Source organism: Poeciliopsis prolifica, unplaced genomic scaffold (genome assembly GCF_027474105.1).
Source record: "Poeciliopsis prolifica strain line A6 unplaced genomic scaffold, Auburn_PproV2 SCAFFOLD015, whole genome shotgun sequence".
In the NCBI taxonomy this organism is placed as follows: Eukaryota; Metazoa; Chordata; class Actinopteri; order Cyprinodontiformes; family Poeciliidae; genus Poeciliopsis; species Poeciliopsis prolifica.
Genome location: NW_026562390.1, coordinates 7,306,840 through 7,363,341, shown reverse-complemented (window position 1 = coordinate 7,363,341; position 56,502 = coordinate 7,306,840). Strand labels below are relative to the sequence as shown.

The window sequence follows — 56,502 nt, the reverse complement described above, 5'->3', positions numbered from 1 at the left end:
TCATTTTTTACAGCTCCCCCAGTTACTTTGTCCAATTTCTCTGATCGGCATTAAAATTCTCAAAACTTTTAGTTCACCTTCCACAACATTTACTTCTTTGTACACATCAAAATAGCAATTTCTCATTTCTTCCACCCATTTGCAAATGTTTTTGGACATGCATCAATTGATTCCACACAACACTCTGATGTTTTATAACATTGTCATTTGCTTATGTCATGTTAATAAACTTAACTGAATGCTGAACAGTCAGTCCCTATAAAACTAATTGTCCTCATTTCATTGCTGGAGCCACGAAGAGCAAATCTGTTTCGCTAGTTGTCAAAATTTGTCAATTTTACGGCTTTCTTCATCATACTTTCCAGAAAATGTCTCAGAGTAAACAGTTTATCTCAGGTGAACCTAAGCTTTCACTGCTGAGGAGTGTGTGAAGCATTAGTTCCAGCAGTTCCTATATGTACTGCAATATCGTTTACATTTTTGCACAGCTTTTTCCACGTTGTTCTTTGCATGTGGACAATGCTTTGAAGAATTTACAGTGCAAATAGCATATATAGTAAAAATGTAAAACAAACATTCACTTTCTGGCATTCCTCTTCTTCATTAAAGTGCAGATTTCTGCTACGCAGAATGAAATATAATGAAAGCATGACAGAGCCATTTCACTATTTTTGTCATAAAAAAGAGTGTCAGGGCTTTTTATTTTGATGACACTGACACTTTCATTGACATGAATACTTGCTTTTGAGGAAAGAACTGTTCCCCATCTGGTTTATAACTTTGCAGTTATAAACCAGGTTTTGCGGTGTATATGATTAGTTTACAGAAATATACAAAGTATTGTGCAAATGGTAATGGTCAGAAGTTCACTAAAACCACCTGAAAAACAAAACAAACAAAATACTGCAGCTTTGGAAACGATTTCGTGAAACTTTGCAGTGGAAGCCAATGCTTTATTGCCCAACAGTGTTTTTATTGTCAGTGTATATTTTTTAAAGACAAAAAAGGACCCAAGTGGGTCATATCTTTAATGTCCAACATTTCGGCAGTCTGTAAAGACTCAAAAATGTACTACGGGGAGAACAAGGATGTTCACCAAAATGAATGTTTCAGTTAAGGTTTTGCTGATCCCCGCTAAACCGCTGCCTTCATTGTAGACAAAGAGACCAATAGGGTTTACTAGGAGGTCAGTGGGATTCCCTCAGGCCAAAGAGTGTAGGGATTAGCAAAGTGTGCAAAGAGCTGATTTTCTAGCAGATTATGTACAATCTGTTCACCGTAAAGAAGACCCATCATCTCAGCACTCTTACACTGCAGAAACTTAGAGCCTATTTAATTCAATGACAAATTTGATCATTTTTGCAGCATTGCCTCACCTTTATTCAGCTTCAGTATGGAAGAAACAGTTTTGCTGAACATTGGGGAGCGTTCAACCTTCTGCTTTTTGACATAATGACCAACCTTTATTGTTTGGGTTGCCAGTTTGAAGAAAAATACACATCTCAACACATCTTGAAAAACATTGACACAAAAGGTACTTTTTACCAAACAAAAGATGGAAAGCATTTCATAAAAAGAAATTTAAACTGAACTGCCAACTAACTTCTAAACACTTGGAGCAGATGATCTTATGTTATGTGATATTCAAGAGGTTCTTTGTAATCACATGTCCCATAATTGTCACAATCACTTTAGATGTTACAGAAGTGCCTAAATGACCATATGCAATTTGGTGCACATGATTACTATGGTTACTCTGTTGTTGTTCATGCGTAAACGACATCAAACTTTTAAGAAAAATTATGGTCTTTAAGATTAAAAGTTAAAATCTTTGAAGTCTTGATTTAGTAAAACAAAAAATGTAGGATGTTAGGAACAAGTACCTACATATTACAGATTTAACCAAAATACCAAGTGTAAGTAGTGAATATATAAGAAAAAAAATCATCTGTAAATAGTTTAAACTATTTATTATTTACTATTTTCAAATAGTAAATAGTTTCAAAACAATTTTAGCTGCAAATCTTTTGAGGTATGTCTCTACTAATCTTGCACATGCAGACAAATATTTATGTCCTCTCTTAATGGTAAAATTGCTCTAAAACAGTCAGATTGGATGGAAGATGTCTATGAACATTAGTTCAGAAATCTAGCCACACATTTCCAAAATATCATCCATGCAGCATCCACCATGCAGCCGCTTGCTCCAATTAAACTAGCAGTTATTTTTGAAATGTGTTTGGGAGGAAAATGGAGTATCAGAGAGAATGAATGCTACAATAGGAAAACGTGCAGACACTATGAAAAAAGATTCCAGGGTCGGTTTCAAACACAGAAACTTCTTGCTACAAGTCAGTAAGAGAAGGGAGGCAGAGTGCGTAGAGGTGGATGTGACGGCAGTGGAGGGTGATGAGGATTCCAGCGGATCCCATGCATAGTGTGAGTTTGATTTGATGGAGGAACAAGCAGTCCATAAACTCGAGATGGTTTGGTCAGGTAAGTTTTCATACTGATCCATTGTGGGAAAGTGCAAAGAGATAATAACTCACAAGAATATTTGATTAGGTTTATCTCACTAGCCAGAGGGCTCCTTAACTACATCAAGGAAAATGAGCAGATGGCAGTCAAGTCTGACTGCAGCATTCGGCAAAGCCACACCTCCATCTGCAGACCTGCAGTTCTGGAGACACAACCACACCTAACACATTCCAACACAATGACACTCAGACTTTTGTTTTGTTGTTGAAAAAATATTCAGCCTTTTGTCAACCTACAATTAAGACACAATACATTCCAAAGTGTCATTAAAGTCCCAATAAATACAACTTCAAAAGTTTTGTAGGGCCTTGTATATTAGTAGCAAAACCAGAAAGCCCTGTGTTTACGTTCTTTCTTTAAGATTTTGTAAAGTTCTTCCTTTGCTCAAACTTGAACTCTACATGAATATGAACAACTTTATGTCGCTTAGCTCTGTAATGGATTGCAAATTTTAAAGCCAACAACAAACAAATGTCAGCAATAATCCAATAGTTAAAAAAAAAAGTTTTTATATATATACTGCATATGTGCATGTGTGTGTGTGTGTGTGTGTGTGTGTGTGTGTGTGTACGTGTGTATATCAACAATTGTTGACTTTGGTTTAATGCTAATACTTCTGCCTTGATATGGTCTGATCATTCAATAGTTTTTTTCCATCCAGGCATGTCTTTTTTACTTGCTTAATATTGTATTCCTCTATGTGGGAAGGAGAAGGGCTGCACAGTGAGTTTTCATGCTTTCACCATGCATGCAGGGATTCTTCCCAGGTTCTCCTCCCGTAGTCCATAGACAAAACTGTCAGGTTATTTGAAGGCCCAAACCTTCAGCCATAAAGAATGTTTGGTTTTAGGTAAATTGATGCTCCATGTGGAGAAGAGGCAGATTACAGGAGAAGGACAGTTATGCTAATTCAGTGTCGAGACAAATCCAGCATGTTGATTCAATTAATATCCATTATCACCTTCTGTGGGCATTAAATGAAAGAATAAAACTGCTGCTTGAATGACCTTTCCCTGAAGGTTTCTTTTTTCATTTATCTGGCATGAGCTGCAGAAGGCTAAACCATCTGGTTTGGATTCCTTCCTGCAATCTCCCCCAGGATTTGTTTAGGGCAGATCTCACCAGGAGGAGGCCTCAGGGCAAACCCAGGACTTAGTGAGAAATTTTAATGTCTCAGTTTGCATGAAGACACACTAATCTTACCCTGAAAAGCAAAACGATTTGGTTGAAAAGAAGAACAAAGGCTACAATTTATCAGATCCATGAAAGCAAGTCCCTGAAAAGAGGTAGGTAATTTATACAGGGATGAAACTGGGATATGATAGCAATAAATTCAGAGTTATATTGTTGTCATGATAAGAAAATGTGATCATGGGAACCAATAGCAACGCTGTTAACTCATCCCAATAATCCCCTCTGTCTACCTCCTTGAACGGACTTTGTAGCTCTAAAACATTGCCTCACGTTTTTCCTTGTATTTAATATGGATTACAGGGAACACTGATTCAATAAAACTTAACGACAGGTTGTAAAAAGCTGCTTACCTAGCCAGTGTTTCATGTGAATAATTCTGTTTACTTTTATCAGGAAAATCCAAACCAAGTCTCCCTTTCCACCCTTTTAAATGTTACACTTCATGAATTAATGTTGCATGATAACAGAAGCTCTTAGTCAACAATTTTACCCTGCAATATAGATTTTTTTATATGTATTTTTTTTATAAACATCGTGTGTTATATAAGTTTGGCCACTAGGGGTCACCATTGTCTATGAATTAATTAGAGTCTGCACTCAAAAGGAACAGAGGACTGTGCCTGCAGATATTTATATTCATTGCAAACGTTCACTCTGTTCCTCTATCTTATCTTAACTTTTGCTTTCCCTTCTGTGCGCCTTGCTCCTTCATTATAAGGAACAGTAAATTTATGACTTACGAAAAACAAAACGAAACCAATCTGGCAAGTTTTTGAAACAGGTGGCCCATGTTTCAATAGTGAGATGCGACACTACATCTTGCTCTCAGATGAGTCATATGGGCTGCTTCCTTCCTTTGACTGGCTGAAAGCACCTGTTTACACTTCTGAACTGATCAGACAGGAAGTGAGAGTACACTGTCTGCACTGTTGTGGGTCTGCTGAGAGCGTCAACCTGCTAGCCACGTAGTTTTGAGAAGAGTTCAGCTTTATGCGTCATTTACACGTCTTTTACAGAAATGTTTTGTGAATTAAATAAAACAAAACTATTCACACCATTTGAACATTTTCACATTCTGTCATGTCACATTAACCTCCTTTCGTGCAGTGAATGTATCCCATGGAGAACAATTTTCAAAATGCAAATCTAAAAATGCTGGAGTGGATTTTGAATACACTCCCACTCTGAGGCTCCTAAATGAAATAAAGTGGAAACAAACGCCTCCAGAAGTGATCGAATTAATAAACCGAGTGTGACCAGAATGACTGAACAGCAAACATGCTCATTGTTAAACATAGGCAGAAAAAGGACAGCATTAAGAAATCAAACAGCCACAATTATGGAGGAGATGCAGAGATCCACAATTTCAGTGGGAGAATCAGTTGACAGAATATTTCTTAGTTATGTCCTCCAAAACAATGTCTGGCAAGGAAAGTAATTTTTGAAAGAAAGCCTAAAGAAGCACTTTTAAAGTCTGCCACATGTAATAAAGGAGAGATAAAACCAGAGCTGGACTGGTTGGCCCACACTCTTTGGCATAAAATTAACACTATATGTACTGAAAAACGTCTCATTATACTATAATCCCACTGAAATGAGGTGATGAAACTTTCATGCTCTGGGAATGTTGATCTTTTGGAAAAAACACAAAACATTTATTTCACATCTCTATTCTCAGATGCAGGTTTCTGATCCAATTTCCCACTTCTGGCTTCTTAGTTCACCAAGACAGGTGTTAATAGTGGGGGAAAAAAAAGAGTTGTTCCACAGTAGTTTTCTTTGTTGAATAAAAAACAACTAGACAGCCTGTAGACATCAGTTGTGGCAAGAACTGTTTAGCCTCTCGCTCCCAAGCAGAGTCCAGGGGAGGGACTGTTTGAAGCTCTCCCCCCGGGCTCCAGGCTCTGTCTGTGAGATCCGGGTGCGCTGACAATATTAGCGCGTGTGATCTGAGAGTCTGATCAAAGCTGGCTCGTTCTGCCCGACCGATTCCTAAAGGATTAAGGATTAGGGAGCTGGGATGCTGGGAGAGACACAGGAACAACCTTGAAGAGACAGAAGGTATGGGGTGAGTTAGAAAGGGATAAGGAGATGTTGAGGAGGACATAGGGGTCAAAAGAGACACACAGATGCCATTTTGAGGCAGAAGTTCAGGCTAAAATGAATGGTGCGTTATTATATCCTTAGGTTACTCGGCAGACAAGGCTGCGCTGCTGCTAAAGTCTGACACATACCTGCTTTAATAAAGTTCCACAACTCACAGGTACTCTGTGTTTAATAGCTTAATGGGATAAATTTTTTTCTTCATTTACAAGCTGATTCAGTTTTGTGGAAAGGACTAGCCAAAAAACAAGGTGTTTCGACTCCATTGCTTTCAGTAAGTTCACTTATATTAGAAGCTCTGAGTGGTTTTCACACTCTTTTGGTTGTCTTAAGAGTTGTTCAGTGAACTGTGGATAAGTGACCTTTAACGTAAGGAGGTCAAAAATAAAAGTCAGAGGTTGTTTACCAAACACCAGAGAAAGTTTGAGAAGCTTTTAAGAAGGAAAACTGGTTTCTAATAAAAGGGCTCACAGCAACATTTTCACAGCTTTTCCTTTTCAGTTGTGTTAGGCTTGTAGCTTCTAATAGTTGTACTCATTTCCATGTATAAGATCAAAAGATATGCAAAACTGCATGAAAAACATGTACATTGTCAAAAGAACAATAAAGATTTTACATATATGTTTACTTATATAAACATATATATATTAAACTGCTGAATGAATGGATGGAGAAATTGATAGATTGATGGTTGGCAATTGGCTGAATAGTCTGTCATTAGCTGCAGCATAAATTCTGTTGTTCTTTACCTCAGAGCTGAGGTTCCAATTATTTCATATTCCTGGGGAAAAACGTTTCCAACATACTGACTGTAGCTGGATGTGAATGCATTCTCATTATTTTCTTGTTCAAGGTCCATTCTTTTCTATGTTGCCATTAAACATCCACACATCCATTACATTTAGTAATAGATATGCCTTGTCAAGAAAATAATCAGTTTTCTATTAATAGCAATATGCAGCCCCCTCTGGCGTTTCAGACAAAATCCTATATAGTAGTGAGTTTTATGTTTTACATAAGCGTGGCTCCAACTGTTCCTTTAGTGTCAGAAAAGTGTGTTTCAAAATCACTCATGTGCTTTGAAAAAGAATAGAAATTCTGTTTGAGCTTTATCCTCGTCATAGTTTTTTTTTAAATACAATAATATCTGCCTTTTATAAAATAAACATGGCCTAACCTGAACTTATTAAGGATATCTTTTTTCCTTTTATTTACTTGCAGCTCAGCAGGTAGCTGAATTAATAACTAGTTAAATAAAACTTGTTATCCATGTAGTTTTCCACTCAATCCATGTAGTGACATATACCAAAACATATCAGTGTTATACTCTAGTCACAAATTGTACGGAAAGGCTACATGTTAGACTTTGAAGCACCTTATCAAAAGTTTGACATTTTAAAAGGAGATATGAACAACCAAAGACCCTAAATTAACAAAACTAAGTTTTACAGGGTCAAAGCTACTCAAATGTTATCTTATTTGGCTAAAAGAATATTTAAATAATGTTTGAATGAATGTTTTTAACTGAGCATGAATGAAGTAACTGTTCTTTTCACAGGCTTAAAGTTGAGTATGTGTTCGGTTTGTATTTGCTACACAAAACACTGTCGTTTCAGTCACTCACTGTCTTCTCATATGTTCCTGCTTTATTCACATTGAAACCAAATGTTGATCTACAGAACTAAATGTTTGTTAAAGCAGAAGTGAGATGATTTTAACCCACTGAAAATAACAAAAAGGAATGAGAGCTGAAGCAACCATGTAGCAGTGAGCAAATAATTGAACACCTGCTTGCCAAATATTCAAAAAAGACCCAGATGAAAGGTCAGTGTGAGGCAAGTTGTTCACCCCCCACCAGATGTGTACTTGCTCTGGCCTTTAGCCGATTAATTATCTCATAGTTTATGACACAAGGGTCGGTGTTCAGGCAATTGCATTACACCACACACTCCGAGCAATGTGGGGATTTGTTCCTGCTGGACAGTTTGTTTGAGCATGTGTGTAAAATAAATAAAGGAGGAGACTCTTTACACATCTAAAGGGAAAGAGGAACTGCTTGTTATGTTCCAGCAGTAACATTATTTAGGTAGATTTGTTTAATTTGAGATGATCTACAACAGTAAGGCACTCTGGACAGGGAACCACCCTGTGGCATTTTTTTTTCTGAGCTATTTGCCTGAGCCTCTATCATTTCCTGGGTATAGCCAATAGCAGTAAAGGAAGTGGTCTCACTGTCACAGAAACAGTTGGCACGGAAACAGCACATTACACCATCATCCAATCCCCCTCCCATTCCTTTGTCGTCATGTTTGTCCTCCCTCCCTCCCTGTGCCCTCCTCTCCCTGTCCTGCATGTTTTTTCACTCATCAATGAAATCACAACCAAACCTACTGCTGGCCCTGTCATGAAGAACATTACACCCTCGAAGAACAGATGATGATTTGTTTTCAACAAATCGGTCAGGGTGCGCAGCCTCCCCCTGCAGCCAGAACAAGAATTGAAACAAAGATGCTGAAACCATCAACGTGTGTTTTCCCTCTTTTCTCTGTCACTCTCATGATTTAATCCTTACCTCTTCTCTCTCCCTCTCTCTTGCTCTCTCTCTCTCTTTTTCTATCTTCACTGACTCCTCCCTCTGTTTCTGTCCTGCACTCCCTCTCTCTGCCTCTCCGTCTCCGACACACTCAAACACACACCCTCCGCCCCCATCGCTGCAGTGTCTCAACTGCCTTGGAGCAAGCAAGAGAGGATACAGAATACAGACGGTTAGAAGACAGAGGAAGAGGGCCGCTGAAAGAGACACACACAAACAGAGAGAGAGAAATAGTGAGAGGCGTACTTTGTGTGTGCAGTGAAAATGAGGACGGGATGAAGATGAAGCAGGGGCACTGAAAGTGGATTGCACTGAGCCTTCTCTTTCCCTGCAAGGGCTTGTCTGCAGTATCCTTTTGTAAACGGATGCTTGCTAGAGATCACGGTAAGCCACGCTCACTGTGCCTTTCTTCTCTTATCTGCACGATGGGATCTCACTGTTGCCATTCTGTTGAAGCAGAATGATGAAATGGGGAAAGAGATGTTCAGAGATGGCACTAAGGCAGCCAGGCGGGCTGTCCAATCCCCTCCTCCACCCTCTTAGCTCAGTGCCAATGGACGCTGCTATCTTACATTTGCAATTTGACTCATCATCTCCCTAGAGCATCTTTGATTCTTATAGAATGCTTTTATGTGAATACAGCGCTTAGTTTACGTAACATTGTATGTAGGACAAGTGGAGGATGCAGCAAAGATGTGTGCATGTGTGTGCGTGTGTGGATGTGATCAGTCCAGGCCATAAGCTGTACAAACAGGGAGGGGAACAGGAGCATAAAACCCGCCATCACACAATCAGGTGCTGAGCACAACTGGGCTTCACCAGACAGCCAACGTGCACAGATCCCAAGGAGTTTTGGGTGAGACGGCAAAATCGAGGCCCTGGAATCGCCGTGAGATTTTGCGAGTGAAGCTTCCCGTTTTCCTTTGCAGGGAGCCAAATTACACAGATTAATAACAATCTCCTTCTCGAACCATAATCCATTTGGTTTGCTTGTGTCCAGCTGTTCATAGATCTTCTGTAAATCTTGATGTGGGGAAGAGGACGGGAGGGGGCAGAAGGGAAGAGCAGTGCATGTTCGTTACCCCAGTGGGAGAGGAAAAAGCAGGACGGTTGTGACATTTTGTATCTCCACAGTCTTTCCTATTTACAAGAGCTTTACTGTATTTTATTTTCAGTGGGGGTTGGGATTTATTGTGTGGCACCAGAAGAACATGTGTGTTTGTGTACACTCTGTATGTGTGTGTGTTTGCCTTACACACTCAAAAGAAAGAGAGAGAGAGGAAAAAAAGAGAGAGCTTGTGCAAGGGAGCGGTTGAGGGGCTGAAGGGAGGGGGTTAACAGTAGGGAGGCAGATGGGGCAGAGGGGCGGAGGTTGATGCAGCAGAGAGCAAGAGGGAGAAAAGAAGGAATGGAAGATTTGGTACAGATTGGATGGATGAGCAGGCGAGGTCGGAGGGTGTGGAGAGGGGAATAAAGGTGGAGGGGGCAGAAGGTGGCGGTGACAATTTCACGGTGGTGGAAAGGCAGCGCGTTGCTGAGCATGTGACACAGAACACCAGATGAGTTGGCGAGGGATCCATCCAACCGAGGCCCTGAGACATCGATGAAGATAGTGGAAAACACAACCTCCTTCAATGAGTCCATCAAATCTGACATACTGGATACCTTTACTGAACCTCTGGGATATTGGTGATTAGGGAACATTGGGACTTGACAGGAACATTAATCTTCTAGGCTAAATTTGTAATGTAGCTCTAATTAGAATCTAGGCTTGGAATAGTTACTGACACCAAGGTATTTCAAGGTGCAATAAATGAAAGGTTTCACAAATGCAAACATTATCTGTCAGTGTTCCAGCAGTTTTATTGATGAGATGCAAACGAAAGTGGCAAAGAGACTAGAGCTTTTAATTTAGAGCTGCCCGCCTCTTAACTGCTGTTGGACAATATATCAAATTTGAAAAGTCATCATAACATTGCGCGCAATATTGCAACTGAAAAGGACTTTTTGAAAGCAACAACTGGTTGGATATTATATTAGAAATTCCATGTTGGTATACTCTGCATGCAAATTATGGTTTGAGCCTGTTGGGTGCAGTTTTACTGCCCTTGATGCCAAACTTGAGGAATATCTTTATGATGAAGGAAAGGAGAAGTAAAGTTATAAAAAAGTGGGTTAATTATGATCTATGTTGTCACAATATCCAGGAACAGTATTTTAAATATTTTCCTGATATTGCATATGGCCCTACAACAGTATTATCTACTCAACAGGGAAAAAATATTTTTTTGAGCTATTTTTAGTCACTAAAACACAGATAATCAAGAATTGAACACTAACAGAGCCACGCCTTTCACTCTTACCAAGGTAGCACCAATTTAAAACTTCATTTGGTAACCCACAGGGTTTTATTGTGTTTGATAAAAGCACTTGGAGTCACACCTTGTCATAAGTAGGTATGATAAGGAATACCTACTTATTCCTCATCAGTGGTGGTAAGAGTTTGATCCATAATTAGTAGGTTGCCAGTTTGAGTCCCTGCTCTATATGGCTCAGTTGTTGTGTCCTTCACCCGCCTTGTCTGCTGGTGGTGTTTAGACAGCCTGGTGGTGCTGGCGCATGGCAACTGTGGCTACTATCCAGTACCTTTCCACTATTAGCATGTGAATGGGTGAATGACTGAATGTAGTGTGAAGTGCAGTGGCCCATGCAAGTACAGGCCATTTGTGGAAGGGTTGACACCGATCTCCAGCAGTCATTGGACAAGATGCAGGTACACCTTGGACAGTTTGTTGGTGCATGAAAGGGCAACACAGAGGCATGTAGGGCAAACAACCGTACACACACTCACTCCTATTGGCAATTAGAAAGACCATGTAACTAAACATAAACATTTGAGACGATGGGAGGAAGTTGAGCTTCCTATAGAGCAATGCTTCCCAGCTCTATAGGAGCCCTCCATGCACACTGTTGTGCAAGTTTTAGATGTTCCCTTGCTTTTGCACACCTGTTTCGGGTGATTTTAGTTCAATGAAAGCCTGCTAATCAGCTATAGATTGAAATAAGGTGCATTGAAACAGACAAACACCTAAAACATGAAGGGCAAAATTGTTTACTTTTACCTCTTTATAGAAGAAATGTGCTCTGACAAGACCCAATTCCCTTTGTTTAAGCTGCAAGGAGATAATACAATAAGATAACTTTTGCCTTAACTATATAATATCAAATACTGTTATATGAATTGATTTCCCCCCCCTAAAAACAACTGAGATGAACTGCAATAATGCTAGTACTTTCTTGGAAGTATTTGCGTAATTAATTTTGCGGATCCTTCCTGGTGCCATCATGTAAATATGTTGTGGTCACATCAGTTACTGGAATACATACAAAATCTGTGGGCTGAAACACAGCAGCTGGAAGACAAAGTGGTAGCACAACGTTAACTGTTTAACATGCAAACAACCTTTTGTGCTCTTGGTCTTTTTTATCTGGTAAAGATCTAGCTGTCTATTTCAGCTTCTGTGTAGCTCAAATGCTGTTTCAGAGATGGGTTGGTAAGCAGTCAATGGAAGAACAACGAAGAACATATCTTCATTTGAAGTGAATTTCTGTTAATTTACTATCAGTGGCAGTTTTCTTACCTATAGAAAGATTTTGTATTTGTGTGAGTTTGTAGTCAAAACAATAACTACAAACTCACAGTTGTTAGGCTTTCACTGTTAGCATATTCCTTCAACTTTGTGCTATTTTCTTATAGAACAATATATGTGTTACTACAAACCAGCATTAATTATCAGTGTGCTTTAATGGTGAATTTAATTTGTCGCAGAAGTTTGAGGTTGGATTTGGAAATTACATCACACTTGGTTTAAGGCATTTCCAACCCTACCCTGCCATACTCTACCCCACCTACCTATAACCTCTTAACTAAGAGTGGAGTAACCTTCTGAAATATGTTATGGTGTACCTCATGTAGCAGCATCAAATATGACACATTCTTGTGCATTTACAGTCCTCATAAGTATTTATAAATTCAGGCACATGGTGCTGTCAAGAGTCTAATGCGGCACAATTTTGTGCACATTGACACACAAAAAGCCCCACCAACACCAAACATGATAATTATCTTTTGTAAAATATCATCATCATATCAGAGTTTTCTACTACAGGCCAGCGAACGATAAACAATGTCAACTTCAAAGAGCCTCATGTGAAAAGATACAAAATTTAAGTTTTTAAAATGACCAGCAGAACCAGGTTGCCTGATTTGAGACAAATGCTAGTTGAAAAATGGGAGGCCACCCTTTAGCAGTGTTTGACCTGGCTGGTGACCAGCATGAGGAGGAGGTGTCTGGCTCATCTGGTTCTTCGAAGTGTTTTGAGGCTTGCGCTTGTAAATGAAATAAATGGTTAAATTGTCAGTCTGTCTTGTTTTTCAAATTTGAATAATCTATCAAAAAAAATAAAAATAAATAAATAACACCTTTCAAGAGAAAGTAAGGCTTTGACATGGAGGGTTTGGCAAGTTTTTCATGAGTTCAGTCCTCATATGCATTTTTGTTCAAAATATGGCAGCATTCAAAGCTAAATTTACTATAAAAATTTTTCCAACAAAGGACTGATAAAAAAAAAAGTCAAACAAGAATGATCTTATTTGCTTTTATAAGCATAACACAGAAGTCCTGAGTAGCACTGGATGATCTCAACATTCAACAACATGCTATATGTCTGGGCTTCTCAGGGGTCATGAAACCTGTCACCACACCCTGGTAGCTTCTATCAAAAGCTTTTGCGAGCAGAAGTACTCTGACATAGATTCCACCGCCCTAACCACCAAGAAAAGAAAACCCTGCACAGCACATAAACAAACCATTCCTCCAACTAAATCAGTTAAATTATTCTTTTTGCTGAAATGGTGCTAGACAGCATGCTGCAATTTAAGGTGTTTCTGGTGTGGCAAACCATATGCTGACTTGACCTCCTTTCACCTCTTTTGTTGCTTGCAACCTCCATTAAACTGTGTGACATAATCACAAGAGACAGACTTGGGTTTTTATAGAGGCAGTGGCTTGTTGAGGAAGCAATTCTTGCACAGAGGAGTTTAATGTCACAGACCAGTGCACTTTAGGCCGTTTTTTTTTTCACCTCGTAGGTGAGCACACCAGCAGCTTGGACAATTAAACTTAGCTCTATTACAGTAAAGTGCCAAGGGGCCCAGACTTAGTTCCCTCTGCTACCTACTTAATAAAATGATTAATCTGAGATGTCATTCATTTCCTCAAGAGGGAACAGCAGAATTATCTAAGAAATCTTTGACATTTCTGCAGGAATAGAGCAATGTTAAAGTTTATTTTTAATACCATATAAAATGAGTCAAGCCACAGAGAAACTTGTTATTATTCAAAGTGGAATGACAGCCCCATGCTCTGATTTAGCTGGCACAACATCTGTTTGTTTTGGGTCTTCAATCCCAATCAAGTACTGGGATAAAGTGTCATCGCCGTAAAGATGTGTTTTGGCAGCCCTTTCTTTTAGATGGACATCTGCACAGAGATAGGACTTTAATTTACTTACCTGAACCTTGTTTATCTTACAAAGGTATTCACGTCCTTGCAGTGTGACACATTTTATCAAGTTACAAAAACATGAAATCAAGTTACAAACATTTATGGACTCTACTGTTATTTCGTGTAATACCAGCAAAAAACAGCATTAAACTCTGACAACCTCCAATGAGATCCAGTGCATTCAAGCATTCAGCTGCAGAAGTCATCTAAGTATCAAAGAGGGCCCACCTGGGTGTAATCTGATTCCTGTAAAAACAGCTGTTTTGGGAAGGTTGACAGCAACAGCAAAACAGCAACAACAACAACAAAAAAAACAACTAGTTGAAGAAGTGATAATTTTGCTAACCATCTTAATTCAATGTTAGGTAATAAAACAAACAAACAAACAATAACACAACCTCTAAACATTTTTAATTTGAATTGTTCAACTCATCAGCTGAAAATGGAAAGAAGTTTTCATAGATGCAAATCTACTGAAACATGGCAGTTCATGGCAGTTCACCTCAACTGGCATGGAGAAAATTAATAAAAGAAGGACCCAACAGGCCCTTTGGCCCAGATCCGCAGCTCTGGAGGGATAATCTGTTAACAAAACTATTACATGTTGGGCTAACATGTGGAAAAGGAATCTCAGGTCAAGTGGAACTTATATGGAAAATGCAATGTTTGGTCGAAAAGTGTCACCATGAACACACCATCCTTATGATGAGGAAATGGCAAAAGCAATTTGGTGATGGGATTCTTATGCAGGAATAGAAAAGCTGGCAATAAGAAAACCAGTTATAGACAGCAAAAGATTTCATTCTGATCCAGATGTTAAACTTTCTGCGTGACAACAACAACCCTAAACATATTGTCAGAACTACAATAGGACAGTTGAGATTAAAGCTTGTTGATGTATTGGAATAGCCAGTCAAAGTCTTGGCCAAAATCCTGTTTTGAACATTTTGGCTTGAGAATTGATGTTGATACTAGAGATGAAGTCTCTGGTAGTTCAAGAGTCATAAACACTTTTACAGGGCAGTACAACAGCTAAACATCCACGAGGACGGCCGTGTATTGAATTGAACTAAATTTTCGGACTGGCAGTGGGTGGGATCTGTGTGAACAAGCAAGGATTAGGTTATCTTTTGGTGTTACATAAAAACAACACGGGCTCAATTCATCCCTCCCTGTCTCTTTGCCCTCCTTTCTAATCATTGCTGGTACTTGCACACAGGGGCCTGTCTGTTTCCCTGTTGCTGCTGAGCGAGACGGCCTTACTTCCAGCTCTCAAATCTGAGTGATGAGAGGGCAGAGCAGAGGGGACTAACAGAGAAACTTTGTGTTCCATTGCACACACATAACAGCGGTCAGATGACAACAAGGAGGTGGAGGAGAGAGGGAGGGGGAAGATGAGGGTGAGCTGCGGCCTTCCACTGGCAAGGGTTGGTGTTAAAGAAAAATCTAAGTGGTCCGCATTTGTGTGTGCTGATGATGGGTAAGTGGGCATAAAAGTCTTTGTGTAGACATCAGGGTGGCAATGTGTTGTTGCATTTGAGTGTGGATGTTTATCTGATAGTTTGTTTCTTACACTGACCCCTTGGGTCATCTTGGGTGTTTAAATATTAAACTCCCCATTGCATTTGGGGTCCACTGCCCCCCATGCAGGGGCTGTTGCCTCTACTTGTGTTCATGAGACTCAGTGTTCAAGGTTTGTTGCTTGGATATGTGAGTTCTCGGTCTGCTGGGGTGTGGTGGGTCTCAGTGCCCATGGACGGATCTAGTCCAGCATAGTTGGTTGCCAGTGAAGCAACCAACTATGCTGTGGCCCTTGGGGATTCTGCATTGTGGCTGCTGGAGGGTTCTTCCAGGGCCCTCCTCTGCTCTGCTCTGGAAGGGGGGATGTGGTTATCCCTGTGATGATGCTCCCGGGGCTCCGTGCTCAGGGGCCCTCTGGATGTCTGTGGCTTTGGTTTCTCTCATGTCTGCTTCAGATCCTGGCGGACAGGTCTGTGGTTCCCCACACCCAGTATTGAACATTGATATGGAGAAACCAGATATAGACAAACACGCTCACAACCAACATGCACATATATGCACATACATGCAATCAAGTGTTTTTAGATACACTCTCAGTTGGCCTATGTGCATATTGTACTATTAACATATACCTTCTACATTCTATCATTGATTTATATATATGTATACGTATATATAAATAATTTTACGTCTGCCCTTTGACATTTTCTTATTTATCTTCATTATCATGTTAATATCAAATAACATGATAATTAACAATTTATCAACTCAAACTGTCTTTACACAAACACAGAGATACACGCGCTGTGTTGTGAAAAATCTAGATTTAAGAGTTTTTACTTTTCTCTCACAATCAAATATTTCAAATCCTCAAACTAATTTTAATACCAGGATAACTAGACTAAATAAAAAACATTTACAACAAATGTCATTTATGAAAAAAATAACAACTTGACCCTATTTTAAACAAGCACTTAATTTAAGTAAGTCTTTGCTGCAGAAGGAGGGATTCTGAGTATGAAAGGCCTCTAACGATCATGCTGCAACATCTTATCAGATTAAAACCTAAACTTTAAGTAGGCCACTCTGCAGTCATTTTTTTGCTAGCTATTTCAGTGTGACTTCCTCAAACTGTGCTTCAGATTATTGCATTTTTGTGTTACCCAAGGATCCCTGAGCTCAAGGCCATCAACTGATAGTCAAATATTCTCAAGGTAACCTCAACATATCAGACTACAACAAATCCTTTTTGTTTTACATGTAAATATGTATCAATAAGATGGGTCTTAGTGGGTTTTTTCAACAGTGATTTTGGTCTTTAAGTTATTTAATAGATTCCATTTGTAGCAAGTTTCCATTTATTTGTTAAATGCTAAAAACTTAAATGAGAAACGACTGCGGCACTTCAGTTATTGTTCACGATTCCTATCAGCTTTCTGGAGTAGTTGTCAATGCACTCTTGGAGTAATTTTGGTCATTTTGTTTGTCGTTCTCTCCTGGGAAAGTTCACAGCTGTTCCCTTTTTCCTTGATTTTTGGATAATGGCTCTCAAAGTCATTCATTGACATCTCAAACCTGCTTTGGAACCCTTTCCAACCATCAGACGACTTTTTTTATCCTTTGTTCTTGTATTTCTGTAGATCTGACCATTGTGCTAGCACGTCACGCTCATCTGAAACACAAATGAGCAAAAACAAAAGGAACTTGTAGGAGAACATGCTGTTTCACACCATTATTCCATAAGGCTTTTTACAGAAACACTTACTTTTAAACTGTTTTTCTCATTTTGTCATCAGAGCCCTAATCTAATGGGGCTCCCTGAATGGGTTAATGAAGTTACATTACTGGATCTGTCTCCGTGTTTGAAGTTTGTCCTGTTCTCTGTTCTGTTTATGAAATCATGAAAACAGATAAGTTTGTAGTTCGTAGAAATCAGCAAGTGACTCAGAATCACAATTTCTTTCTGCTGCAGGAAGCATTTATCTTATCTGTCAAGACACAAATGAATAACTCACTGAAGATAGTTTGACTAAAAATTAGGTACATGTAATGTGAGCTGTTCTGTTCTACACGATGCAGTTTGCAGTGGAAAAACAAATACGCGTATTCACTTGTCTACCATGAACAATCTCATGTCTTCACATCAGACGGGCTGCCCGTAGCTCAGTCTGCACACAAGCATGCCATTGTCATCACTGGTTGGCCTTGTGACTCAGTGTGACCCACTGGATTGTAGAAAAGGGTACACATCCATTGAAATCAGGAGCGTTAAATGGAGCATTATCATGAAAAGTATCTGGCATACAGAGAACCCCTCCACTCCCAACCAGTCCCCACCCTGTAAACAGCTCACTGGGAGTAGAGGGAATTAAACACAGCCTGTCACTGTTTGGCATAGGGAACGAGTGGTGTCCTTGCATGTGTGCAGTATATGGCAATCTTGCTCTAAAGGCCCCACACAGGGCAACATGTAAGAAAAACACTCAGAAAATATTCAATAAACTATCCGTCCAACAATATGAGTAGCACACAACACATAATATCTGGTTAAGAAGAATGGGATGATATAACATTTTAGCAATATTGCTGGAATAAATAAATTGATTGGAGCCTAGCTCCGATTTCACGTCCATAATGTTACATCACATCCCAATTTTCTCTTTTGGATTGCAATCTGGCAACTATTGGAGTACAAGAAACCAATTTGAAAGGATTTGACCTTTGTGAGATGGTGCATTATTGTGCTGAAAGTAGCCATTAGAAGATGGGGAAACTGTGGTCGTAAAGGGACGGACATGATCGATAAAAATTCTCAGGTAGAGTATGATATTTAAATGGGCCCAAATTTTGGCAAGAGCTTCTATATATTTTAGATATTTATGTATGGACAACAATTCTAATGAGCCTGGACTGTAGGTTTCATGCACAAATGGAAAATAATGAAATAATGAGTTTATATCCATTGTCTCTGTTTATCTTCTCTTCCTGAAAGAGTGTTGCTGCAATTTGGGAATACAGATAAACACCAAAAACAATAAAAAAATAGCTGAATCAGCTCAACTCAGATCAAACTTTGATTGTTTGATGATTATTATATGTAACAATCCTGACTCTCTATTATGACAGAAAGGAAAGAAAAGTCCTATTGGATATAATAATTGTTCATCTAAAAAGATAATTTTTGACAATTTTGTGATGGTTAAGCTCTGAAACTGACTTCAGACCGTTTGTAAGTCAGAAGAAGTTTGCAATAAATCGCAGAACTTTTTTAATTAAAGCATGTAAGTGATGTCTTGTAGGATTAATAACCATACTTCAGCATATCTGTGCCATTCAAGCTCAAAATCTATGAATGATCATCATTGTGTCCAATAAAATATGTCTAAGAGCAATTATACTGTAAAATATTTCAATTTTACCAATTAAAATCTCTTCAAGGATTTCTGCACTTTCTTCACTTAAAAATTTCCACTGAGGTTGGCAGATTTAATCAATGTGATAAAACACTGTGATAATTGCCATGGGTGGCTAAGTTTAAATGTTTGCAAACATAAATGCAGAACTGTTTTCTCTCTTGATTTAGAGTTAACAGAAAATATGAGTAATCTCAGTTTATATGAGTACAAACTGAAAAATGAATTAAAGTCCTTTAATAATAAAATGGTAAAACATTTTTTTTAACATCCTCCCTCTACACAAGTCTACATTTAGTTCAGGATTCATCCAATAAGACCTCCCTTCCTCCTGGAGCCATTTTGAGATGTTTTTGCTCACATTTTTCAAATTTGGGGGGAAATGGTTCCTGCTGTGAAAATACAAGGAAGACAATAAAAATTTCCTGAAAGGTTTCTGCATCGGAAACATCAAAAACTGGGTTTGTCAAATGGAGAAAAGTTTCTTAAATCTCAAACAGTTTTAAAGAATTGCTGCTCTGAGTAAATTTATCAATTTGAGGTTAGATTGGAGGCTAACATTTAGCTCGTAGAGGTATTTTTACAAGATGTCTGTGTCTTACCTGTTACTCTGTTTTAGTGACCTTTTCCTACTTGGTTCTAAATAACTTAACAAGTTGGGACTTTTTCATTGATCATGTTGGTGAATGGTTTTGGTTATGTGGATGAGCAGACTGTAAAATATCAGGATAAACAAGGAAAGCCTAACTGAAACCATCACAGTGGCTCTTTAAGACTTGCAGGTGTGTGGACAGTATCAATATCTCGTTTTATCTCACTTATCTGTAATTCTTTTTTTAGAATTAAACTGCCTCATATATTTCCATTAGTAGTTTACAAGTAATCACGCTGAGCGATATCTTGATTTTTATCATATGGCTCGATTGATTCTCTATTTGGGCTGACTTGATGCTTATTTTTGCTGCAAACAGAGAAGGTCCAGTCATATCTCATTGGATCAAATGCAAGATATAAGCCGCTGAATGGAGCTGAATATCGCTCTTGCTGCGACCTATATCTCATAAAATTGTGACGTAAAATAGAGAGAACACAAAGCTCTGACTCATCACTCAGACTCAGGCCTTCTGGCTTGGACAGCTTGCTCTCCTAAACTCAAATATGAACAGCAGCGGGTTGGTTAGGGGGATTTTTCAGCATCAATGTGATCCGTTTAAGTTTACAGGCAGTTTCACATGATGCAGCTCTGTGTGTAAGACCTCTCTGTTAATTGGAGTTGAGGTGAGATTGATCTATTGGTCTGATATTCACAGCATGAAATTGGCAGTCTGCACTTCGTCTCACATTCCAGAACGTTACAGCTTTAGAAGATCTGGTCTACAAATTGCATCACGCCCTGCTGACCGTCTACCTTATAATTTACGACTTCCTTCTCTTTCATTGCAAAACTCAGTGAACCCACCCATGCTCATGATTTGTGTTGTCTTGTCCATTTGTGCCTTGCGTGCACACTGATTCACATGACTCTACTTATCACAGGAGGAGGTCAGTTGTCCATTCCAGACTCTCTGTGTTTACTTGTGACTTTTTGAAGCAAACTAATATTGAAGAGTATGAAACAGATTATAAGGTTTGGTGCAAATCCTCTTGTTTAAGCCTTCAAAAGGTGTGCAACATGTCAAGATTTTGTTTATTAAGAATTTCCAACCTTCTATGGTATGCACATGCAAGTTGGAAAAAAGAAAATTGTGATGTTTTTTTGACATGATATCAACATAATTAAGACAAATTTTAAAAAATATCTGTTATTTATTTATTTATTTTTTGTTGACGTTGCCATTTGGAAACACTGTACCATAGTGGAAATGAATGAAAACAAGAGTTTGGCTTATTATTCTAAAGACCTTTATTTAAGCCTAAACAGTCTCCATTAGCCATAATAGTTAACAATAAAACTCATTTGACAGCTAAAAACAATCAAATTTTTTGACATATTTTATTGATGTAATGGTTTTGATTTGATTGGAATCTTGATCCTGACGTCTTTGCCTCACTGCTTGCAGAAGCTGATGAAACAGTTCCTCTCAGCTTCCAGTGGAAGAGGTGGACCTAGAAAACAAATAAATATCCTCAGTATATTATGAACATGCCAGTTTAATGCAACACACAGTAAATAATTGCATGTTCATCCTCATTGTCGGCTCATAGTTTTCATCATCCTCACTGTCTCATTGCAAAGTTGCAAGCTGTTTATTTTCTTCAACACTAAATCCTAATGTATCTACCATAAAAAGGAACTGCTAGTTAGTTTTTTCTCCTAAGAAACTATGAAACATTATTGCATTTGTGATGTCAATGGAAGAAAGAGTATCAAATATAGTCATATGCAATATGGAAAGAATCGACAAAATGCATGATTATAGCAGATTCTAGAAGATCAATACAGTTTGTTATTAGTGTTGGCTAATGGCAACATCAACATTTAAACAGTTCATTATGATTAAATGATCAAATACATCACAATGAATGACAGAATAGTGAACTTGCCTCATTTATTGTTGAGTATGTATTTTTTTTCCTGGTCAAAAAATGTCATAAATTACTTTTTTTTCATGATTTCTGAGGAGTCAAATGGTGATGCCCCTCCCTGTGAAGAGGACTGTAGAAAACGGTGTCAAACTTCTCCAGAAAATCAGGTGACAAATTTAGGCACTGCTATTGCTTGTCTTAGAGTCTCATCTCTCTTTCAGTGCACTACATTGTAAAACTGGAGGTACTGTATGTGCGTGGAAGGGCTTCAAGTAATTTGTTGACAAATGGCAACATTATTCCATAGAGGGTTAACAGAAGGTCTCAAGAAACAAAACTAGCTGCATCTCCATTCCTCTCTCTGGTAGAAAACGGATCTAAAATTCCCCTCAGCATCGCTCTTGGGCTCCAGACATCAGTGGAATGCAGTTGGAATTAATGCCAGCAAACAAACTGACTGAATAACAAACAAAAGAGTAAATTTAAGCTTTATATAACTGCCTGAGTTACGTCAAACAAATTCTTTCCTGGTTTTGCATGAAAAAAAAAGATTATTTATTTGATAAGGTCAGTTTCAGTAGCCTACAGTAAGTCCACAATTTATGGTTACTTGGACATGGTTTAGATGAAAATGATAATCATTTCAGCAATAAATTTAAACAAGTCCTTGATAACAAAAACATACAAGAAAAATAAATGAAATGAGAAAAATGTAGAATTCTTTCATATCTTTGAGTAATTTTCTAAATGTCTATATAGCCTCTTTTTAGGTATTTAAAATATAATTTAACAGTTAGAAAATGAATTATTTTATTTTCATCTGAAATGCCATAAGTAATTTAAAGTAATCTTGACCGCCGATACAATTATTATAGAAGTAAATCTGGTAAATTTAGCAGTGAGTTGAATAGTCAACATTTTTTTAGGAATGTCTTTGAAACTTTCCAAAGTTAGTTCTCTGAAATAGTAGCTTTTATGAGCACATATTCATACATAACCTGGTGAGAAGATTGATGTATCCACACCTCTCTGGTGCAAATGAAACACTGTGACTTCTAAATGTAGCTGCACTCAAAATTATACCATAAATTCATTGCGTCCCCATAACGACTACTAAAGCTTATATGTCTCAGAAAAAAGAACCATAATTTGTTAAGTAAAACTTGGCATTGATCAACTTTGAGGCAGTTCTGTGACCATTAAAGGAAATTTCAGCTTGGGATTGCATTTGTCTGGATTTCCAAGGAGTTTTTCTTTTTTTTTTTTTTTTTTTTAACTAATGCATTGCTTATTTATTGTCAGCATATAAATTAAACTTTGCTCCAGCAAAGCTTCTTGTCTCACTTGCAGGTCTTCTCTACTTCCTTCCAGGGTACATTTCTGATCCCTGGAGTCTCACAAGCTTGTCTTCTTCTCTTGTGTTGATTTCCAAACACTTTGGGATTTATTTATGCAATATAAATGACAACCAGAAATATAAAATATGATACTGGCAAAAAGCTCAATTACAGTTTCACTCTATCAAAGCTCCCTCTTATCACAAACAGGAGATCTGGTGATTAGCTACTGTTTCACTCCTGGGGTTTCTGATACTGTTGTGCCAGATAAGATGAAGTACCCATGTATTTCAAGATCCTGTTTTTAGTTGTTTTGTTGATCATAAGGCAGGTCAGCTTTTTCTTGTGTATGCGGATATTGTATGTCTAATTTGCTAGAAGGACTCGCCATGCTTGAATGCTTCTTTAAATAATGACAAAATCTATCAATACGACAGACCTGAAACAGTCTCTTCCATCATTTATTATGTTTTTGACACACTCCAAGGCCAACTAAGCAGGAACAATAAGTGATGGTGACAAACTGGTTAAAACACTTTAGGAGCTCAATTCTCTGCTTTTATCAAAGACTCACATTTCCTCATCACCAAGCTGTTCTGAAGAGATTAAATTGCCGCACACGTGCCTTTGAGTGTAATTTTTCTGTGAACAGTGAACATAATGGTGGTCCTTTTCGTCCCCCACATAGGTGCCAGCCTCCATGCTGCTTACTTTAACATCCTGTCTGCTTATCTGCAATGAACAGGCGTCTTTTTTCCCCGTCTTTGGTTTTTGTAATAAAGAGAACATCAGATGTAAAATAATGACAATTTAGTGCTTTTGTCTTGCAGGGTGTGAGATTGGTTGGAAAATGTTTGGACTAGTGGGAGCTGCCAGAAAGTTCCTCCACTGCACACACAGTAGTAGATGGACTTTTCCTGTCTTTGAGCTATGGCCGATCATTGTAAATGGATACTTGTTAAGTGTTTCATAAGTGGGAGATGTGATTATATTCTGGTCAATCACATGAGACAGCAGTTGTTGTTGACAGGCAGATGTAGCAGAGCCCATTATTCTTTCTTCTTCTCCTCATCTGAATCCTACTGAAATGCAAACTGCTTGGATAAAATGGGGAAACACATTCACACACACATCTGCACCTCCATTGCAATTGACTAACTCTCGCTTTTTTTCTCCAAAATTTAAAATGGTTGGCAATAAAGATAAAGTAAATATTTTTTGTTTTCCCAAAAAACCGAACAATCTGCAGTTAAAGCGATCATTAACAACTTTAAAACTACTCGAGATGTGACACAAAAGGCTGAATGAAGAGCAAGTTTCTCATGACACCACACACAGTGGGGAGTATTGTAAAGCTGCTTTCTCACAGTTTAGTCATTTTGCCACTCGTGTAAAAATAGAATCAAAGATGAAAATCAGGTGTAAAAGCAGTATTGTGTAAAGGTTCAAACACAAAAAAGTTCTTAGTATTGAAAGCCAAATATAAACAAAAACAATGTTATAAATAACAATCATAATAGTGAGAATAATAACAACAACATACTGTGCAGTTATTAGAAATAAAAATATCAGACTTGCAATTCGAGGAATGTGCAACCGAGGTGCAACTGACTATTCTGGATAGTGAATAGTAACTGAATTTTCATCAGTGTAGATGGAGCGTCTGCATGAGAAAGAAATGTAATTTGTGACTTATCCTTGAGACATTTGCATAGCACTTAAACAGCGATTATATCTTGTATAGCATCTCTGCAAAAGTGTGACAGATTTTTCCAAACTTGTCTTTGCTCAAGATCAAATTATGCAATCTATTGCATCGAATTCGTAGAAAAGACATAGGTAATTGTACTTGTCACTTAGCGATACGTCATAGGTATAAATGAGGTAAAAACAGATTTCTAAAATATAATAAAATCAATAGATGTATTGCATAATTATGATATATAAAAATCTGGTCATTTCAGCTGCTGCATGGCCTCTGCAGACAATGTCTATTGCATTTTACCAGTTCACAATACAGTGTTGTGTTCTAGCCATAACATTTCACTTCTAATGGATTAAAATCACCATTCAATCTAAAGTGATTGACCCCATTATTAATAAATCTTCTGGCAACCAAACAACAGTTGCATGAAAGAAGAGGATGTTACACAACGCAGGTACACTGCTTGTACAAAGCTCTAAAGGAGGGTGTGATTGTAATTATATGCAGCATGGTAAATTAATAACAGCGAGTAAGCACCAGAGAGAGAGAGAGAGATGGAGAGAAAAGCTGATAGGGTGTGTGGAGCTGGAGGTGTGAAGATAAAAGTTACCAGCCTCCGCCTATGTGCCTCTCACATTTCCAATAATGGATTGAGATGCCTCCTTGCGTGATGTCGTCCATTCCTTGTCACTCTGCCTCCTTCCTGCCATGCACCATCTTACACAATGACTGTCTCTTTTTTCAGCTAGCAGGACATACGGGAACAGAGAAGGGATGGCTGTTCTATCGATTTGTTAACACATTGTGAAACTGTTGGGTGCATAATTTGATATTCATTAACTCAAAGTGTCAAAAATGTATTTTTTAAAAAATATAATAAAAACAATCAGTGACAGAAGAGTCAAATCTTAGAGAAACCTTATCTTCTACTGGCACTTCTGTCATAAAATGTATATAAGTGGTACAGGAATGATTAACAATGATACTAAATTAACAAGATTTATTTTTATGCTACTGTTTGCATACACTCTGTCTGTACTGACGAATAATCCCTCACACCAACATATCAAACACTCAGTTTATCTGGGAGGGCAGATTGACTTTTTCTCTGTTCTGATTAATTTAACTAATAATTACTTGACTTTTATACATATATGGACCGTGTAAAAAAGGTTATATTTTCAGCCCAAGATCATCGGAAAGAACTTAAAAGGCAAAAAAGTCATCATGTGACATCCTGACATGAACAATTCTTACTTTAAGCACTGGAACATTTAATTTTATTCCTTTCATTTGAATGCAAATATGTGAGCCAAAAACAGAAATACATCATACATGACATTTGAACAACTAAGATGTCACAGGACTTGATGTTTCGTTTCTTTCATTTTAGACACATAAAATGTGTTTTTAAACATGCCAGCTGACATGGCAAGATAAAAATCAATGTGGCAGCAGACAAACCCCAAAATAGATGACCATTTCAAGTATTACGTAGTTATCTGTCAAATGAGTTATCTATCAAAATGTTCTTCAAACACATTATGTTGATATAAGTTCAAAATAAACTTTGTGCTGGTTTTTATACCATCCAGCAATGGTACTTAGGACCTTAACATATTTTTCCATTGCGGCATTAAGTAATAATAAGAAACAAATACTTTAACAAATGCTTTTCAAAAATATATATCTGCATCTGTAGATTGTTTCAACAAAAATTAGATAATATTTTACTCAGTTTGGTAACAGATCGTGATTATTCTTGGTAGTTCTGGGAAGACTGACTTCGCATGCAAAATTTAGATTAAATGCTCTTTGTTAATTAGATAATTACATTGGTATAATGTAATTACCAGTATGTAGATGTGTGTAGAACTAGAAGTATTAGGTTAGATGACTGAACCCTTGCCTATTAATTAAACAATTTGGCTCTGTAGCCAGATTAATTATCCTGGGTAACCGCTCTCGCTGAATTAAAAAGCATTACCAATGTAATGCCGATGTTTCAGAACCAACATAATATTTTTTTAATTAATCTGTTGCTGGTGCATTTAATGTACTCTGTTTCATGGAAAAAATGTTCTTAATGCAGTTTTTATTTGGCGTGACTCTGAATGCAAGTCAAGATTAGATAACTACTGAGAAGCCATTTGATTTAATCTCTAGATGGTAACTTGCTATGTTAGAACTTCACTGTTCAGTGGTAAAATCATCACTGATTTTACCAATATATTACTAATATATTACCCAACGTAATATATAAGGGTACTTTTTTCCAAATATGTGTTTTGTTTTAATTCGATCTGAAGAGTAATACTCTGCCCCGATGAACTAAAGTAGCTGCAGATTACTGAAAAGTTGTCTTGCTATTAAAATAACAGTGGGCTGCATAATGGAAAGTTAATATTGATGTTAAACGTTGCCCAACAGTAATTTCATAAACAAACCAACAAATTATCAAATGAATGCAGAGATTAATGCAAACAATCGAGCTTGAACAGAGGAGGGCATGATTATTTACGCTTATGTACAAGTTTGGTTACAGGAAGTAAGAGAAGTAGGAGTTGTATTTTGTTGACCAACAGGATGGCTCCAGACTTTTTTGTCTTTATGCAAAAATTTTGACCATACCTCACAAATGTTGCAGCTGAAATCAAGAATTGTTAGACCAATAAATGTTTGTCCAGTGTGAAAACTCCAATTTTAGGGACTTCCTTCAATTGGTTCCTAGTGGACAGTACTTATCTGGTCTTCTGGTGCTGAAGGTCATTTCTTTAGAGATGAACATGCTGTGTCTTTAGAAATGCTATTCTGAATAGCTTGGTTGATAATAGTGAGCTTCCTTCTTCTATCATGTCAAACTAGTTGACCAATCCTTCCATGACCTCTGATATCAAGGAAGCAACAAATCGTGTTCACTGCATATTTTCTCATTCTCTGAAAATTCACCTTAAACCAAGGAGATGGTTCTCCTTGAAACTACGTGAAGATTAGCAGTTTTTGTGAACTTCACATAAATGCTCTGTCCTTCCCATTCTGATGCGCAGTGTGCACTAACACTCCTTCACCTCGTCTAAGGACCTAAATCCATTGAGTTGCGACCTTCAGATTAGTGGATTCACAATTTGTCTAAGAAACTGAATGAGTGTACCAAATTAAGTGGCAAAAGAGTGTTTCAATTTTTGTTTCAAATAACAAAGGACCAGTCTTTTTTCTCCACTACTTTTCATTACGTTGTTTTTCTGCTCGCTGTGTCACACACAGAGCAGGCAAATATTCATCTCAATCCAATATGATGCTAAATAGTACTGCTAGCAAAATACCTCCAATGCTATTACTGAGGTTAGGTTAAAGTGTCAAAACAGAGCAGAACCACAAGTGCTACCGATTTTAGAAACATGGAATGATGTATACTTGGAGCTTCGATGTGTTTCCAAATCTCTCTGAATCAATAATGAACATTAACTGGTTTGGCATTTTGAAAGGGGTGGTTGAGTGTCTGAAGCTACAAAGTAATGTCCCTGCTTTGTTTGTGTAAGGATGTTTGGCTATAGTTTGGTTCTGCTCCATTTGGCCTCTCAGGTTTTTTATTTTTTATTTTTTTTATGAGCAGACCCCTCTCACTTTCTTTCAGGGAATTAGGAAATTGAGTTGCTGGTAAAACAGAAACAACAATAAAAACTAATTTAGGCTGCTGAATAATATCATATTTGTTCCTCAGCCAGGAAAATATCAGTGTGTTTATTACTGTATAACTTGGAAATTGCAGCCGAGAGAATTCCGCTTTATTGAAACTAAATTCATACAAAAATTTTTATTCATCTTGGCATTACTGGGTAGAATAACAAACAGATGTCCAGGCAAGCAGAGAGAGGCTTAAAGCTGGATGAAAGCAAGAATGATACCTGCCAACTCTGGCTTGGTATTTTCCACAGTGATCGTGAGAATGTATTGCTGTTTTGCTGTCTACCAAAAATGGAGAGACATCAACTTATTTAATGCGGCAAGGAAATATGCTTCTTTCATCCAAACTGCATCACTTACATGCCATCTGCCTTGTATGTTTGATCTAGATTAAACATGCAAGATGCAACATGCGATTGTATGTTGATACTGAATAAGTTGACATGGTGAGCTAATCTCTTCTCTGATTCAGATATGTAAAAGCGCACACATGTAGCTGAAGAGACCAGGTAAATCAGATAAAGAGTTCAGAAGAGGCGCTGCTCAGATAATAGCACCAGGGGAATGAGCACAAGTCAGTAAGCACCTGACGAGTAAGGACCTCTTTTATAATCTCATCACTAACATTCAATTAGAGGAAGAGCGTTTTATTTGATGGCGCTTATTTGGATTTAATTAAATCATCTTTGAAATTATTTCATAATTTTAGAACTACAACAAAAATTAACACACATTTGGTCAAAAAAAATGGTTTCATTTTCTACTTGTAAAATTTTAGCTTTTGGGGTTATAGCTGAATTTTTGCATGTTTTTTTCACTATTTTTTCTGAAGACAGAGTAGATAAGTCTTACTAATATTAATATCACCTTTGTAAAATGAACTAACAAGAAAAAATAATTACACTTGTTTTTTTGTGCAAGTGTATAGGCCTAATGCTTACTCTTATATGATAAGTCTGACTGACAATATTATTGCTAATTTAAGACTTTTTTCTATAACAGTAGCTCATTATTGAACTACTGAAATAAATATTGTTAGTTGTTGATTAAAAAAATAAATAAATAAAACTTTTTTAAAGTGAAACTATAAGTTAAATAAAAGGAAAGCAAGACTTGGCATTCAAATTTTTAAACACTTGTAGCACTTGTTAGTATTTATTACTTGATGGCTGCAAAACTGTTTCTCAGTAGTTGCATGCAGCAACCCCTATAGGTTGGCATGCATTTCCAGCTTTGCAACCAATGTTCCTCTGTGGTGCGTTCTTACCCATCAGTAAATAGAGCATCTGGCCACAGCATAACTTTCAGACATCAGATTGCAACTCACTCATTTCTAAAAGGAACTGTCTGGCATGCCATTTTTGAGGAAAATGTCTCAATATGTAGGTCATACATGAGCTACAATGTTTCATAGCAGTGTAGACACCATTCAACAATACACAATGGACAACAAAAAATATTATTAAACTTAATATCCAGTTAACTTAAATCCTGTAGTAAGAAGACATTTCCATTCAATAAGTTGAAAAGTATTTCCAGATCAATTAACCCATATTGTGTACATTTGCAGAATGTTTCATCATACAAACTGATTGTGTTGTCCATGTTATACATGAAATAATGTCTGAACTGACCATGTTCATGCACAGTGACTCTGTAAGTGTAATTTGGATTGATTACTTTATGAGAAACATCAATGTAAAGGTAAAATTGAGGCTATCAATGTTAATGATCTATTGTGAAAAGAGCTTAAGAGACATGTTGCACGTTGACTCCTTAATCTGTGCAAAACCAGCAACAATGTGAGACTTCAATAAAGAAAGATTACTAAATGAAAGCCGGATTTTAGTTTCATGTTGAATGTTTTTATCGTAAGATGACAAAATCACTAGTCAGTAGTGTGAAGCACAAACTGTAGCCACAGATGTGTTTCCACTGGAGGAGCTTTGCATGGTACTTGCATAGTTTTTCCAACACAGGAAGCGGGCCCAAATGTACTCTTGTCATGGAGCTTTTTGAATAAACCACAAACTGAATGACAAGTTTTCTGATCAGTAACTTTCCTATGAGTTAATGTCTCTCAATTTAAACTCCTCACATTTTTTGTTAATGTTAAATCTTGAAACATGACAACAAAATAATCTAACCTGACGGACTGAAGAAATTAAACAAAGCATAAATAATCATTTTCTGGGTCTGTAGAAGCAAGGAGAGGAAAGGATTTTAAACAGGTAATGTTACAGAGTTCGAGAGCATTAATGGTCTGATATAAAATGAATATATAATCACAACATCATAGGATTTGTTTTATGGTTTCCACATTTTTACTTTGTAAGAAATTAGGCAACTGCTAATTGTTGCTGTTGCAGAAGGATTAAATCTATTTGTGTCAGCAGAAATAATTTCACAATCTGGTTTTTGTCTTGTGTTTTTAGGTTATTTTTCAGATGTGGTCAATTCTTAGTTATTAACTAACTAAAAACTAATCATTAACTCCTTATCCTGTTCGATAAGGAATGTGGGACAACATCTTAGCATTTTTGATTATGGAGGTGTTTCACCATGATTGGTGGAGCTAAAAGCCTTGACAATGCCATGTTGGTTACCGAAGAGAAAATGATCTAAAATTATGCTGCTGGAGATTGGCCTTCATTCTTCCTTCAGCTTTTGTTTATTCTATTTTCAATAAATAAGTTTTGTTAATCTTCCAGTTTCCTTTTCTTTACAATCTCTCTGAAGTGAATTGCAGCTCTTTTTCAGAGTAAATCAGAAACAAATGATCCAGTAATGGATCACCTCTTGTATTAAAGCCTGGTCATGCCGATACAGTCTACAACATATATACAATATAAGGCTCTTACTGTGAAGGTATAAAATAAATTCTTTTCAGGACAAAAAGCCCAGTTTCATATGTTGGCTTTAAGTACATGACCAGATACAATGCTAAGAGTGTCATGCTGGATTTGAGTTTCTTTACCCACATGCAGGTTTAGACATCAGACCGGAAGGTTTTTGGTTCAAAGATTTATTTACAGTTATTATGGAATATGTTGAGCCTAAGTTGTCCTCTGGTTTCGGGAGCGGCTGGGCGGCTCAGGTACTGCTTGGAGAGGGGAGAGGTTAGTAGGAGCGGGAGTGAGAGGATCTTGACAGGGAAGTGGAGGGAAGGGCTTACAGATCATCTGATGGAGGATTGCCGAGGAGGAGGTAGGATCCGTTGGTGCAAAGGCTCCGAGAAGGTTGCGGGCTCAGGCGGCAGACGAGAGCGTCTAGTCCGGAGGGCGATCGGTGTCAGTGTTCGGGTGGGCGTGGTAACTTAGCTGGATCCAGGCAGAGCATCCAAAATCTGAGAAAAAACAATAAAGATTAACTTAGTCCTTAGTCAACGTGAAGCTTGGCAAACCTTGGGATTGACTCTGACCAACAAGTGGGACCATCGAGCGATGAATGGCTGCTCCACCGCTTCTTAAGAATCCTGCAGCCGATTTCAGAAATCCGCTTCAGGTGCGTCAGCCTGCCGGAACGCTCCCACGAAGATTGTCTATTCGGAGGAGCACTCACACCAACTTGAATCCTAACATTACCCCTCCCTCAATGACCGCCACCCGGCGGTCCCGAGGAACCCGAAGCTCTGGTGGCATGAAACCTCCTCAGAACCGACTTGTCCAGAATAAAAGACCTGGAAACCCAGGAGCGTTCCTCCGGGCCGTAACCTTTCCAATCCACCAGATATTGAAAACCCCTGCCCCTCCGACGTACGTCAAGGATTTTATTAATAGTATAGGCCGGACCCCCATCAATATAGCGGAGGAGGGGAGCCAACTGGAGGGCAAAGCGGGCTAGACCTCACAGGCTTCAGTAGGGAAACATGAAACACGGGATGAACCCTGAGAGAAGGTGGGAGCCTGAGTCTGACCGCAGCGGGGTTCACAATAGCCTGGATCTCAAACGGACCTAAATACTTAGGAGATAATTTCTTAGATGCAGCTTTTAGGGGAATGTCTTTGGCCGACAGCCAAACCCTCTGACCCGGCCTGTAAACAGGAGCTTGACGTCTCTTCCTGTCCGCAAAGCGGCGATTCTGGGCAGCGGTGCGATTCAATGCTGCAGTAGCATCCCTCCAAATGCGCTGGCACTTCCGAATGTGGTGTTGAGCTGACGTGACGGCATTCCGGGATTCGTCTGATGGGAGGAGAGGAGGCTGATAACCTAGTGAACATTCAAATGGGGACAAACCAGAAGCGGAAGAAACGTGGCTGTTATGTGCATACTCAACCCAGGGCAGCTGGGAGGACCATGAGGAGGGGTTGGAGGAGCACAGGCAGCGAAGTGTAGATTCCATCTCCTGATTCATGCGCTCCGTTTGCCCATTGGTCTGAGGATGAAACCCAGAAGATAAAGATACCTTGGCCCCAAGCGCGCCACAAAAGTCTTTCCATACCTTCGAGATAAACTGGGGTCCCCTGTCAGATAGAATTTCCCTAGGAATCCCATGGAGCCTAAAAACATGCTTAATAAGCAAAAGAGCAGTTTCCGCAGCAGACGGCAATTTTAAGGGGCACAAGGTGACAGGCCTTGGAAAAACGGTCCACGATGGTAAGTATGACTGTGAACCCTTAGAAGGGGGCAGGCCGGTGACAAAATCAAGAGCAATATGGGACCAAGGACGTCCCGGAACGGGTAAGGGCTGCAAAAGCCCACTGGGAAGTTGATGGCTGGACTTGTTCTTAGCGCAGGAGGGGCAGGCCGAAACATACTCTTTCACATCCTTATGAAGGGACGGCCACCAAAAGGAGCGCCTGATTAATGCCGCGGTCCGACTGGCGCCCGGGTGACCAGAAAAACGGGAAGCGTGAGCCCAATGGATCAGACGGGAGCGAACAGAAGAAGGAGCGTAAATTCGACCCGGAGGACCAGTACCTGGATCAGGATCCGACTGCTGAGCTTTGAGGACCTGGTCAGATGTCCCAGGAAACCCCCCCCATGATGCATGAGCGAGGAACTATGGTGTCCACAATAGGGTCCTCATCAGAGGAGAATTGTCGGGAGAGAGCATCTGGTTTCACATTCTTAGAACCTGGTCTATATGAAATGATAAAGTTGAATCTGGAAAAAAAAAGAGACCATCTTGACTGTCGCGGATTCAACCGTTTAGCCGTCTGCAGATAGGATAAATTTTTGTGATCGGTCCAAACCACAATCGGAAGCTCAGCCCCCTCCAACCAGTGGCGCCACTCTTCAAAAGCCATTTTAATCGCCAACAACTCCCGGTCCCCCACGTCATAGTTTCTTTCTGAAGGAGAAAGTCGGCGAGAAAAAAAAGCGCACGGATGCATCTTGTGATCAGAAGGCGAGGTTTGAGATAACACCGCCCCCACCCCTGAATCGGAAGCATCCACTTCCAATGTGAATTGCCTAGTGGGTCTGGCTGGATCAGGACCGGGGCATTAGCGAATTTCTTTTTCAGAGCCGAAAACGCTGCGTCAGCTTCCGGAGTCCAGGAGAACTGGACCTTGGTGGACGTAAGACTGGTCATGGGGGCCGCAGTCTGACTGTAATTACGGACAAACCTTCGATAAAAATTAGCAAACCCCAAAAAACGTTGTAGTTGCTTGCGAGAAGATGGGGTCGGCCAATCCAAAACTGCGCGAATTCTCCCGGGATCCGGCTTCACCTGCCCACTCTCCAAAATGAACCCCAGGAACGAGATGGAAGGCACATGAAACTCGCATTTTTCCGCTTTAACATACAAACTATTTTCTAACAGACGCTGTAGGACCAACCTTACATGCCGTTTATGTTCCGCCAGGGTCTCAGAAAAAATCAGGATGTCGTCCAGGTAAACAAACACAAATTGATCCAGAAAATCACGCAACACGTCATTGATAAGGGACTGGAAAACGGCCGGGGCATTCGTCAGACCGAAAGGCATGACCAGATATTCGAAATGGCCCAGCGGGGTTTTGAACGCCGTTTTCCATTCATCACCTTCACGGATGCGCACCAGATGGTAAGCGTTTCGTAGGTCCAATTTAGTAAACACGGTGGCACCCTGTACCGGTCTTGTGCGAAATTCGGTTCCCCTGTGAAAATCTGTTCCCCCTGCGTCGGGAGCGCGCATTACAGCCAGAGAGGCGAAAGAGGCGGATCTGATCATTTTCACGTCGCTTCTGATCAATTTCTCGGTAAAAAAAAAAAAAAAAAAAACAACTAATACAACCATGTCAATGTTGTAACACTCAGTTTAATTTGCAGCTTTTGTTTAAAAAAGTTGTAAAATAAATAAATAAACGAGGTCTTCTGACGCTGTTTTGTGTTATTGTAAACACCAAGAGAATCGCTCTTTTCTCACGTAAGTCTGGCAGAAATAAAAGTCAGTCACCAAACAGTTTTCCCAACACGTGGTGTATGTAAGGTTTTTGTGAATTTGGAAACAGTTGTTCTTTATTCCCCAAGGTTATGGAGTAAGGAGAGGAAATAATGGATGATTCAGCAGCCTGAAATATTCTGTTCCCCTCCATAAAATGGGAACAAATTATTTTACCTGCAAATGCTTAACTGTGCTTATTCTTCTCATCATCAACAATAAATCCTGTGAATTTGGTAGCATTTGCTCCTTTTTGCCAGAGTTATGAGGGGGGAACCATATATTTTAGCTGGCTAAAATATTCCGTTCCCCCTCCATAAAATGGGAACAACTGAACTTACCAGCAATGTTTTTTCTCTGCTTATTCCTCTCATCATCAACAATAAATACTGTGAATTTGGTAGCATTTGCTCCTTTTTTGCCATAGATATGAGGGGGGAACCATATATTTTAGCTGGCTAAAATATTCCGTTCCCCCTCCATAAAATGGGAACAACTGAACTTACCAGCAATGTTTTTTCTCTGCTTATTCCTCTCATCATCAACAATAAATCCTGTGAATTTGGTAGCATTTGCTCTTATTTTGCCAGAGGTATGAGGGGGGAACCATATATTTTAGCTGGCTAAAATATTCCGTTCCCCCTCCATAAAATGGGAACAACTGCACTTACCAGCAAGACTCCATCCCCACCTCCTGCTCCATCACCGTCTTCCTCTTATTTTAATAAAAGGAATAATTTCAGTATCATTTTGTTTTAATAATATACTGAAATTATTCCTTTTATTAAAATAAGATGAAAGCATATCAGTACAAAGACATAAAGTCTTTATGAGACATATATGTATGATAATAAAAAACTGAAATGCATGTGCATTGATGTATATTTATAAGAATTGGAAATCAAATTTACATTTCTCAGCTTGAGTTTTTTTCTGGACTGGACAGGAGTCAATGGCAGAGCAGAGGAAGACGGTGATGGAGCAGGAGGTGGGGATGGAGTCGGTGGAGGGACTGGAGCAGGGGGAGGTGCTGCAGCAGGTGGAGATGGTGATGGAGCAAATAGTGATGAAATGTTTTCAAACTTGCTGTTTGCCAACAGCCAGTTTGCTGTTGATGATTACTGTTGATAAATACATTTGTTTCCATGTTTTTGAGGGGGAACGGATAATTTCAGTCAGGTAAAACAGCTAAAATATTTGGTTCCCCCCCATAATTCTGGCAAAGTAGGAGCAAATGCTACCAAAATCACAGGATTTATTGTTGATGATGAGAAGAATAAGCACAGTTAAGCATTTGCAGGTAAAATAATTTGTTCCCATTTTATGGAGGGGGAACGGAATATTTTAGCCAGCTAAAAATATATGGTTCCCCCCTCATAACTCTGACAAAAAAGGAGCAAATGCTACCAAATTCACAGTATTTATTGTTGATGATGAGAGGAATAAGCAGAGAAAAAACATTGCTGGTAAGTTCAGTTGTTCCCATTTTATGGAGGGGGAACGGAATATTTTAGCCAGCTAAAATATATGGTTCCCCCCTCATAACTCTGGCAAAATAAGAGCAAATGCTACCAAATTCACAGTATTTATTGTTGATGATGAGAGGAATAAGCAGAGAAAAAATCTTGCTGGTAAGTTCAGTTGTTCCCATTTTATAGAGGGGGAACGGAATATTTTAGCCAGCTGAAATATATGGTTCCCCCCTCATAACTCTGGCAAAAAAGGAGCAAATGCTACCAAATTCACAGGATTTATTGTTGATGATGAGAGGAATAAGCACAGTTAAGCATTTGCAGGTAAAATAATTTGTTCCCATTTTATGGAGGGGGAACAGAATATTTCAGGCTGCTGAATCATCCATTATTTCCTCTCCTTACTCCATAACCTTGGGGAATAAAGAACAACTGTTTCCAAATTCACAAAAACCTTTACATACACACCACGTGTTGGGAAAACTGTTTGGTGACTGACTTTTATTTCTGCCAGACTTACGTGAGAAAAGAGCGATTCTCTTGGTGTTTACAATAACACAAAACAGCGTCAGAAGACCTCGTTTATTTATTTATTTTACAATTTTTTTAAACAACAGCTGCAAATTAAACTGAGTGTTACAACATTGACATGGTTGTATTAGTTGTTTTTTTTACCGAGAAATCGATCAGAAGCGACGTGAAAATGATCAGATCCGCCTCTTTCGCCTCTCTGGCTGTAATGCGCGCTCCCGACGCAGGGGGAACAGATTTTCACAGGGGAACCGAATTTCGCACAAGACCGGTTCAAAAGCTGATGTGAGAAGGGGAAGGGGATACTTATTTTTAACCGTGATCTGATTAAGACACTTATAATCAATACATGGTCTGAGAGAGCCGTCTTTCTTAGACACAAAAAAAAATCCCGCCCCAGCGGAGACGTGGAGGGCGAATAATGCCTGCAGCGCGGGACTCGTTAATATATTTTAGCATGCTCTCCCTCTCTGGCTTAGAAATGTTATAAAGTCGACTGGAGGGCAACGGAGCACCGGGAAGGAGATCAATAGCACAGTCATAGGGGCGGTGGGGGGAAGTGACAGTGCTTTATTTTTCTGAAAAACCATTTTCAAATCATGATATTCAGGGGGAATCTTGGACAGGTCCAGAATGTCCTCCTCATCCTCCCGGGTGATGTCCAATTGTGGAGTCGTCTGGGCGGCCTGTAGACAGGTTGAGTGGCAGGTTCTGCTCCATGATTCCACTCTCCCCTCATTCCAATTAAGGTGAGGATTGTGCTGTCTCAGCCAAGGGAAACCCAGCACCAGAGGGGTCTGCGGAGAGGGAAACACATAGAAGATCAAAATCTCACGATGATTTCCTGAAACCAGAAGTTCAATGGGTTTAGTCTGTTGTGAAATGACGGGCAAGACTCCTCCATCCAGGGCGGAAACTTGGACCGGGACGGGGAGAGAAATTGTAGGAATATTTAGTTTCTTTACCAAATTTTCATCGATCAGGTTCTGCTCACATCCAGAATCAATTAGAGCCGATACGTTAACTGACCTTTGGTTGATGAAAAGGGATGCAGAAAGAGAAAGTCGGGAGATCAAACTGGAACAGCCACCCACCAGGACTCCCGTTATCACTGGTGGGCTCCGCCTTTTAACCGAGCCGGGCATACGGCGACGAAGTGACCAGTAAGACCGCAATAGAAGCAGGCACGAGCTTCTAGTCGTCGTTGTCGTTCTGTGGGGGAAATTCTGGTGCGGCCGATCTGCATGGGCTCCTCGGAAGAAGGCGTGTTCGGGATGGTTTCCATAGCAACCTCTGGTGCGAGTTTGTCTGAAAAAGGCACAGGTTTAAATGCTCTCTTCTCTCGGGACCTTCCTCTAAGTCTATTATCGACCTTAATAGCCAAAGCTATCAGGTTCTCCAAACTGGCTGGTTCATCCCTGCATGCCAGTTCATCTTTGAGAGTCTCATTGAGAGCCTGCATGAAAGCCCCTTTGAGAGCTTCGTCATTCCAACCAGACGTGGCTGCTAGAGTGCGAAAATCAATGGCAAATTCAGCTACAGAACGGGACCCCTGCTTCAGGTTCCAAAGCTGATGCGAGATTTCTGAACTGGACTCTGCATAACCAAAAGTTTGCTTTAACTCGTTCAAGAAGGTAGCAAAAGGTGTTTGTGAAAGAGATGAGAGGCTAAATTTAGCTTCTGCCCATCTCAGGGCTCTTCCCTTCAAAAGTCCGATCATGTAAGCTATCTTGGCGGGGTCATCCGGAAATGAGCCTGGAGCTCTGCAAAATACAATAGAACACTGCAGAATGAATCCTCCACACTTTCCAATCTCTCCCGAATAATGTTCTGGTGTCGGGGTGAAATCTCACGAGCTCGGAGCGACCCACCTGAAGCCGCTACCGCTATCTGCTCCACCCCCGGAGGAAAGACTGGGGCCGCTGCTCCGGCTGTAATTTGAGGCTGAGGGTTTTGCTCCAGCCTGTGTGATAGTTCCGAGACTGTGGTTCTCAACTGATCCATCAGCTGGCCCTGGAAACTCTGCTGGTCTAATAAAGTGCGAAGCATAGCGTCATGGCGGGCTAGGAGTTCTGCTGAACTTAAACCGGGTCTTGTGTGAGAACCTGCTGGGTCAACATGGCTCGATGGTTCTGTCATGCTGGATTTGAGTTTCTTTACCCACATGCAGGTTTAGACATCAGACCGGAAGGTTTTTGGTTCAAAGATTTATTTACAGTTATTATGGAATATGTTGAGCCTAAGTTGTCCTCTGGTTTCGGGAGCGGCTGGGCGGCTCAGGTACTGCTTGGAGAGGGGAGAGGTTAGTAGGAGCGGGAGTGAGAGGATCTTGACAGGGAAGTGGAGGGAAGGGCTTACAGATCATCTGATGGAGGATTGCCGAGGAGGAGGTAGGATCCGTTGGTGCAAAGGCTCCGAGAAGGTTGCGGGCTCAGGCGGCAGACGAGAGCGTCTAGTCCGGAGGGCGATCGGTGTCAGTGTTCGGGTGGGCGTGGTAACTTAGCTGGATCCAGGCAGAGCATCCAAAATCTGAGAAAAAACAATAAAGATTAACTTAGTCCTTAGTCAACGTGAAGCTTGGCAAACCTTGGGATTGACTCTGACCAACAAGTGGGACCATCGAGCGATGAATGGCTGCTCCACCGCTTCTTAAGAATCCTGCAGCCGATTTCAGAAATCCGCTTCAGGTGCGTCAGCCTGCCGGAACGCTCCCACGAAGATTGTCTATTCGGAGGAGCACTCACACCAACTTGAATCCTAACAAAGAGTTAAAAGAATTTGGCAAGCTAGTAACAAGGTAAACAAACCAGACCAAGAGTGCAAACATCTGACTGAATTTTCACTTAGTATTTGACGTTGAAAGAGAGGAGCGCTTCTGTGTTTTTCTCCTACATGAAGCGAGGACAAAACCATTTTCAAGCCTTTCCCTTGTGCAGGTAAAACATTCAAAAAGCAGCTACTTTTAATGCTTTGTGATCTTTGGGGGTTGAAGAATTGTTGCTATACAACCTTTCACAACTGCTGTCTTATTTCTTTGTGTGTTGAAGGGACAGAGAAAACAATTTGGAATTTTCTAATAGCACTGTCACTACATATGGTTTTAATGGTAATCTTAAGTTGAATATTGTATGTAATGTAGAAACGGAGAGTTTAAACAGACAGAGTTTGGAGCAATAAAAGTTTAAAACAGGAAAGAAATCCTTTTGTGTCTTGTGTTTTTGACTGTTTTAGGTGTTTGGATGCCATGACAGACAAGTTGAAAAATTTTATAATTTTGCTTTTGTTTATTGATTTTCATATTAAAAACATTGAAGTAAAGTCACTCTATCCTATGTCTATGACAAGCCACATTCATTTAAAGTTTTACTTTGCAAATCAGTGTCTTGAACCTATGTCATATTCAAATACAACTTATAAAACAAGACAGTTTGATACTTTAAAACTTTATTGTACTAAAATCTCAATAATTTGCATTGGCTCCTATTCAGCTGCATTGTCCGCACTTCCCCCAACAGAAGTGTCTCTTTGTAAGAGAAGGAAATGACATCACATTGAGTCCATCCAGTCTTGTGTCTTATTTTTCAACCTAAAGAAAAAGTAGGAAAATGAAGCAGATATGCCTGAACACAAGCATAAAATTGCAATGCATACAAAATACCTGACATGTGATTCTGTGACGTGAAACTTGAAAGTATAAAATCTTTTTCTCCATGTTCTGTGTTGACAGGCTTCCCATCCTCTGGGAGAAATCTAACAGAAGAAGAGGAGGAAACGTTTTTTTCACCTGGATCAAACAAAACTGGCTAAATATTGTGCATGGTCAGAACACTGCACAAGAGCCATGAGGGAGGAGAGTGACTGGGATTTCATATTCACAAGCATCAAGTCCAAGTCTTTTCTCCGCTGACATACAGTAACCTTTCCCCAGTCTTTCACCAGTGCTTTTCCTCAGGGGAAGCCCCTGCTATGAACCCCAGCTCTGTTGGCTTCAGTAGGCAGTCCATCCTCAGTGCCAGGGACTGTGTGGGCATCCCACAAGTCTGGGTTCTGCCTACACAGAACTCACAGACTGCCCCTGAAGAAAAAGAATGAAATACTCCTGAGTCACTCCTGTATGTGGTCCCTTTGCTGTCTCGTGTTATCACTGATTTCTTGTCTGGGTCCTTTCCTGAATCCTTGCGCTTTACAGAAATAAGTCTCCGGCTCCTCCACCACCACCTCCTATTGATCCACTTCTTCATCATAATTTGCTTTCCCATCCAGAGGCAGCACGAGTTCCTTTGTGCTAACGACGTGGTGGAGGACCATGGGATGCCGTCAGAGCTCGGAGGAGAAGGAAGCGGCTCGGCGCTCGAGGCGGATCGACCGCCATCTGCGCTCAGAGAGTCAGCGGCAACGGCGTGAGATCAAGCTTCTCCTGCTGGGCACCAGCAACTCCGGAAAGAGCACCATTGTTAAGCAGATGAAAATCATTCACAGTGGTGGCTTTAACCTGGAAGCCTGCAAGGAGTACAAGCCTCTCATCCTCTATAACGCCATCGACTCTCTCACCCGCATAATCCGAGCCCTCACCACTCTTAAGATTGACTTTCACAATCCTGATCGCGCCTATGACGCCGTTCAACTCTTTGCCCTCACAGGGCCAGCTGAGAGCAAAGGGGAGATCACTCCAGAGCTGCTGGGGGTAATGAAACGTCTGTGGGCGGATGCAGGGGTCCAGGAGTGCTTTCAGCGCTCCAACGAGTATCACTTAGAGGACAACACCTCCTACTACCTAAACGACCTGGACCGCATCTCTGCAGCTGAGTACATCCCCACTGTAGAGGACATCTTGCGCTCCCGTGACATGACCACAGGCATTGTGGAGAACAAGTTCACCTTCAAGGAGCTCACCTTTAAGATGGTGGATGTGGGTGGACAGCGTTCGGAGAGAAAGAAGTGGATTCACTGTTTTGAGGGCGTGACTGCAATCATATTCTGTGTTGAGCTGAGTGGCTATGATCTAAAACTCTACGAGGACAACCAGACGGTAAGGAAAATTTCTGTTTGGGACCCAGTTTTACAATTACTAGATTGTAGTCAGATGTTTGCCATTCACTCCTCACATGTTTAAAGTTGCTGTCGATTTTCTCTAATCCACACATCCTCAAAATTACAAACCATGATACATGCACTCCAACTAATATTTGGTTAGATCCGTCTTAGCACATTGCACTGCAGCTACATGGTTTTGTAGTCATCAATAAGCTTCTGGGCCTTTTAGTTGGATGTCTGTCCACCATGTGTGGACAAAAATGGTGGAGAAATCTATAGTTTAAAGAAGCTTGATCGTAGCCTGCTTTCTCCATTCAAAAAGCAATTTTAATGTATTTGTCCTATTGGAACGTTTTTCTCTTTCCATGTTTCAACCACCAAGCAATCGAGTTTATAATCTTCATATTCTTTGACCAATGCCCCAGTATCTCCAGTTGCAAAAGAAGCTCAAACCAGAATGTCACAAATGTTAAAATATCCCAAAAATAAAAAGGTCCATCTTGACTTTTCCAAGCATAGTTGTCATTGTTACTGTGATTCTTTTGTCTAGAAAGCATTTGTCTAGTTCCACATTTTCAAAAAAAAAACTAAAGCGTTCATATCTCTTGATATAATTTCCACTTTTTCTAATGTCCTTAAATCACTGGAACTCACTAGAAAATTGTTATTTGACAAGCTAAAAGTTCTCAGTGGCAAACAACTACTATGTGGAACAGATTATTTCATATTTCTGAGAAGAAAGCAGAGCACACAAGCATTTGGCTGTGTTACTTCCTCTCTGTGGATCCCCTTTCACAATACAAGCAGCCCTGCTCTGGTCACGTATCAACGTGACCACAGTTGATATGTGAAGTGTCACAGAGGCTTTGTTTTTTGTTCAGTGCTATTTTCTGCCTCTTGTAGGATTTTTAAAGTAGTTATATTTAAAGCTAATTTGTTCTATTTTCAAAAACAACTTTCAGATATTTCATTGACTCTTAGATAGTTGTGTTCATAATTTGATTATCTTTGCTTTAAGTTTAATTTTTGGGTGTAATGACATCACATAAAAATCAGTTAATACATTTCTTTACAATTAAATGAGTATATTAGCTTGCTAAGCCCTTAACAATTTGTTAGGTGTGCTTAAACTGCTACAGTAAACAAGCATCCCATTAAACTGAGTGGATCACTAATTTCTGTGTTCAAAGATGTTTGTTTTCTGTATTATGATAACAATTCACTTAAAAATGTACATCCAACTTGGTAAATCATGAATATGTAAGTTAAAGCAACAAGAAAAAGCAGGACAGTCAAGCTCTTTTATATACTGCAGTCATGTGAAGAGAAACACTTGACGCATTGTGCCTCTGTATCAATAGGCAGCAACACATTTCCAAGAAGAAAATTCCCTGCCCTGTGAAACAGGGTACCCAAAAATAGAGTAAATAATGTCAGCTGTGGCTACAGGATTGGGATGAGACAACCAATCTTTATGAGGAATTTGACATGTAATGCTAAACAAGTGTAGTAAATGTATGGTATGGTAGAAATAACCCCCCAAAACAATTATTTCTAAGGTTCTTTTGACTTATTTCAAACAGAAAAAACCCTCACAGAAACAGAAGTATAGAAATAATCCAAGAAACTTTTAATAGAGAAGTTTGGTGTAATAGGTACAATTTGTCCACTTGTGACTTAACTTTAAAATTATTCAACATTTAAACATTTTGCCAATATGAGTCAAGAAACCATGCAATACATATGGTGACATACTGTATATCTCCATGTTATAAAAAAATATCATATGCAGTGTTTGACCCCATTTTTAATTGATTTAATTTACTGTTAAATGCAAACCAATCGACAACTTAAGGTGCATTTCACTGGTTTCCCTGCTGAACTCCGGCTTCCCACATGGAAAGTGGGAGAGACGGAGACTATTCCCAGTTAGGGTTTTTAAGGCTGACTTTGCATTTCAATGTCTCCACCCATAGCATCAACATTAAAAAGCTGTAGGTTGAAACATGGTTATTTTATAAAACACCAATGTGAGAAAGCATTTATTAATTATTATCAAGGTTTCATGTACCGCCTACAACAATAAACTGAACAAAGTAAAAGTGTTGCTTTGGTCATGAAAGGTAAAGCTTAAAACGATGTTCACAAGAGGTGCTGTGAACAATTTCAAACATGTTGAATTCCCAACTTCTCAGACTATCTGGAACTGAGCTTTTAGCTCAGTTGTGACATCAAACCCAAGACCGACTTCTGATTTAAAAATAAATGTTTTACAAATTTATCAAATGCATCACTCTGTTCGGTAGACACACAGCAGTTTTTACATTTTCCAAAAAACAGACATGCAGAATATACAAAGCCATCTCATTCTTTTCCTTAAAAGAATGTACAATCTGTTCAGGCATTCCGGTGCAGTTCAATAAACAACCTAAATACCTTTTTCTATCTCTATTGTCCTTATCCAACGTTTTTTATAGTAGGAATGTACCGGGCTGTTTTTTATGATGGTAAAATGCATATAAATTATCAAATGCTTTTACTTTAGCCTGTTATCTTAGCAGTGGATGCTATTTTAAAACATTTGTGGAATCTAAATAATTTCCCATTTATAACCATTCTTGTTATCAGGGTGTTTAAGAATAGTTGGACAGATATTGCATCCCAGTCAAATATTGTCATTTTCCAGTGTCACAAATACAGTTCAGTCCTTATATGCAACTGTAATATCCAGGCTTTACTTGATGTCATCGAGTTGACTCTGTGCAGCTGAAACATGGTCCTTGCTGAATACCAAACTGGCCTGATAATTTACGGGTTACTGAGATAAAGTAAAACGTGCACTGGCTGCGCCAGGCTGGAACATGAAATCAATTAGTTTTATAGGTTAAAAATAAAGTCTGAGGAGAAAATGCAGGATGGTGTTAATTGAGTTCACAGAATAAAGTGTGAGGTTGTACCTGTGAGAATTAGCAGATTGTGTAGCAACGGGAGTTAACTAGCACGAGACGAGAAAAAAAAACACTTTTACACAAAGGTGAATGACAAAAAGACAGAGCTTCGAATTACAAGGACGACTCTTACAGTCCCTGTTAGTTAAAATCCAAGAGTCTCTTATTTGTTTTGCAGAGGTCCAGTTGATATTCATGCTACCGTTTGTTTTCAGGATGAGCACAACTTTTGACAGAACCCACTTATTAAGTGAATCAGATGCATTAAGCAACACCTCAGTAATGAGATGCATTTTGGTGAGAGAGCTAAGCTTCATCTTGTAAATTATGCAGATTTATCAGCTTACGTATGTCACCTAGCTCAATTATTGTTAGATGAATGTGTCAATTAACAAAATTACTGATGAAAAAAAAACGGATCTACCAGAGTGAATCTACTCTGGTAGAGTAATTATGTTTCAAAGATAGTTAACTTTCATGGATACAGTGGGGACTCAGTAGAGCTGCTGTTGTTGGCCGACAAGTAAAATGCTTTTCTCAGAAACGTATTTCGAAAAAGATGACCCATATTTTCCTTCAGCTCATTCAAGAATGAGACGGACAGATAAGATCACCCAGCAGATTTGTTGATAAGGACCATAGATGTACCCGAAACCGTTTCTCTCATCGTTTGCAAGATGAGTTTAAGTAAAACGCAACAGCAACTACATAACACTGAAATGTACTAGTTTAATAAATTCCAATGTTTTTGAATATTTTATTGCAGTGAAATAGAATTGGTGTTTCAGTAAAATGGAACTTGTGCATAATAAATTGAACTGTTAGGAATTTTCTACACTTTTCAACAAATGTGATTTTTTTCATTCCATAACATGCAAAATGGTGAATGTAAGCCATAATCAAATGTATTTTCTTTGCAACAAAAAACTGGAACATAACATTTTCAAGCGCTTTCAACACAAAAAGTATGGACACAAAATTAAAAGTAGAAGTACATTTGCAGTAGTGGTGTGAGCAAACATTGCATATTAAATATTGCTCGATATTGACACATATTCCAAAGAAACACAGATACTTTGGTTGAAACTTACTTGAAGTAGTCACTAAAAACAAAGATTACACAACTTGGCTTAATTTGATCACATTTGCAAATTTTTAACACATTAGTCATAGCTATGAAAAAACAGGCATTTAATAACACCCCACAATGTACAGAAGAGCTTGCACCAATTTGTAAAAACCCCCCTTTGTTCATGGGAAATCAACTTTTGTAAAAATCAAAACGAAATCAAATGTGTATCAGGTCACAGGTGTCATTCCGGATCAGATTTGACTCATCGGATTTTTCTAAAAATTATGCTGACTAGTTTCCTTCTTTCTTTCTTCTTTAGTTTCTTTCTTTGTCTCTTTCTTCATTTCTTTCAAATTTCAAGTTAAATCAGTCTTTGAACCCAACATCCTTTGAAGTTTATATCTATGAACAAAACTGTAGACATGCTGAGTCTAATAGAAAAAATAACCACATCAATTCCAGCCTTTAACTGTTGCTTATTAAACATAATAGATATCATCTTTATTGGCTTACCACTGTAATGCCTCAAACCTGACTATTTCTTGTGTTTGCACATTTTTTGTACTAAATGAAGTCACACTAATAAAAGCCAATTTTAACCCCCACTTGCATCTTTGCTTATAAACAAATAGGTCTTTTGCATCCTGTTTTAACCTGGATTTGCTGCTCTAATCACTGATGCCCATCTTGAGTCTTCATCTTAGAGTGAAATGTTCCCACATTGTATTTGTTATAGTTTTGGTGATCATCACTTGTCATCACTTACAAATAATGAAAAATACAAATCTAGTCCAAGAATATGGAAATATGACATAAAATTGATAGAAAGGGATGCTTTAAACATAAATGTCGAGTTACTGAAAAGCATGTTCATTTCTATGCTCTTAATTTTGCATGAAATTCAGCATTAATATGGAAATGTAAGATGGAAATGAACATCCCATGGCACCGCGGAGGCACAGTGGAAGAACAGGTTCTAATACTGACACAATATTGACAATATTCTAATTATTTTAGGCGGAAGAAAGTTGCTCTGCAGGTGTACACAAAGCTGGATGAAAATAAAGGGAGGCAGATAGAATTAGAAGCTGCATCACCTAGATAACTCTGCACAGAGATGCTGAGGCAGATTCATTGACATTTTAATTCCAGACAGCAGCAGGTGCATTGGAACAGATTCTTAATTGCAAGCATGTAGACAGTAATGTGAGTTGCTTGAACGGACATTTGAACATGAAGCCTTAGCCGCAGCAAATGAGCAGGCCTTGTGTTTGTTGGACCCACCACACAGCGCTCTAACATAAAGTGCACTCTGTGTTAAAACTAAGAAATTAAATTAAGTTTAAAAATGATCACAGTTGCATCATGTCAAATGTGGGTCACCAACAGAAAGATGTTTTCTTAAAATATTATAAATCAAGAGGTTCTATCAGTGTTATAGTTGAAGTTTATTCACACTAAGATGCTACAAATGATTTGAGGTGAGGCAAAAAAAAAAAACATAAAAATTGTTTATATATGCAGTATTGTAATAATTGTGATAATCTCCAGATCTAACACAACTGAGAAAAAATACAACTTAGTTCAGAAACTCTGTAAGTTTCTGAATATCCAGAGTTTGTTATTCTGAAGCTTTGATGTAATATTGCAGAAACAAGTTTGCTTCTTTTTATTTTGCTCACTACTGATTTGTAATTTGATTACAAATATGTAATTTGATTACATATTTGGACAAATTACTTACTTAAAACTTGAAATTCAAAGTTTCCTAATTTGACTTGACTTGAAACTGTGTCCCTTATTTTGGACTCCACTTGGAAAATTCATGTCTTCACTAGGATGGAGACACTTGTGCCCTCCAGGCCAATCACCACCAGGTTCTCTGACTCTGGAAAACCAAACTGGAACTAAATTGTTTTTGCTTTTTTTTATTCCATTTTAAAGCTGACATTAGAACCAACCCTGGTCTAGCACTGGAACAGTTTTGATGGGGGGAAAAAAAACCCAAAACAAAACAAAAACTTTGTCATTTAACATCATTGCCTTGCTTTGGCCAGCAGTCACTGTAATGGCTACACCCTTCAAAGCTGGAAGGTTTGAAGGGTGGAGACGTGCGGAGACACACACGGAAAATAGCGTCCCTCCGTCCGTAAATGAAAGCAGTTCAGTCGAGACGCACAAAGTCACACGAGAAAGAAAACGCTCCATAATAATTATAGTACATTTACCAATCAGCTCATTCCCTGATGCATTTCTCTGTCCCATCCCTGTCTTCATAATGAATCGGATGCCATGGTTACTGTTGCTAAGAAACAGGCCAGTCAAATGCTCCTAATCCTAGCGCTGTTGACAGTGAGCTGCGATGAGGTAGGGGAGGATGAAAAGGGAAAAAAAAACATGGCTGAAGACTGCATGTGCATGCATGTATGTGCATGAGTCTATGAAAGTCTATGAATGGGTGTGGTATCATGAATGTGGAGCGCAGATTAATAAGCAATGGCTGATTCTGCAAAACTGCTGTAAATTTAGTGTCTGTGAAATAAAAAAAACAAAAAAAAAAACAAGGTTGTTATTTTCTCTTTGGTAAATATCATCCCTGGCTGCAGGATCAATTTTCTACTGCTAACTGCTTGCTTATTTTAGCAATTCTTCCTTCACATTAGACAATGACATCTTTTAAGATGTTTCCATTATGGCAGGTTTAATAATGTTTTATTTTGTTCAATTTTTTTGTCCACCATATGCACTTTAGAGGAGCGTCTGACAAGTGATCAGTAATAATATCTTCTAATGAGTTTAGAAAAAAATACTCAGAATAAATATAATAAATACAATCCAGAATCTAGCCTTGAATTTTTCATGCCAGTTATTCAAAAAAGTTGGTTTCATTCAGGATCTTGAATATTGATAAAATGCACCTGGATGTTGATTTATTATACAGAAGCTAAAACAGCATTACAGGTTTCATGTCATTGCTTTCACCTACAAAGCTGTCTCAGTCCATTTTGTCTGTCATCCTCAATAATCTTTTATTAGTTTGTCCTTTAGAGGAGATGGCATGACCTTCCTCTTATGCAATCCCAAATCAAGGTAAGGCACATGCACGGCTCAGAGGATTATTGTCTGTAAGTCTCAGCGAAACCATAAACATGCAAATGTCAGACAAAATGATTAGATTTTATAAGAATACTTTGAAAATAATTCAGATTCAAAAATTCATGTAATTTCAGCTCTGAGTTCTGCAGTGTGGCTGCCGCATGTTGAGACATTACTAATTTAAAAAAAAGGGGCAGAACAAAGATGGCAAATCCTAAATAATGCAGCTCTCAGGTACAATGAGTTTGCTGCTAAATGCAAAGAGGCCTGGCCTCATAAGGCTGCATGAAAAATGAACCTCAATGAATCATGCAGGTGTGGCCACACATTTAAATCTTTTTTTAATTTAATTTATGGAAACAAAGCAGGCACATTGTGGTGGACCTCCTCATTAATTCTCAGACTTAATTTAAGCCAATGCGTTTGTCTATGCTTTTGTACATGAGAAAATCTGCATCAGTTGTTGGTGTTTGAAGCAAAGAACGGAGGAGCTGCATACATTAGAGTTCCTGTCTCCCCCCAGCTAACCTTTTCCTTTGCACTCCCCATTAAGAAATCTTTCAGCACAAGTGTGAAGTGGCCAGCAGAAGAGACGAGAGCCTCCCTGGGCTCAGCTGGCTGTCTCCTGCTGTCCTCTCAAAGCAGTCGCAGTCATGTTTTGACATGCAGGAAAGAGGAAGAGCGAGGTCAAACATCCCAACAGCTTTTTGTGCTGTATACAATGTTTAGGGCCCAGTCTTCAGTTTCCAGTCTGTCTCAACTTTAAAAACAAGCTGTCTAATATTGGTTGGCCTCTCATTTCAATTTGAACTGTTATCTAAAATGTCCTAGAAGAATTCAAGCTATTCAAATTTTTTCTTACATGGAAAAAATATATTTGTGAATAAGTGCAAAAGCAAATGTATTACATGAAGATGAAGAATATGAAGTTTTATGCCTCAGCCTTTACAATATTCTCTGTGGACTGCAAGAATGTCACTATAGATATCTGAGATGTTAATAACCACAAGGAACAACTGATCATTGGATTTTTTTCATTTTTTATTTTTTGTTGAAGATCCTCCCAGTGCAATAAACGTCAAATTTCTTTCCTGGCAGCAATTTGTGAGCATGTTGCTCAGTAGACATGAACCAGATTCCACGTTAGAAGCAAAGAGACTGAGACGGGTTACACAGGCAAGCGGATATTTTTAGTTTTCAGATGACACCTATAGTATGTGGAGCTTAGTGAATAAATCTTTTGCTTGGAAGCATTTTGAGTGATCAGTTTGAGCAAAAGTATGCAACCTAGATTCAAACCTTTTATCCATTTTAAATGTTTTAAGGTTTCAGAAAATTATTTGCATGAACCACAACTACATCTTGAGACTAGTGTCAATTTAAAGTCATTGATATCCACTTTGTATTGGGATGTACAGTTTCATATTAGCTGTTAGCCTCTAAGGCTAAAAATCTGGATTTAAGCTACAGGAGTTATTAATGACTCCAGTAGCAGGTGAGATATATGCAAACTTCTGAGAATGCATTATAAAGCTGCTTTTCATTATTTGTCTTCTCAGCCTTCAGTATCTTCTGTGATTTAGTTTTTTGATATGTATGTAAAAGTTTCGCTCACCTGTTTTCTCAAAACTGTAACATTTTCCTTCAGTCCAAAAATATTGCGCTTACGCCATTGAACAATCAGCATCTCTCTCTTTTTCCACTTTTTTTTTCCATGCAGTGCAGATCTTATGATTTGCTTCGAGCATGTTGTTTCTGTAACCTTTCAAAACAGCAGTCCTCCATCTAACATCTTCCCAGTCACAAGCTGCTGGCTAGTCGCCACATGCCAGCAGCTGCCATGAACAGATCAACTTTCTATTCTTCTCTTTTCTCTTATACATTCAACATCACATGAGTGCAGGGTGCACAGATTCTCCCCAAGACATGATTATATGCTTGGTCCCACACAACCAACAAATAGGAGGGTTAAAATACTCCAGGTTAGATGTGGGAATCTATCTGTCTCTGCAAACTATTTAACTGGTTATTGAATCAAATGAGATTCAATAACCAAATGTGTCAAGGTGTCAAGGTTGTTTATAGCTAATAGGTCACATAGCAAACACAGAGCATACAGATAAAGAAAACTAAATGGGTCCCAGTCAAGTTGACAGTGTGTTCCTTGATATATGGGAACTTTTATGCTCAGGAGGTGGTTGAAGGACCAGTGATGTCACTTTGCACATGTTTTTCAGCCAGTTTCTCAGAAATCTCTTGATAATTTTCTCCTTTGTGGGTTACTCTGTCCAGCTGACGCTCTTCTGCCAGAATTGACGAAAAGGTTCTGACCAGCAGATTTGACCGTGGAATTATCAATTTGCAGCTTGTCATTTTGCGGACTGATGGTAGCGGTTAAGATGTTGTTGTTTGAGGAATTTGTAATGACCATCCTTGCTCATCCAGTGACGTAGATCCTCTGGTCAATCAACGAACGCAGTCTACTGCCAATCAAATCACAAATGGGAAAAAGCTGCAGATGATCTGAAAATTGAGATGAAGTTGGCTAACTCAATTAAAACCTTATATGCAGGAAATTATACCTCATCCAATCACACATCCCAAGTAAATAGCTGACAGGCCATCTTACCTATTTTGCTACATGTAACTCCTTTTGGCGATGCTTTGCTCCCTGCATTGTGATCCTCCACAAATAAGTAGAATAGCACAGATTAAGAATCAACTATTTACAGAATGAGATGCTTGTAAAACACAATAATGAGATACTTATCTGTCTCTTTGCCTGAATCATAACAAATTACTAATTTCACATATATAACAGTTTACAGCTGTGCATGCTTGGTTGTAAAAACCCAAATAGAATCAACAATTCTCATAATAGTCCAAAACAAAATCAAAAGAATGACAAAAAATCTGAAATGTTTTCATCCTTTTTATTTTTTTTATAATGTATGAACTTTGGTTATTTTTTCACAGGGAGAATTAATAGCAGGAATAAAACTCTCAGGTTTGATGCTTAATATGTTGGATTAAAGATTTAAGGTAAAGGTAAAAACCATGCTACTCTTGATATCAGGTATTTTACTACCATTTGAGAATGACTGAACCTCGTCCCCATGTAAATCCAGGAAAAAAGCAACTTTTTAACTTTTTAACCACATTTTTATGATGTTTAGACTGAAAACAAAAGTTAATTCAACAACTTTCATTGCATTTTTTAGTTTGTCCTAAAAGAAAGTTGTTTAATAATGCAGTGATGAGCTGTGATTATTTATAGTTACTTAAATAAAAACAAACAAATAAAAAAAAACTATGTTAATTTTAAAGCTCCTAAGTAATTCTTGCAGGTGTCATGAACATGTACATTCAAACTTATTTTTGCAAAAAATAAAACTGCACACAGACTATAAACGTGAACATTTCTCATTTTATCTTTTGTTCACACAGTCCATTCAGGTTATCAGTTGCGAAAATATTAAATAGCACGTCCTCTTTAGCTGATCATTTCACAATACCGGACATGTTGAATGTGGTTGAAGATGTATTTGACAGTTTCATGGGAGAGAATGAGAGTTCAAACTGAGGTCTCCGTTTATCTTAGTCTTAAATCTCTGTTGACACAACAGACGATTTGCACATTTGGTTGGTCAAGCTGATGTCTCTGACGTACAAGGCTGTTTTCTTTTTGTTTTCATCCTGACAGGTTGTCGAAACCTTTTGTGTCTGATTTTCATATGTGAATGTCAAAACCCACTGAAGATTACAAACTGTGTTGATCAGAAACTCACATTAGCCATGAAACGTGCCTTTTCGTTGTTCTTGAGTTTTGTGTTTCTGTGCCCACACAGAGCCGCATGGCCGAGAGCTTGCGTCTGTTCGACTCCATCTGCAACAACAACTGGTTCACCAACACATCGCTCATTCTCTTCCTCAACAAGAAGGACTTGCTGGCTGAGAAGATTAAACGCATTCCCTTGACAGTATGCTTCCCAGACTACAAAGGCCAGAACACCTATGAAGAGGCGGCCGTCTACGTGCAGCGGCAGTTCGAGGACCTCAACCGCAACAAGGAGACCAAGGAGATCTATTCACACTTCACCTGTGCCACCGACACCAGCAACATCCAGTTTGTGTTCGATGCTGTCACGGACGTGATCATCCAGAACAATCTCAAGTATATTGGGCTATGCTAGGACCTGACTCTGGATGGGAGGTGGGTTTAGGTGGGTTTTTGCGGCGGGAGAAATGCAGGCAGCTCAGATCCAGTTGGCCCCCACCAGTGGGCAATGTGTTAGTGTGTCTGCTTTCGAGGATTTGCAGGAGAGAACTGCAGATAAAAATCTGTGTTAAGTTGGTCGGGTTGGACATCGCTGTTGAGTCAACAGAGCTGCCGGGTCGTAGTTGAGGTGGGAATTTTTACCCTATGTGTTTGCACTGAATTTAAGTATGCAGAGACGCCACACATAAACACACACATACATCTTTATGGTTTGTCCACACACAAGGTATTTGGGTCAACTCTCCTTTGACAGAGCGACACTGGAAAATTCAAGACTACTCTTGTCAAACCTAAGAGTGAGATCCAAGTGTGAACTGGCAGTTTTTTTCCCCCTTTCTATTATTTGCCTGAGTCAATTAATGCTGCGTTATAATATATAATCTTTACAAATCAATGCTGTTTTTTTGGGGGGGGTCGGGGAGGAGACGGGAGTCTTCACATTTTGGATACAGTGAGTGTACCTGATGAGCTGTAACCCTTCAATCTCTGTTTCTGAAGGGGAAAAAAAATCAGTTGATATGATGTCACAGGGTTACTGTCAAAAAGGAAACTGCCACGACCTAAAAAAAATAAAAAGGTGAAACTTGTTTTCAGCACACAGCAGTGCCTTGCAAAAGTTCAGCTGCCTCTTGAACTTTTCAACTTTTTTGTCACATTGCAACCACAAACTACACATGTATGTCATTAAGATTTTGAGTGATGGATCAGCACAAAGCAGTGCATAATTGAGACATGAAAGAAAAAATATGCTTGCTTTTCAACTTCGTGTGTTCAGCCCCATTATCTGGGAGACCTCCAAGTTAATTAAATAAAGTGAGATAAGAAGTCATTTGAGTAATGAATGTCATATACAATTGTTTTATTTATCCCATTGGTCAGACATTTCTTATTCTACTAATCAGTTCAGCTAATAACTATCAGACAGCCATTGACATTTCACTCTCACTTAGTCAGTTGGTCCTAAAATATTAAACATTTTATATGTAAGTTAAAATAGAACATGCTAGCAGAACACTGTGAATTACACATCATTGATCCCAGTACAGATGCACTATTCTTAACTCAACTGCACCAAAAGCATGACATACTTTAGATGTGACATGATTCGATGTTCCACTGTAACCCGCATAATTTTGTAGACATAGCATGTATAGAAAAATAGCAAACAGAGTGATCTAGCTTTAAAGAACTTTGGTGAACACACGGCATCGCAAAGACCAAAGAACAAATTGGACAGATTAGGCAGAAAGTTAAAAGAACAATATCTGTTGAAAGAACATTTGTCAGAGGATGCAAAGACTCTGGTAACAACATCTAGAGAAAGTGCCCCAAAACAAAAGCTTACATCGACGCATATTTGTCTTTCATATATTCCCAAAGTCCAGACCAAAATTCAATTAAGATTCTTTAGCACAGCTTCACAATTTTCATCCTGTCGAATGAAGCTTTAATTATTTTTGCAAAGAAGTGGCAAAAACAAACAAAAAAAAAGAAATTTTGTGAAGTTTAGAAAGTGACTTTAGGTTCAAAATGCAACAGCTGAAACTGGTTCTAAAAGTAATGGCCTCAGAAGTTAACATACTTTTGCAATTGTTTGCATCCAATTTTATTTAGTGGTGTCAGCGTAAAGGGGGTGAATATAAATTCAAGTCACACTTTTCAGAAGTCGGTTTGTAAAATTTGAGAACCACCAACATTATTAGGCACTGCTTTGTCTTGTTTTGTCAAACAAAATCCTAATAAAGCACACAATTGTGGCTGCAAGTGAAAGAAATGTGAAGCACAGGAGGTAAAAACACATTTGCAAGGCACCTTATTTCTTTTCTTTTCTCTGGTTGAACCTCTTATGTCCTTTTTCCTCCCTCATCTTTTTTCAGTATTTATGTGCTTTAAAAATAAAAAAAAGTATCTCATACTTGCTCATTATGGCAGGTCACTGACTTAAAATACCTGAGGTATGTTACACTCAGAAAAGTAAAAATCATGTTTATAACCATTCCAAGAGTCCAGCAAGAGACAACAAAAACCGTGCCAAGATCAGTTTGTAAATAAAACCAGATCCCATACTTTTTTTGTTTTTATTTTTTTGTTTTGTTTTTATGGGAAATACATTAAAACATGCATGATTTTGTTACTTTGGGATACTAATATATATTTTCTTTGGGATTATGTTTCTTTTTTTCCTCGGGTTTGAATAATATATTCCCAAAAAATATATATAAAAGTCAAACACTGTGTACGATTGTACAGTTCTCAGAGAGGAATCTATTGAAAAAGAGATATATGAATATAGAAATGCTGAGAAAAATGTTATGTTGATGACTAAGAAGATTAGATCGATGTAATGACAAGAAAACACTCTCTTTAAGGTCATTATGTGAGGACAAAGTGGATCAAAGAAGAACAAGAATTTAAAACATCATAAACTAATTCTTGAAAGTTCAACCTTCCTTACGTTATCTAAGTGGAAATTGTGAGTCGCTATGATGTAAATATACTGTAAGGTACACTCTTTGTTCAAACAAGTGAAAATAAAGGTTGAGTTGGGATACTGTCAGTGACATAAAGAGAGAGCGAGAGACAGAAGAGGAAGATCCCTCTCCACTCTTCCCTCTATCTTTTCAGCTCAGAGAACAACTCAGTCAAGGGCTTCGAGCTTGGCTTTACAGGATGTCCACTTCAACAAAAATCTGAAAAAAAAATTAACAAAAAAACAAAAAACAAAAACAATGAGATACAAAATATAAAAGGACAATAACTATGAATAAAACAACTTATGCAAATTTCTATGGTGTAGTGAATGTGTTTCTTGGGTGATTTTTGTCTAAGTGTTCTTGTTTCACTGTAATTATGCATAAAAACAATTTGCAACCTCCAAGGCCGTCGTATAAAAGGTGGTGGCAAGGGGGTCCTCTGCGTACAATGTAGCCATTGGAGCAAGAAAACTTTGGGTATGAAGTATGCAATTAAATTACTCCTGAATGAACTTGGCCTCTGTGTGGTGGGATGACAGGATTCCGCTCTAATTAGTGTATAAACTCTCGCTGACCCAACAGGTCTGCCTGTTCACAGACCACTCTTTTTCTAAACCTCACAAGACACAAATTAGAGTTTATTCAGAACATCTACAAACCTCTGCATGAAAAGAAGAACTGAATGTGCAAATTTGTAGTAATAATAATCCTACACTGGAAATAATAAAACAAGAAAAATCCAACTTTCAATGCACGTACATTCATTCAGTGGAGGGAAACAACGTTGAGGAATCATTGCTTTTATGTATTGCAAATCCTTCTTCCCTGAAAGATGGACATTGTGTGTGACAGAGGCACGTTTCTCTTAGCCACTCTTTGACAGAGAAAATCTCATTCAAGTAAGAAATGTACTGTTTTCTGAAGAAACCAGTAAATCGTCTATAGCAGTGCTTCAACAAGAGACGGGGTACAGCCTGGACAGATCAACATACAGAACAAACAACCATGCATATACACACACGGTAAAACATTTGAAGATGGTTCAACT

At 38.8% G+C, this 56,502-nt stretch overlaps 1 protein-coding gene and 2 long non-coding RNA genes across 4 annotated transcripts; 1 reads left to right on the top strand and 2 right to left on the bottom strand.

Moving 5' to 3' along the window:
- The first annotated feature begins 8,514 nt into the window (after positions 1-8,514).
- gnaz (guanine nucleotide binding protein (G protein), alpha z polypeptide) lies at positions 8,515-55,767 on the top strand. 2 transcript variants are annotated; one of them, XM_055040186.1, is made up of 3 exons: positions 8,515-8,812; positions 40,279-41,580; positions 52,550-55,767. In XM_055040186.1, the coding sequence occupies exons 2-3, from the start codon at positions 40,858-40,860 to the stop codon at positions 52,892-52,894; spliced, it is 1,068 nt and encodes a 355-aa protein (XP_054896161.1). In that variant the 5' UTR covers positions 8,515-8,812; positions 40,279-40,857; the 3' UTR covers positions 52,895-55,767. The 2 variants fall into 2 exon arrangements, with proteins under 2 accessions (XP_054896161.1, XP_054896162.1); XM_055040187.1 differs by lacking the exon at positions 8,515-8,812 and adding an exon at positions 39,422-39,487.
- Positions 31,219-31,852, bottom strand: LOC129366384 (uncharacterized). Its single transcript, XR_008606614.1, has 3 exons — positions 31,603-31,852; positions 31,357-31,527; positions 31,219-31,281 (listed from the first exon to the last, which is right to left on the bottom strand). It is a non-coding gene; the product is annotated as an uncharacterized LOC129366384 (long non-coding RNA).
- LOC129366385 (uncharacterized) lies at positions 38,772-39,300 on the bottom strand. Its single transcript, XR_008606615.1, has 3 exons — positions 39,156-39,300; positions 38,910-39,080; positions 38,772-38,834 (listed from the first exon to the last, which is right to left on the bottom strand). It is a non-coding gene; the product is annotated as an uncharacterized LOC129366385 (long non-coding RNA).
- Positions 55,768-56,502: the final 735 nt, after the last annotated feature.

What these genes read in the sequence shown, in the direction of transcription:
- gnaz (XM_055040186.1), top strand. Translation starts at nt 40,858, where the DNA reads ATGGGATGCCGTCAGAGCTCGGAGGAGAAGGAAGCGGCTCGGCGCTCG. An exon ending in TCTACGAGGACAACCAGACG is followed by an intron (nt 41,581 to 52,549) that starts GTAAGGAAAATT and finishes GTGCCCACACAG; the next exon opens with AGCCGCATGGCCGAGAGCTT.